Source organism: Arachis hypogaea, chromosome 17 (genome assembly GCF_003086295.3).
Source record: "Arachis hypogaea cultivar Tifrunner chromosome 17, arahy.Tifrunner.gnm2.J5K5, whole genome shotgun sequence".
NCBI classification, from domain to species: Eukaryota; Viridiplantae; Streptophyta; class Magnoliopsida; order Fabales; family Fabaceae; genus Arachis; species Arachis hypogaea.
The window spans coordinates 42,141,019-42,213,107 of record NC_092052.1 but is presented as its reverse complement, the minus strand read 5'-3'; the positions used below and the strand labels follow the sequence as shown (position 1 = coordinate 42,213,107).

The window sequence follows — 72,089 nt, the reverse complement described above, 5'->3', positions numbered from 1 at the left end:
ACTGAGGGAATGATCCTTCGGTAAGGGAAGGTGACCTCCAAAGACAAGATATCGAGATGATCCCTCGGTAAGGGAGGGTGATCGAACGAGATGATCCTTCGGTAAGGGAAGGTGATCGCCAAAACGTTTGGGATAAGAACCTTCGGTAAGGAAATGGGACTCCCATTTTTTATACCGGTTTGAGCTCAATACCTTCCATGAAAGTTATAAGTTAAGAAAGGAGAAAGTATAAATGAAAGTTTGATTTTTATGTTTTTTTAAAGATTTATTTATGATTATGTTGATGTTACATAAAGATGTTATCCTTCTACTTTTTTTATGTTCTTTCCTTTTTACCTATATATTTTACGAGAGGTTCATATTACATGCCATATCATATGACCTTTTTTAAAATCCCGCACGTGGGCTGGAGATAGATATGGAGGTGTTTCATAGTCCTCCTACTGAGACTTTAAGTTCTCATCCCTTTTCTTTTTCCATACTGTCTCCAGAGGAACATAGCACCGCGGATAGAGACGATGCAGTGCCCTCCGAAGGTAACTTCTAAATATGACCCCTCGAAGCATGCGTGGGTAGTTACGACCACTACTACCGTACTCCAAACTATCTACTTAGGTCGAGAGTTCATGGAAAGAGAACCCCAGCTGCCCGTCGAGTCTTAGTTCATCCCACACAACGGAACCAGATCTTCATTGCGCGAAAAGGTGTTGGAAGAAAAACACTGGTACCTCGATTCGTGAATAACTGAAGGGTCCTGATCAAGGATAAGATAGGACACAAGTATGGAAGCCTCTTAGACGAAATTAGTTAGGACGTATTAGTTTCTTTTTATTTTGTTATAATTACCTCTAAGCTTTTTATTTTGAACCGTACTCATGGGAAAGTTGTTATTTCATATTTATATTCAATTCCATCATTTTATTGCTACTCGTTTTCCTCTTCACGCGCACTTCCTCCTTCCTTGCATAACGATTAAGTTCATCCTCCTTTTCTACCGAGTGTGGCACCTTATTTAAAGACCTTCAAAGATAGGATTTAACTTAGGGTGTTACATTTTTCACAGCATACAAGTTTTAAAATTTGAAAAACTTTTAAGTTCTTGTTTTAGATTTGAAAAGTTTAGAAACATAGTTCAACTCCTTTCTTGCGCATTTTTATCGATTTTAATAGGCACATTAGTTCCTATTAATACACTAGTTTGTTTCTCACAGTATCTCCTAACTCGACAGGCTAATGATTAATTTATCGTGGATCAAAGTTTCATTTAAAAGATTTGATGCTGGCTAATAGATTGCTACATGCACAAGGCATAATTTAAATCTTCACATTTTGTATAATCCCGCTATACATCTAAATATTGGATTTTTTTATTTTAATAAATAAAATAATTATAATAATTATTGAAATAAATAATTTAAAAAATATTTACCGAAATAAATACCCCTCTCTTGTAACACCCTGTTACCCTAAGCCTTACCTCTAGTCGTAAGACAAAGGTTAACAGAATGCCATGACAGTCCTAAAGCCTTTAATATATAATATATATTCAAGAATTTATATAACAAGAAGATCGATGAAGGATTAAAACTCGAAGTCACATAAAGCAGAATTACAAAATGCGAAGCGTTCACACACAATAACTAAACGCATAGAACAGAACAAGACATAATATATATATATATATATATATAAAACCTTGTAGATAACTCCAGGTAGGGGTGTTCATGGTTTGGTTAATCCAAAAACTAAACCAGTTTTTTGGTTAACCAAAAATATAGTCTTGGTTATTAACCAAATTGGTTTTACATTATAAATCTGGTTATTAACTGGTTAGTAAAATTTAAAACCGGTTTTTAACCGATTATTAAAATAAAAATCGATTTTTACATCAAAAAAACTAGTTTTTTTACTAAAAACCAATTTTTATACTTTAAAAACCGATTTTTCACCAAAAACTAGTTTTTATACCAAAAAATTGGTTTTTACAATTAAAAACCGGTTTTTACACAAAAATTAATTTTTTTACATACAAAAATCCAAATTTTAACCTTTTTTAAAATTGAATTTTTTTATTCTAAAAATTAATTTTTTTTCTTTCTAAATGATACGAGTAACATTTGTAAATAATGAAATCCCTTTCATTGCTTCGTTCCTTTTTCTTTCTTATCTCTTTTCAAAATTTTCTATAAATAATTTTTTCTAATGCAAAAAATTTTCTTTCTAAACGATACGAGTAACTTTTTCTTATCTCCTTCTCTCCATCTCTCTCCTTTTCTCTCCCCATCCTCTCCTCTCTTCCTTCTCTCTCTCTCCCCTTATCCTCTTTCTCCCCCTCCCTTCTCTTTGTCTTTCTCTCTCTCTCTCCCCTTCTCTCCCATTTCTCTCTCCCCCTCCTCTCTCTCTTATCCTCTCTTCTTTTTCTCTCTCTCTCCCATTTTTTTCTCTTCCCATCCTCTCTCTCCTCCTCTCTTCCTTTTCTCTCTCGCCCCATCCTCTCTATCTATCTCTCTATCTCTCTCTCTCTCTCTCTCTCTCCCCTTCCATTTCTTTCTCTCTATCCTTCTCTCCCTCTCTCTCTGTATCTCTCTCCTCTCTCTTCCTCTCTCTCCTTGCCCTCTTTCTCCCCCTTTTTCTCTCTCTCTTTCACTTCATCTCTCTTTTTATCTCTCCCCTTTTTCTCTCCTCCTCTCTTTCTCTTCTCTCTCCTCTCTCTCGCTTTGGAGAGAAGAGGAGAAAAGATAGAGGAGAGAGATAGAGAGTGAAAAAAGGCTGAGAGAGAAAGAGAAAAGAGAGAGTAGGGGAAGAAAGAGGAGAAGGAAAGAGAAGGAAGAGAGGAAGAGTAGGAGAGATAGGGAAGGGGGGAGAGAGAAAGAAGGAAAGGAAAGAGAGAGGAGCGAGAGAGAGAGAGAAAGAGAGAAAAGAAAAAGAGAGAGAGAGATAGAAAGAGAGGGGAGAGGGAGAGAGAGGAGGGAAAGGTGGAGAGAGAGAGAAAGAGAGAGAAAAGGGAAAAGAGAGGAGAAATGAGAGAGATAGGAGAGAGAGGATAGGAGAGAAGAGAGAGGAGAGAGAGAGGAGGAGGAGGAGGAGATAGAGGAGGGGAGAGAGAGAAGGGAGAGATGAGTAGAGAGAGGAAGGGGATAATAGAGAGAAAGAGAGAGAGAAGGAAAAAGAGAGGAGAAAGGAGAGAGATAGGAGAGATAGGGAAGGAGAGAGAAGAGAGAGGAGAGAGAGATAGAGGAAGAGGAGGAGGAGGAGGAGGAGATAGAGGAGGGGAGAGATGGAAAGGGAGAGATGAGTAGAGAGAGGAAGGGGATGAGAGAGAAAGAGAGAGAAGGGAGAGGGAAAAAGAGGGCAATGAGAGAGAGAGAGAGAAAGAGACAACGGGGAGAGAAGGAGAGAGAGACAGAGAGAGAGAGAAGGAGAGAAAGAGAGAGGGGAGAGAGCAAAGAAGAGAGAGAAAGAGGGAAACAGGAGAGAGAGAGAGAGCATGGAGAGAGAGAGGGAAAGAAGGATAGAGAGACAAGGGAGAGAGAAAGAAAGGGAAAGTGGAGAAAGAGGGCAAGAAGAGAGAGAGAGAGAGATAGAGAGAGAAAGAGGGAGGAGAGAGGGGAGAGAGAGAGAGAGAGAGAGAGAGAGAGGGAAAGAGAGGAGGAAAGGGAGGGAGAGAAAGAGGAAGAGAGAGAAGCAGAGAGAGTAAAAGGAGAGAGAGATAAAGAGGGAAAAGAGAGAGAGAGAGAGAGAGAGAGAGAGAGAGAGAGAAAGAGAGGGAAAAGAGAGAGAGAGAAAGAGAGAGAAAGAGGGAAACAGGAGAGAGAGAGCATGAGGTGAGAGAGGGAAAGAAGGATAGATAGACAAGGGAGAGAAAAAGAAAGGGGAAGTGGAGAAAGAGGGCAAGAAGAGAGAGAGAGAGAGAGAGGGGGGAGAGAGAGAGAAAAAGGGGAAAGAGACAGATAAGGGAGAGAGAGAGAGAGAGAGAGAGAGAGAGAGAGAGGAGGAAAGGGAGGGAGAGAAAGAGAGAGAAGGGGGAGAAAAAGGAAGAGAGAGAAGTAGAGAGAGTAAAAGGAGAGAGAGATGGAGAGGGAAAAGAGAGAGAGAAGGAAAAGAGAGAGAGAAAAGAATAGAGAGGGGAAGCAACGGGGAGAGAGAGGGAGAGGGGAGAGAAAGAGGGGAAAAGAAGAGAGAGAAGGGGAGAGAGAGAGAAAAGGAAGAATTTAATTTGGTTTTGGTTTTGGTTAACCGGTTAAAAATCGTTTTTTTTTTAATTTGGTTTTGGTTAACCAATTCTAAAAATATGGATATGGTTTTTAAAATTGTTTTATTAAACTGGTTAACCAAAATGTGGTCATGGTTTTTTAACTGGTTAACCACATTTCGATTTTTTTATGAACACCCCTAGCTCCAGGATACACAAGATAGTACTTAAATTAAACAAGACATATATATAAGTATGATATACAAAAAGAGGACTAGTCACAGCCTGCAGAGTTTAGGCCGGCTAGTCAAACTGAATAAAACAGAGTTTTGAAGTTTAAAACAGCAACAACCTATCTCTCAAAGTTTTCAGAAAATAAAGCCTCTAAGGCAACAAAGTTAAATATACAAAAGGTGAGAGAATACTACAACAAAAGTAAAACATAAATAAACAAGGAAGAAACCATACTCTGCTCTGTCACTATGTCTGCAATTTCACCGAGGTGAATTACAACTTGCATCTGAAAAACAACAACAACATATGGTATGAGAACCTGAGGTTTTCAGTATGGTAACAGTGCCCAATATGTAAGATGTAAGGTTCCGAGACGCCAAAGGAAATCCTAGAACTTCACACCAAACAGATATCCAAGCTTATCGAAAATAAATAAACAAAGAACTTAAACCATAAATAGGAGAATCTAGTTAAGGGATTTCTAACTAATACTAGTCACCGCTGTCCCATAGCCTTCACCAACCTACCCTCCGTACGATCCCATCGCTACCACCTATCGAGCCTCCTCAATCCCAGCAGAAGACACAGATAATGCATACAAGTAAAGCACGAGTAGTATACATATACAGCAAGTAATCAAATAGCAAGTAGACATGTGATTCATTTAGGCATACTGAAGATAAGAAAAGCAAACAAACACATAGAAAATGCACATGATGAATGCCTATCCTATTGGCTCGTGATATCACTTGTCGGTCTGTAAATGCCAACCCGACATATTCTTCCGGATGTAGCCTTCTTGCACGCCCAGAGATATAGGCTCTTCACACTCATGCAGCAGAAAGCATTCTACCACACTCGGATATATAGGCTCCGCACACTCATGTAGCAGGGAGTCTGCTACGCCAGAGATATAGGCTCTGCACACTCATGCAGCAAAGAAGGTTATCTGAGTGGGAGATTGCCACAACCTTCACATCTCAACGTAAGCGGGAGACTGCCTCAGCCCCTACGCCGGCACCGCTACCTCGACAAGCGGAAGACTGCTACATCCCTTGCCCGAGGAGCATAGCAACTTACAAATCATAACAATTCAGAAATGCCACACAACTCATAGCATAATTCTGTTTATACTCATTCCAATTCGTCATCCATCATCAACTTTCCATTTTCATTATAATCATTCTCTTTTCTCCAAATCTCCTCAAAGACATACTTCACAACTCAACATACACTAATTTCATCCACAACATTCTAGGACCTAAGTCATCGGCTCTAAACTCATGCATAAATTACTAATTTAGTCCACTAAGCCATCTCTAATAGTTTTAAGGCCTAATTACTTGTTAGCAATCTTAAACAGTAGATAAAGAAGTTTCAAAAACTAAAGAACCCTTAAAAGTGAAGAAAAACACATTTTCAGCAAAGCAGGGGTCACGCGTACGCGTGGGTGCATTTTTGTTTGCTTGCATACGCATGCACCTTGCTCGCGTACGCGGGATGCCAAACCCGAAAGGGTTGGTCGCGTCGCGTGCCAGTGGTCGCGTACACATCCTGCATCATACTTAGAAAAATTTCAAATGCTGAAGAATTCAGTTTTTGGCACCACTTCAAACAGTCATAACTTCCTCTATAAAAATCTATTTTCTTTAAACTTTATATCAATTTAAAGCTCTCAAAGCAACCTTTAATTTAAAATAAAATTCATTCAATTTCAAGCTTTGAGGCTCAAGTTATGCTCCGTCGAAGTTCATCAAAAACTGATTTTTACAAAAAACAATAAGGTTCTCAACTTTCCAAAATTCACAACCAAAACTAAATCAAAACCTCATCAAACCTCACTTCACATCAGGACTTACCCTTGTATGTCTTATTCACCACTCTTACCAAATTTTCACTCATATTACATGATCCTCAACCCCAATTATCAAATATATCACACTAAAATCATTTCTCAAATCCTATATCCATCTAAACCATTAAATCACCACTCAAGAAATTCATAACAATTCTAAATCCTCAACAATTCTTCTTTAAATCCACCATTTTCAACAATCATCAACCAAACCTAAATCATACACTTTTGCACCATATCCACCATTAATCATTATTGCACAACATCATCACATCACAATCATAATATCACAATCATCGTATCACATTTATCATCCTCATATCTCAACACAAACATTATATCCAATCTCCACAACATACACATACCACAAACACAATCCAAACAACCATGTAATCAATTCAATCCTATCTTATGGTCTACTAGCCTAAGTGTCCAGAAACATTACATATTACATAACGGAAATCGAAACCGAAACCATTCCTTGGCCGATTCCCAATATGCTCAAACACCAAACTTGATTCCAACAAGCTTCCACCAAGCTCCAAACCACCAAAGCCAAACTAAAAGCCACAACCAACTCCAAAAACAAGCTTCATACATACAACATAACCATGCATTAATAACTAAAGCTCACACTACACGTCTATACCAAACCACAAGAATATAGAGGTTCCTTACCTTACCAACGGTGATTGGAGCAAGGCTCGACAGTTACCCGCTACTATAGATCACCTAAACAAGAAAAATCACAAAATTTACTCAAAAACAAACCCAAAAATGCAGAAATTCTAGAGATGGAAACTGGAGTACGATTTGAGAGATCTTACCTAGAAGACCTAGCTAGAAATGACGAGCTTGGCAAGAGCTTCGCGTGGCCACAAACGGCTCATCAATCGGAGTTCCATAACTCAAGTTATGATCAAAACAAGGTTTGGGTGAATAGTAACCCCAAACCCCTTCTCTTCTCTCTTCTCACCATCCATCTCTCTTTATTTTCTGAAAATGAGGCTAAATGTCTCTTAGTTAGGGCATTTATATGTTGGACTTTGGCCCACTTGGGCCCGATCCAACCTGCTAAGTTTTTTTGGTCCGTTTGACCCACATTGGGCCAAAACCTTTAAGATTAGTGCCCGGTTTTTAATTCTAAATTATTTTTATCCTTTCAAAACAATAAATCAATTTTCAGAATCTTATTTTTCTCAAAATACGGTACCGGACAGTCTAGAGCCGGTACCACTGACTTAAGCACCGGTACACATTTTTACAAAAATCTTTCGCAAAAGATACATTTTCCAACTCAAAAAAATCATTGAAATCAAATTTTACCTTTATTTTTTCAAATTAAAACTTCTAAATTTTGAATCTACTCCGGACACTTAAAAAATTATTATTTTACTAAAGCGGTTAAGCCGGTTCTTACACCTCTCTTATCTTGTTTGCACTGTAAACGAGATAATTGGCAAAATGTTGCTGTTGCCGTCTTGTGTCACCGTAATAAGCAACACTCCACCGTATCTCCCATACAGATGTGTGCCGTCGACGGAAACAAACGGCTTGCAATGCTTGAACGCGTCAACACATGAGGGGAAAGTCCAAAATACTTTGTCAAACATGCTAACAATCGCGAACTAGAAGATGTCCATCGTAGTACGGTCTGACCCGTAGGTACAAATGGTTCCAAAAAAACAGCTCTGCAGTTCCTGAAGTAGCTTCGGCACCTTGTTGTATGACTCTTCCCAATCCCCGTAGATTTGTGCAATTGCCTTCTGCTTCGCCATCCACACCTTTCTATAGGAGGGTTTGAAGTGATAGCTCGCCCAGACCGCACCTTGAAACACTGGAATGCTGACGGAGGGGTTAGACTGTATCAACGGCAATATGACCCTACAGATGAGACTGCTGTTTAACTGACGATGGTCTTGAGACATGGTGGGTGCTAAACAATTGTGCGCTCCACCAACCTTCCGAACCTCCCTAACACAACAACACAGTATTGTTTCAGCCATATCTCTAACCTACTTAATGTATTGCACATAAGTACTCAAAAGCACAATTAAAGTTGAACTTACCAGTATCCGAGGTTCTGCCGAAGGGCCACACGGAGGTTCCATTGACACCCATTCGCAGCTTAACGGCACTGCACATGGTACTTTAATCGGTCTAATTCGATCATCCGGTACTCAGCACTCCTGCGAATATTTAGATCTTCACACCCTGTAGCACTGCATCTCGGCATTTGAACCTGTGGCCGACCCAAAACTCTACCCCACCATCCAAGTTGTAATTCTCTTCTCCCACTTCAGAAAATGGAGTCCTCTCATGCATGACGTCTAGATCCAGACTATGATAGTAACTTGGCACTGCCGATAGTGCCGGAATTGGGTTAGGTAGAGGCAAGACATGGCGCGCCACAGTCTGGGCGGGCGTCTCGGGTACAAACTCCTCCTCATTGCCCCCTTCGGAAGAATCACTATCGGCACTATCCGTCATGTATTCTTCGTCTGACTCCTCGTTGCCCATCTCTGCCTCGTCAACTGGAATGGCGAGATGGATCGGTGGTGGTGCAAGAGGTCGGTTGTCCTGGACATAGGTCGAGTGTGTAGAACCACCACAACAATATCTCCAACCTCGGCGAAAAGCTCCATCACCTGTTCCACCATGATCCTCCCATGGATGTCGAACATGAGTCGAACATGCTCGTCCCCTAGAAGCCGAAAAAGTCAAAACCAGAAAACTCCATTACCCATGGGTGCTAGCAACCTATACTCCACCCTTCCGACCTCCCTCGCTTCTGTACCACCGAGGTTGTTCAGTATCAAACTCTTCAACTCCGACAACGTACTTACACGCTGAGTGAGCAACAGATTGGATTCTCACACTCAAATGTTACCCCATTGTCGCTATTTCTCAGACGACTGAAGAACTGAGGATTGATGGTTTAGAAGTTATAGTAAACTCTCGTTGTAAGTATAGTTACTAAACCAAGCAATCAACCTTTCTTACAAAAATTTTGGTTGTCACAGGTAACAAACCCCTTTTTAAAATTGATAACCGAGTATTTAAACCTCGGGTCGTCTTCTCAAGGAATTGCATGGAGGTGTATTTATTATTGGTTATGAGTTTTCTGGGGAATGTTGAGTTTGGGCAATGGCACAGGTATATTTAAATGACAAGTAAAATAAATTAACAATAATAAAATCTCTTGGCAAGGTATGAAGAACTGGAAGTCCTATCCTAGTTATCCTTATCAATTGTAATGAGAATTGGATTTTTCTCCCACTTTGTTAACCTCTACTATGAAGGTAAGTTAAGTGGATGAATTAATTCTGATTCCTCAAGTCCTAGTCTTTCCTTGGAAAAGTTAGAGTTAGTGGAACTCGAATTAATTCTTGAAGAATTCCAATTTTCAATCAACAATGAGTTTGATAACTCAAGCGTCACCAATTAATTAACCAAAGGCAAAAGGGAAAATATCTAAATTAAATTAAAAGCATTTATAAATGAAGCAAAGCAAAATTAAATCTGAGAATACCTCGAATTGCATTCACAAAAGAACTTAAATCTGACATAGACATTCATAAATTAAATTGGAGAAATAAAAGAAATATTGAACCTGGGATTGAGAGTCACTCATAAAACTAAGAGAAGTCCTAAATCCTAATCCTAAGAGAGAGGAGAGAACCTCTCTCTCTAAAAACTACATCTACTCCTAAAATTGTGAATATGAAAGCTTGTTGATGAATGGATGCATTTCCCCACTTTATAGCCTCTAATCTGTATTTTCTGGGCCGTAAACTGGGTTAGAAACAGCCCAGAATTCGCTGGTTGCGAATTCAAACACGCTGATTTTTGTCACTGCGACGCGGCCGCATGGGTCACGCGATCGCGTCACCTAGCGTCAGGGCAACTATGGCATATTATATATCAAATCGAAGCCTCGAACGTTAGCTTTCCAACGCAACTGGAACCGCGTCGTTTGGACCTCTGTAGCTAAAGTTATAGCCGTTTGAGTGCGAAGAGGTCAGGCTGGACAGCTTAACAATTTCTCCAGCTTCTTGTATTCCTTCCACTTTTGCATGCTTCCTTTCCATCCTCTGAGCCATTCCTGCCCTGTAATCTCTGAAATCACTTAACACACATATCAAGGCATCTAATGGTGATAAGAGAGGATTAATATTAGAAATTATAAGTCCAAAGAAGCATGTTTTCAATCAAAGCACATAATTAGGAAGGCGAATGTAAAACCATGCAAATAGTATGAATAAGTGGGTAAAGAGTTGATAAAAACCACTCAAATGAGCACAAGATAAACCATGAAATAGAGGTTTATCAACCTCCCCAAACTTAAACAGTAGCATGTCCTCATGCTAAGCTCAAGAGAAACTATAAAGATGAAGAGGAATGGTAGATTAATATGAAATGCAATCCTATCTATATGAAAGCAACTAAATGTGAAATGCTTCTACCTACTTGGTTAAAAATAAATAAGTTCTCCAAGACAAACATAAATCAAATTTCACTAATTCAAATTATACAATAAAAAGCAAGTAAACTTGTAGGAAGACAGCTCATGAAAGCAGGGAACGTAGAATTAAGCACTGAACCCTTACTGGTAGTGTATATCACTCTAACTCTCAAGTGTCTAGGGTGATTCACTCTACTCTTCTCTAATCATGCTTTCTAAACTTTGTTTTTTATCTAATCAATCAACAAAAATTTAATGTACCAATGCAAACATCATGAGGTCTTTTCAAGGTTGTAATGGGGCTAAGGTAAGGGTGAGGGTATATATATATATGGTTAAGTGAGCTATAAATTGAATCTTTAATTAACCTAAACTTTTACCTAACATACATATACTCTATATAATTCTAATTCATACCTAGCTACCCAAAATTCCCACTTTTACATCACATACTCATGTATCAACTTTTTCTTTTTAATTTATCAAATGTGCATTGATTTTTTTCATTAACTTAACATTGGGGTAATTTTCTCGTTTTCTTTTCTTTTTTTTTTTTGAATCATAAAAGCAAACATAACTTATCAATGCACATGGATTTTTCATTATTTTTCTATTTTGGTTTTTTCATGAGTAGGTTCCCAAATTTCCAATATTCAAATAAATTAGAAACATGATACATTCCCTTATTAACCCATGTTCCCACAGTTTTCCCACACTTAATTGTTACACAATCCCTATCTTAAGCTAACCAAAGATTCAATTGGGATATTTAATTATTTTTCTGCTTTAAGGCTAGTGATGTGGTAAAATACAGAATAAAAAGGGATTAAAAAAGCTCAAAGTGGCTGACAAGGGTAATTTAAAGGGTAGGCTTATTTGGGATAAGTGAGCTAAAATCAAACAATGGCCTCAATCATATGCAAGCATGTAAATATACTAAATAATGGACATATAGAATGGAACAAAGCAAAGATTGCAATTATAGAGAAGAAAACACACAAGAATAAAATATTTATGGTTAAATAATGTAACCATATAAATAAGCTCAAAATCTCACAGGTTGTGTGTTCTTTGGCTCAAAAACCATGTTCCAATTACAACTTCAAACAAGTTTTAACATAAATTTTTTTTTCAATTTAAATTAGTGAAAATTTTCAAAGATAGGGTCTTAAAAGAATTTTTTTTATTTTAACCAAGCAGTGGCTAAATGCATAAAATCAAATAAACATGCAATTAAATATGCAAATGCAATAATAAAAAGAAAATAAAACAATGGTGTTGAGATAGAACAGTGACTAACCCATGGAGATCGGTATCGACCTCCCCACACTTAAAGATTGCACCGTCCTCGGTGCCTGCTAAGATATACAAGTGACGGGGGTTGTGGTTCCTCAGCTGGGGGCTCTTTTTGTTCCTTTCCTTGCCGGTAGTTTGGGAGTAGCTTTCTCTTTACCCTTCTTGGTGGCCATCCTGAAAAGGGAAAAAGAAAGTGACTTTTAAAGCTAAGGGTTAGAGCAAGGAAGAGAGCAGGAAAGGTGGTAATCAATGCACAATAAAGAAGAATGACGTTAACACACGCTCATGAGTACATGTGAAAAGTCATCAATGGAAAATAGCTAGTGCATATGATGACAAGTGAATGCAAGGTGTTTATTGACATGCTGGCAAAGGCATGAGTAGCATAGATCAAGCATTCAATGTTCAAATTAGATTACCAAGTCTTTCAAACTATCAACATGTTTGTAATAACAATTATATTTAATCAATAAAACATGAAAGGGGTTTTGTGAAAAACAACAGGCATTAATAGTAGAATAATTTAAAATAGTGTTCAATGCCATACGGGCTTTTTCACAAATACATAGCATGCATGGTAAATAAGTTATTGAATGTATTAAATTGAACATGCAAGCAACCCTTTAAAAGGTAATATATAATTGTCAAACCATTTTAATAATCCACAAAATATATATATAAAAATAATGACCCAAATAAATTTCTAACACCAATGAAAATAATACAATGAATGAAAGTATGCAAATAAATTAAATAAAATAGAATGAGAGTGAAAAAGGATGAAAAGAAGAAAAAGAAAGTGAGAAAGGAGAGAGAAGGAAGAAATTAGGATTAGAAAAGAAAAGATAAGAAAATTGGCACTAATCCGGATAGGTTGTGCGACGCTGGCGACGCGGTCGCGTGGTGCGCGATAAGGTTGGGTGACGCGGACGCGTGGGGCACGCGATCGCGTGACTCGATTTGTGCTAGTGGCGCGAGTGCAGCCTCGCGGTCGCACAACTCTCTGTTCAAAACTTAGTATTGCCAAAATCCAGGGTGACGCGGTCGCGTGGTTGACGCGATCACGTGGATGGCCATTTTCTTAAAATGACGCGGCTGCGTGGGGCACGCGGTCACACGGTAGGGCTTGGGCTTCCAGCACGAGTCCAGCCCAATTCCAGCTCAACTTTCGGCCATACACCTTTTTACGTCGATATACAGGGTCACGCGGTCGCGTGGGTGATGCGGACGCGTGGGGAGGCATTTTTCCCACATGACGCGGACGCGTCAGCGACGCGGTCGCGTGGATCAATTTGTGCCAAAGGCACGCCTCCAGCCACGCTCTCGCGTGACTCTCTGTTCAATTCTTTTCTTCCCAACGCACTAGTGACGCGGACGCGTCAGCGACGCTGCCGCGTCACGTGCGTGCTTTTTCTCTCTTTTTTTTATGCAATATGCAGAATGCAGTGCTTAATGTGAATGCTATGAAAACTTCCAGGTTCAATGAAAATTAAAATAAAATAAAAACAAACAACATGAAATAAAATTGAAAAAGAAACGATCATACCATGGTGGGTTGTCTCCCACCTAGCACTTTTAGTTAAAGTCCTTAAGTTGGACATTTGGTGAGCTCCCTGTTATGGTGGCTTGTGCTTGAATTCATCCAGGAATCTCCACCAATGTTTATGATTCCAGTAACCTCCGGGGTCCCAAACTAGGCGCAGAAGGCCTTCAAGTAAGTTAAAGCAAGTTACAAGGCCCCAAGAGTGTTGATTGCCAGAATGAATTCCGGGGTCCCAAATCTTGCTTTTGCACCCGTCTTCAAGTTGATTATCATGATTCCATCCGGGTGATTCAGCTTTAGAATTCTCACTGAAGCGGCCAAACAACTTCCTAAACCCATTCAATTGAGCTCTACACCAACTTTTGCGTTTAAACTTAAAGCTTCCAACCATAATGAACCTTGCAGGACAGTTTTTATCACTGACCATCTTCCTCTTACTCTTAATGTCACAAAGAGCTCTAAGTTGACCATCCGTCTCCAGTAGCCCATATTCAAGTGGAATTAGAAAGCTAAGGGATATGAATTTTATCCACTTGAATGTTGTGAAGGATGATGGCAACTTAGGGGGAGGTATTTTAAATGAAATTGCAAGCTCCACTCCCTTGTGCTCTTCTCTGATAATTACCACCTCTTTGCAAGCTTCTTCAATTTCAACCTCTTCCTCTTGGTAGCTTTCTTCCAATTCAATCTCCTCTTCATTGCTTTCCAAGGGCGTGGGAGGTTGTGCTTCTTCTTCTTGAATCTCCATCTCTTGATCAACCTCTTCCAAGTCTTCAACTGTGATATGCCTTGGAGGTTGTACACCCTCCTCAACATCAATTTCAAACGTCTTGGAAGGGGGTTCTATGACTGGACTTTCCCATGGAGGTTCTGCATCTCCTAAGTCTTCAACCACTTCTTCTTCTTCAATAATTCTGGCTTCCTCCACTTGTTCCAGTACAAAGTCATGCTCCGTACTGTTCACTGGAGTTTCTAATGTCTCCTTCATGCTACGTTCTTCAGTAGATTTTCCACATGAAGCCATGGGGGTTCCTTGAGTATCCAAACGTCGGGAAGCTAATTGATTTATCGCTTGCCCCAATTGATGAAGGGTTGCCTGAAATTGATCCACTGTTTCCTTGAAACGATCCTTTGTCTCTTGATGCACTCGGCTTTCATAAATAGGATCATAGTGCTCTTGGATTGATGGATATGGAGATGGTGAATATTGAAGTGGTGGTTCTTGTGAGTAATTGGGTTGGAATTGGGGTGGTTCTATATATGATTCATATGGCTCATAAGGTGGTTGGTATGGTGGTTGAGGGTTAGGGTCATATGGAGGTGAATGGCGGAAAGGGGCTTGTGAGTTTGGTGGTCCAAAGTTATGTTGAGGAGGGGGTTCATAAGCGTATGGTGGTTGTTGTTGATAGTTAAAAGAGCGCTCACCATAGCCATTGCCTTGATATGCATCACAGAATGGTTGTTGATAGTCCATTGGAGGTGGTTGTTGCCATGAGGGTTGATTAAATCCTTGTGACTCCTCCCATCTTTGATTCTTCCAACCTTGATGTCTGTTCTCATTATAGTTTCCATTCCTAACAACAACATTGGAATCAAACTTGAAGCGAGAGGGGTGAGAACTCATAGTTAGTTAATAAAAATTTAAAAACAAAAATAAAAGAAAATTTAAATTAAAAGGTTATTTAAATTTTGAATTTGAAAATTAAATTTGGAAATTTGAATTTTTAAATTTTAAAATTTGAAAATTTGAAATTTTGAATTTTACATTTTTGAAATTTGATTTTTGAAATAAGATAAGATAAGATAAAAATTTTAAAATAAAAACCAATAACCTCTTAATTTACGAAAAAAAATAAAAACAAAAATAAAAACAAATAAACAAGCAAAAAGCAAATATTTACAATAACCAATAATAAGGCACACGTTTGTAATTCCCCGGCAACGGCGCCATTTTGAAGAACTGAGGATTGATGGTTTAGAAGTTATAGTAAACTCTCGTTGTAAGTATAGTTACTAAACCAAGTAATCAACCTTTCTTACAAAAGTTTTGGTTGTCACAAGTAACAAACCTTTTTAAAATTGATAACCGAGTATTTAAACCTCGGGTCGTCTTCTCAAGGAATTGCAGGGAGGTGTATTTATTATTGGTTATGAGTTTTCTGGGGAATGTTAAGTTTGGGCAATAGGCACAGGTATATTTAAATGACAAGTAAAATAAATTAACAATAATAAAATCTCTTGGCAAGGTATGAAGAACTGGAAGTCCTATCCTAGTTATCCTTATCAATTGTAATGAGAATTGGATTTTTCTCCCACTTTGTTAACCTCTACTATGAAGGTAAGTTAAGTGGATGAATTAATTCTGATTCCTCAAGTCCTAGTCTTTCCTTGGAAAAGTTAGAGTTAGTGGAACTCGAATTAATTCTTGAAGAATTCCAATTTTCAATCAACAATGAGTTTGATAACTCAAGCGTCACCAATTAATTAACCAAAGGCAAAAGGGAAAATATCTAAATTAAATTAAAAGCATTTATAAATGAAGCAAAGCAAAATTAAATCTGAGAATACCTCGAATTGCATTCACAAAAGAACTTAAATCTGACATAGACATTCATAAATTAAATTGGAGAAATAAAAGAAACATTGAACCTGGGATTGAGAGTCACTCCTAAAACTAAGAGAAGTCCTAAATCCTAATCCTAAGAGAGAGGAGAGAACCTCTCTCTCTAAAAACTACATCTACTCCTAAAATTGTGAATATGAAAGCTTGTTGATGAATGGATGCATTTTCCCACTTTATAGCCTCTAATCTGTATTTTCTGGGCCGCAAACTGGGTTAGAAACAGCCCAGAATTCGCTGGTTGTGAATTCAAACACGCTGATTTTCGTCACTGCGATGCGGCCGCATGGGTCACGCGATCGCGTCACCTAGCGTCAGGGCAACTATGTCATATTATATATCAAATCGAAGCCTCGGACGTTAGCTTTCCAACGCAACTGAAACTGCGTCGTTTGGACCTCTGTAGCTAAAGTTATAGCCGTTTGAGTGCGAAGAGGTCAGGCTGGACAGCTTAGCAATTTCTCCACCTTCTTGTATTCCTTCCACTTTTGCATGCTTCCTTTCCATCCTCTGAGCCATTCCTGCCCTGTAATCTCTGAAATCACTTAACACACATATCAAGGCATCTAATGGTGATAAGAGAGGATTAATATTAGAAATTATAAGTCCAAAGAAGCATGTTTTCAATCAAAGCACATAATTAGGAAGGCAAATGTAAAACCATGCAAATAGTATGAATAAGTGGGTAAAGAGTTGATAAAAACCACTCAAATGAGCACAAGATAAACCATGAAATAGAGGTTTATCAACGACAATTAGGATAAACATACACAACTATGTATACGCTATTACTGGCCATTATTGCATTATTTTTGTGGGAAAAACAAGACAGAAAAAGATATGAAATGTATGTAGAGAATGCCAAAGATTACACATCTTTTTATAACAGCTGAAAATTTGTCTTCTTATATCTCGTTTACGCTGTAAATGAGATAAGAGAGCGGTATTTATTTCGATAAATATTTTTTAAATTATTTATTTCAGTAATTATTATTATTATTTTATTTATTAAAATAAAAAATGCCATGTTAGGCAAAAGAATTATAATTAATTTTAAATTAATCCATGAAATTACATTTGTATTTTAATTTGCTTCTCATCATTTTAATTTAGTTAATTGGGTTCTTTAACTTAGCATCTGTAATTTATATTAATCTTTGATTATGTTTCTTTTACAGAATTATTAATGACGAGTTGAGATAGGTTAATGGCTATTACGTTGGACTTTCTAATAGCTATATAAGGTGATAATTGAAATTTTTTACCTTAATTTATTTTCTAAGTAACTTTTAAAATTCTTAAGTAAAATTAGAATTAGGGCTTAAATGATTTATAAGGAGAGAATTGAAATAAAAGAGTTTCAATTATCACTTTAGATAACCTTTAAAAAGTTTAGTAGGGTCATCATTAGTCTATCTTAACATGTTGCTAAAGATTATATGACAAAAATAAAGTCAAAAATAATCGATTAACGTGAATCACAAATGCTAAGTTGAGAGACCAAATAAAGTAAATTGAAATTTTAGAGACTAGATTAAGACGCAAATAGAGTAAATTGAAATTGAAGATAAAATCACAGATAATAACAGATAAAGCAGAATCAAAATTTTCACGTATATACATCACACGTTGATTAATATCACTATATATATATATATACCCTAATCCCTCTAAACTACAAACGTGAGAGGATAACACTCTAAGTCTTCAAAATCTTTAGCCAAGCTGACGCCATCAAAATACAAGATGATATCCATCACTCCTCCACAAATCATACATCATTACTGGGCCACTGATGCTCTATCTGAAGGGGAGAAAAAGAGTAAGAACTTGGGAGTTCTTAAAAAGGTTGGAGTTGCTAATTAGATTCATTAATTTCTTTATTATTGCCAGGTATCAATATTTGAACACAAAATATAGAAAATAACAGAAAATAGAAAATATAGTAATATAGTAGGCAAGCAGAGAATACAGAAAAAACATACAATAAAGAAAGTGCACATACAAATGAAATGCATATCAGAGAAATATGTAGCAAACAAGCATGATGGATGCCTGGTCCTACGCAAGTTATGAGCTCCTGTGTCGGTTGTCTACCTGCTCCCGATATTACCCGACGCAAATCTCGGATATGACTTTTCCAGAGCTGTGCACATTTCAACATCTCATTTGCCCTCAATGGCAGCTCTGCTCTCTATAGCAGGTAAAAAGGTCTGGAAAGCAGTTCTCAGTTGGTGAGCGTCCCCACTATACAGTGGCTCAAGTCGGCCCAGCCAAAGGCTCTCTCTCGAATCCATCCGAAGGCTCTCTTAACAACAATCTTACAGTGTTCCAAGTCGACCCAGCCCAAAGCCTCTCTCGACAACAATCTTATGTCTGAGGGCTCTTGCAATAATTTTCTTAGTCCAAAGGCTCTCACGGTTATTATCTCAGCCCGAGGGCTCCTGCGGTCAATATTTTACCTCGAAGGCTCTTTCAGCATTTTTACTCACAATATACTATTTCTTAACATTTTAATTGGCATAATTCTCTCTTCATACACCACTCTAGGTATTTTATGAAAAAATTCCTAAATTCTAGACTTTTGAATTATCTTTCTACGTCTTTAACTTTGATTACTGTCATATTTTTTAAACCTTTACATTGTTTGCTTTATTGTCTTCATCTTTCACTTTAATTCTTTTTATACTTTTTAACTTTTAAATATTAATATTTAACCTCAAGACTTTAATTATTTATATTCTAATTCATAAGTTTTAAATAGTTATATTTTAACCTTTTAGCTTTTAACTAATTACATTTTTAACTTTGAATTTCCACTAAATTATATTTTTCTTTGATTATTTACAAAATCTTATTAATTGTACTTTGGTACCTAGCGTCCAAACCAGCACTTAGCGTCTTTGAGACGTAAAATGTCCATTACGCATTGCAAGTGCCAAACGCCAACTTTTTGACATCGAGCGCCTTCAGGGATTTGATTAATGGGCGTCCAGCGCCAAAAATCTTCAACAGTGGAATGCCCAACACCCAAGTCGCTTATATATATATATAAAACATATACTATATATTATATATACTTTTATCTTATATTTTTTTTTTCAAAGTCAAGTGGTATTCATTTCATAATCCAAGGAATACAAGAGGTCCATGTAGAACAAAAAAAAGAGAACGGGGAACTCCCAATCAAGTCCCGTGCTGAGTTATATAGCAACATAATAAAAGGAAGAATTATAAAGGGTATAATAAAAGGACAGAAGATCTAAAAGGAGCTTTAATCCCTAACATTTCACTATAAGGGAATTGCGGGAATAGTCACCACTTCCATCAACATTCTTCGAGAAATTCGGTCCGTCTCTTCCGGTGGAATTTCTTCATGTTCAAAGACCAAGCAGTTTCGAGCTCTCCAAATATTCCAGCACATAATTCCAACCAAGAGCAAGTTTTATTGGTCACCTCCACTCCTTGATAGGTATGTTTTCTTCCTCCTCCAATACCGATAGAATTCATCTTCCTCTTCTCCTATCGTCACACCTGCAAATGGGGTTCTGAGCCATACTTCTTTTGCCTTATTGCAGGTGAATAAGCAGTGCATAGTCGATTCCTCTCCTATCTGACACTAGGGACAAATTGCAGAAATTAATGGAATTCGTTGCTGGAGATTCAACAGGATAGGAAGTCTTCCATGGAGGGCATGCCAGAGGAAGAATTTGATCTTCGGGGGAAATCTCATTTTCCACAAATCTTTCCAAATATCACTACATTGAGCTATAGGTGGACATAACTCAATTGGTGGGTGGTGAAAATGGTAAGCCACTTGATATGCTAATGCTACTTCATAATTACCAGACTTGTAAAAAATCCAGGATATTCGGTCCTCTTGGTCTTCAATATTAACTGAAAGAATACTTTGAGCAATTTCTGGAGGAAACAAACACTGTATTAATTGATTATTCCATTCGTTGTTCTCAGTTAGAAGTTCTTTCACCCAAGTCACATTTTGCCTTGTTGTTGCAGACTGCATAGGAGCACAATGGGATGAGGAGATGGCAGCCATGGATCTACATAAACACGGATACTTCCCCCTGACCCTACCTTCCAAAGCAAGCCTTTCTCAAGAACTTTACGGCCCTCTAGGACGTTTCTCCAACCCCACGAAGGTATTGCTCCTACTCCTGCCTCCATAATAGACTGGTATCTGTAGTACTTTCCTTTTAGCATCTTAGTAAGTAGAGAGTTTGGTCTAGTAGCTAATCTCCAACATTGTTTTTCCAAAAGTGCCAAATTTTGGGCTTGCAGGTCCTTAAAACCCAGACCCCCCTCCTTCTTAGGTCGCGTCATACTCTCCCAACTTATCCAAGACAGTATTTTCTCCCCTCCCTTCTGTCCCCACCAGAACTGAGATAAGATTCCATGGATTTTGGTTAGAAGACTATCTGGTAGTTTGAAATAGGAGAGGCTGTAGATGGCTTCCCCAACTGCTTTGATAAGAACGTGTCTACCGCCAGCTGAGAGCAGTTTTCGCTTCCACCCTTCCACCCTCTTTCTAACTTTATCTTTAATCATCCCAAAAGTGGCCTTTTTAGATCTCTAGACTACAGAAGATAGTCCTAAATATTTATCCTGCAACCCTATATTGCAAATGTGAAGTGTGGCTGCCAAGGTTTGCCGCAATGGGGAAGAAGTATTATTACTAAAAAATACCGCTGATTTAGTCAGATTTACTTTCTGCCCGCTAAACCCCTCATAATCATCTAGCAAGTCAAGAATGTGTGGGAAATTATCAGTAGTAGCTTTACTAAAGAGAATTGAGTCGTCTGTAGATAGTAGGTGGTTCACCCTAGGAGATCTTCTGTTAATCTGAATTTCACGGATAACACTATTTTGCTCAGCCTTGTGTAGCAAGAAGGAAAGTTCTTCTGCATAGAAAAGAAAAAGATATGGGGATAGGAGATCACCCTGTCAGATGCCCCTATTTAGTTTAAAAAAAACTAAAAGGTTGTCCTTCCATAATAACCGAGTAAGAAACAGTTGTGATGACTTCCCGAACCCATCAAATCCATCGGGGATCAAAACCGAGTTTCTCCAGAATAAACCACAAGAATTGCCATTCAACTCTATCATAGGCTTTGCTCATGTCCAGCTTAACTGCCATTTCATTTTCTAAACCCCTTTTCTTATTCTTTAGATAGTGTATGCATTCATGAGCAACTAAAATGTTGTCGAAAATGAGCCTACCCTTCAAGAAAGCACTTTGATTAGGACTAATGAAAGAATTCATAATTTCTTGCAATATGTGAACTAATACCTTCAAAATAATTTTATAGAACACTGAGGATAAGCTGATAGGCCTCACCTGTGTCATATCCCTAGCATCTGGGATTTTTGGAATGAGACAAATTTGGGTGTGGTTAAAGCTCCTCAGTATCCGACCATCCATAAAGAAACTCTTCACTGCACGAAAAACATCCCCACCAACTATATCCCAATAGAAATGAAAGAATTTTGCAGTAAAACCATCCTCACCTGGAGCACTTTGGGGATGAATGTTAAAATTTACTTGTTTAACTTCTTCCATTGAAACTGGCCAGATTAGTTTACGGTTCATAGCTGGTGTAACTTTAGCCTCAAACTCTTCAAAAGCGTGACTAGGATCAGTAGGGTTATTTGATGTGAAGATCTCCTGAAAATATCTTTCCGCCACTGTTGCTATGTCTCTATGAGATGTGGCAATTGCACCGTTATTTCCAACTAGTCTCCAAAGTTTGTTTCTTCGGTTCCTTGCTTGGAAATTTCGATGAAAGAATTTTGTGTTCCTATCACCAAGTTGTAACCATTTAATACGTGACTTATCCTTTCAAAAACTTTCCTCCCGGATGTGGGCAGCCTCTAACATTCGTTCAAGTTGATCTAGTTGATCCCCTCCTTGTACTCCTAAGCCTCGCAACTCCTCAATACTAGCATTCAGTTCCTGAATATGCTTTGCAGAGTTAGTACGATTTTCCTGTTGCCATTGAACCAAGCGGTGCCGACAAAGCTTCAATTTTTCAGCCAGTCTAAATATTGATGAATCTGTAACTTCAACATTCCAAATTTCTGCTATTAGCTGCCGAACCCCTTCCAAACCACACCAACGTTCCTAGAACTTGAACCTTCTTTTAGATTTTTCCAGTGGAGGATTTGAGTCTAACAATAATGGGGCGTGATCAGATCCATTCTCAGACAATCTAGTAACTACTGCGGCCGGATAGGAATTGAACCACACATCATCATCCATGAATCGATCTAAACGTTCTTGGATTAACTCTTCTTTTATTGGACCAAGTAAATGGTCTCCCAACCATACCCAAGTCTACCAAGCCATTTTCGTTAATAAACCCAGAAAAAGCAGCCATGGAAGTATTAGATTTGACTCCCCCGCCATCCTTCTCTTGGAGACTGGTGATAGCATTAAAATCTCCAAGGACAAGAAAACGATTATGCAGTTGAAGAAAAAATGATGATAATTTCCCAAATTGATAAGCCTGTGTCTGATCTGACGTACTTAAATGCACCCCTACAACTCCTCAAACTTCATTGTTAACTGGGTCTTTAATTCTGGCAGCAATGAAGAACCGATTGGACAGAATAACTTCAGTCTCCACCCCATCCTTCCATGCTAGAGCAAGCCCACCTGCAGTACCCTCCGGATTTACCAAAACCCAGTCCACAAAGTTGCATGTCCTTAACTTCCTCTCAACCTGACGAGGTTGATTTTTACATTTATCTTATATAGTATAAACTAAATATATGTGGGAGATTATTGCACGCCCAACGCCACTTTTATCATACTTACACCAAGTTACCTTAAATTATATAGTATACAACATACTTTTATATCTTTAACAATATCTAGAACAATATATAAAGGAAATAGGAAAGTTTGGTATCCAATTTTGCTTTCTCATCTTAACCCTATTAATAAAGAGTAATTGATATAACCTTTTATTTTGAAAAAGGTCAAAAGAGTAAATTACTAATTAAATTTTTTCACTCCTATTGCGATTACTTTTTTATTTCACGCATAACTTCCAATTACTTCATCTTCTTTCTTATTCTATTTTTTTCTTTCAGGTCTTTGTCTACTTTTATTATTCTTTTATCTCTCAGTATCTTTTTTTATTTATTAAATTATGTATGTATTACTTTTATTTTTTTTGTCTCCAAAAAATTGCAAGAAAAAATGACTCATAATTAAAAAAAACTCTTCTATTTTTATGAAAAATATAAAAAAAATGGTTATAACGTTTTAACATTTTGTGGAAGTACGAAAGATGTTTATTTATACTAGATTAAAGTACAGTGAAGGAAAGATTGAGAGTAGATGGAGTATATATTTTTTGCATTCATATGGTTTACATAGAAAATTAAGAATGAAGCGATTTTTAAGGGAAAAAAAGTACACTTTAGAAGGGATGAAGACAAGGAAAAAAAATAGTCTTAATTTATATAGTTTAGTACTTACTACGTACTCTGTGATATACTGTACTCTGACTTGCAATTCGGTCTCAACTTTTAACAAACATAAATAAAGAATTCATTATATGCATACATGCATTTTTAAAAAAATGATATTATGAATAATAAATTAAAATTTTTAAATATAATATTATTTAATTGATATATATCATTAATCATTTATTTTGTAATTTTTTTAGATAAATATATTAGTTTTACCGCTGGTTTCATATATCATATATTTAAAGATAAATTAAAAGTGTTCCATACAATATTAATTGGTTAATATTTTTTATTCATAACATCTTTTATTTTGTTAGGTCACATTCTATTTTACATGATTCTTGATTCTATTATTTGACCATAAATTAGTCATTTTTTAGTTTTATTTTAAATCTTAGTTTAGAACGGTAATTCTGTTTTAATTTGTAATTTTTGTTTAATTTATTTTTAATCAAATTTGATTTATTTATTTATTCTAAAGTATTGCTATTATATTTTTAAAAAATTTTATATGTTGTTGATTTTTGTGATAGCTAAGATTATGGCACTAATGTTTGAAAATAAAAATGTAGCGAGGAGAAGGAAATAAGGAATTGTAGTAAAAAATCCAATATCAAGAATTAAGTTGTAATTTCAATTAAAGTTTTGTTTTTTCTAATGTCTTTTTTTCTTGCATAAATAACCGTTAAGAAAGCTATGGTTCACTAACATATATATACAAAAGACATGAGTAGAAGGTCAAGAGTACAAAATAACAACCTCTTAACTCAGCTTGCGAAGCTAAGGCTAGCCGGAGAATTTTTAGATACATATATACATAACCCAAAGTCTAAAATACATATATAAAGAGTATCCTTTGTTATTCTCAAGATGAACATAGTAATAGAGTTTTCTTTGACCTGTGACTATTATAGTAATTAACAATGTATTTATTATGCTTTGATTCCGGACACCTAATACCCTAGGTGCTAGTTGAATGATATTGGGTATAATTTAAATACTTGTAGAATTAATGATAAGTCAATAAGGAATCCGTCAACTCTTGGTAAAGAGTATGAGCTCTATGATTATAATGACTGAGATGAATAAAATCTTGGCCAAGGAGATTGAATGAATGAAGAAATGAGTTTCTTAAGTCATTCACAGTTCATTATAATAATGATAACAAGTTAGAGTTTGACAATTAAACCATACTCTAAGGGTTAACCAAGAACTGAAAAGATGGAAAGAATTATACTTTGTTCTTCTAAGGTTCTTAGTGAAAATATATTACTTCATACTATCGGGTTGTTGAGGAGTGTTGCTAGACGCCAACCTTGATTAGTAAATTTAGTATTACTAATATACTACCCACTTAGTATTCAACCTATGGGGTCACACACTAACAAGTGTTCTAATCTTTGTTATAGAATTATTTAATTATTATTTTGATTTGATCAAATAAATAATTGTATTAATTTAAATAGAATATTATTGTATTCTTTACTAGCACCAAGAATATAATAATATGATAATTGAGAATATTAAATGAGATCTGAGAATAATTAGTTATTCTATTTTTGAATTTGAATTATAAATTTGGATGAGATCCAAATCGATTATGTTTTAAATTGTTATGATATAATTCATAAAATTTGAAGGATTCAGATTTGGAATTTCAAGATATGATTTAAATTTGAATTGAAAATCAAATTTAAAATCAGTAACAAATCTCATACTATATATATGTATGCCAAGAGTAGAGTAAATGAGAGAGAATAACAAGAACTTTATTTTTTTACCTCTACACACATAAATGTATGTGAGCCTAATTCTTGGAGAAGAATTTTATGGTGTGCAAAAAGTTGCAAAGAGGTTTTCAGTTTAGATAAGATATTCATTGGTCAAAGTGTTGACAGCAAAGGTTGGTCTCGGTGTGGACACGCATAGCGCCTTCCTACCATTGAAGGAGAAAAAGATTTTTACTAGCATACTCAGGTATTTAGATCTGATCTACTATATATTTATTATTAGAACAAAGTTTAAGCACAAAATAGATCTTTAGAATTACTTTTTTTTCTTCTGCAGCATCTTATGAACACATGGTAATCCTTCACCACGTACATAAGATATAAGGTCTTGGGAATGCAGAGGCAATCCTAGAACGCCGACACTCAGATTATAAAGTTTAAAGAACTAAAGTAGAAACCATAAGTCAAGGTGGTGTTCTAGGGATTCCTAACTTAACCCAGTCTTAAGCCTAACTAAATCCCTAACTTCTCTGCCTTTCCTCCGTTCCTTCAATTTTGGTGAATTTACATAGACAAACAAACAGATAATGGCAAACACGGATAGAATACAAGTAATATAGATAGTAAGTATAACAATTGGCATATTAAAATCATTTAGGCAATCCCAATTAATGCACAAGCAAGCAATTCAAATAATATGCACATGATGTATGCCTGCCCTATGGCTGTTGATAACAACTGTCGGTTACATAGCTAGCCCCGACATGTCCTAGTAGCTAACCATGGACAATCCCTCTGTACGCGCATCCCCAAGCTCTAAAATAAACCATGGGACGGAACCCAAGCTGACATGGGAGAGACAACACCCCAAGCTCAATAATATTCCATGGGAAGAATCCCAAGCTGACATCGGAGAGACAACACCACAAGTTATAACAATATATAAAGGAAATATGAAAGTTTGGTATCTAATTTTTTCTTTCCCATCTTAACCCTATTAATAAAGAGTAACTGATATAACCTTTTATTTTGAAAAAGGTCAAAAAAGTAAATTACTAATTAACTTTTTTTCATTCCTATTGCGATTACTTTTCTATTTCACGCATAACTTCCAATCACTTCATCTTCTTTTTTATTCCATTCTCTTCTTTCAGGTCTTTGTCTACTTTTATTATTTTTTTATCTCTCTGTATCTTTTTTCATTTATTAAATTAATTATGTATTACTTTTATTTTTTTGTCTCCAAAAAATTGCTAGAAAAAATTACTCATAATTAACCATACCAAAAATTCTTCTATTTTTATGATAACTATAAAAAAAAGTGGTTATAACCTTTTAACAATTTGTGGTAGTACGAAAGATATTTATTTATACTAGATTAAGGCACACTCAAAAAAAGATTGAGAGTAGATGGAGTATATATTTTTTGCATTCATATGGTTTACATAGAAAATTAAGAATGAAGCTATTTTTAAGGAAAAAAAGTATACTTTAGAAGAAATGAAGACAAAAAAAATAGTCTTAATTTATATGGTTTAGTACTCACTACGTACTCTGTGATATACTGTACTCTGACTTGCAATTCGGTCTCAATTTTTAACAAACATAAATAAAGAATTCATTATATGCATACATGCATTTTTAAAAAAATGAATAATATTATTAAATTTATTATGAATAATAAATTAAAATTTTTAAATATAATATTATTTAATTGATATATATCATTAATCATTTATTTTATAATTTTTTTAGATAAATATATTAGTTTTACCGCTGGTTTTCATATATCATATATTTAAAGATAAATTAAAAGTGTTCCATACAATATTAATTGGTTAACATTTTTTATTCATAACATCTTTTATTTTGTTAGATCACATTCTATTTTACATGATTCTTGATTCTATTATTTGACCACAAATTAGTCATTTTTTAGTTTTGTTTTAAATCTTAGTTTAGAATGGTAATTCTGTTCTAATTTGTAATTTTTGTTTAGTTTATTTTTAATTAAATTTGATTTATTATTTTTTCTAAAGTATTGTTATTATATTTTTAAAAATTTTTATATGTTGTTGATTTTTGTGGTAGCTAGGATTATGGCACTAATGTTTGAAAATAAAAATGTACCGAGGAGAAGGAAAGAAGGAATTGTAGTAAAAAATCCAATATCAAGAATTAAGTTGTAATTTCAATCAAAGTTTTGTTTTTTCTAATGTCTTTTTTTCTTGCATAAATAACCGTTAAGAAAGCTATGGTTCACTAACATATATATATAAAAGACATGAGTAGAGGGTCAATGATGATAAGACTTTTTTGTGGTCTAGAATTCACAAATGAATTCTCGTTGCAAGTATAGTTTCTAAACCAACAATAGTCTTTTCATACAAAAATTTTGTTTGTCACAAGTAACAAACCCCTAAATTTATAAACCGAAGTATTGAACCTCGGGTCGTTCTCCCTAAGAATTGCAATAAAGTGTTCTTGTTATTGGTTATGAGTTATGTTTTGGGGTTTTTGAGATAGGAAACAAGAAATGTAAAATACAATGAAAATAAACTAACAACTACAAAAAGGTCTTGGCAAGGTTTGGTGGTCAAGGATCTCTATCCTAATCACTAACCACAACATGAGAATTGGCAAGGACCAACCCCACTAAGTTAACCCCTAACTAATAGTAGAGGAAAGTCAAGTGAGCTATGTCAATCCAAGTCCATAAGTCCTAGTTCTCCACCAAATCAATTAGTGAAATCTAGAGTTAATGGCTCCCAATCGTCAATCACTTGGACATTAGGAACTCAAGAGTTCCTAAGTTACCTTCCCAAGCCAAGAGCATAAAATTCTACTCTAAAATCCAACCAAGCATTTTATCAAATACTTGGAAGGCACAAAAGGAAAGCATAGTAAAATTACAAGGAAAGTAAATCTACACTACTGAATTGCAAGGAATTAAACAACAACAAATCAAATGAACAATAAAGGAACATGAATCATAAATTGTATTAAAGGAAAATAGAAGAAACAAAAGTGCATCAATATAAAAGTAGAGAATAACATGAATTAAATGTAAAACTAGAAAGAGAAAAGGTAGAAGAAGAAGAATTACAAAAGGAAAAGTAAATCAAAGCATGAAATTAAACTAGATCTAACCTACTCCTAATTCTAGAGAGAAGTGAGAGCTTCTCTCTCTAGAAACTAACTAAAAGCATAATAAAACTAAACTAATGACTAGATGTCCCATCCCTCTTCAATCCTTGGGTCAAATAGCATCAGAAATGAGTTGGATTAGGCCCACAAGGCTTTAGAATTCGCTGGCCACTAATTGCTTTAAGTGGATCATATGGCAGCAACGACGTGTGCGTGTACGCATCACCATACATATAGCAACTATGAAAAATCTTATATCGTTTCGAATCTCCAGATGTTAGCTTTCCAACACAACTGGAACCTTTGGACCTCTGTAGCTCAAGTTATGGTCGTTTAAGTGCGAAGAGGTCGGCTTGACAGCTTTTGCAATTCCTTCATTTCTTCATGAGTTCTCCATTTATACATGCTTTTTCTTCATTCCCTTGATCCAATCTTTGCCTCCTAAATCTGAAATCACTTAACAAACATATCAAGGCATCTAATGGAATCAAGGTGAATTAAATTTAGCTATTCTAAGTCCTAAAAAGCATGTGTTCACTCTTAAGCACAATTAAAGGAGAATTTACAAAACCATGTTATTTCATTGAATAAATGTGGGTAAAAGGTGATAAAATCCCTTAAATGAAGCATAAGATAGACCCTACAAATGGGGTTTATCAGTCAAGAGTACAAAATAACAAGCTCCTAACTCAGCCTGCGAAGCTAAGGCTAGCCGGAGAATTTTTAGATACATATATATGTAACTCAAAGTCCAAAATACATATATAAAACCTTAGTTCTCCATAAACCTCTAAGAGGTACAAAATAACACAAGTTGTTTGGAGAGTTATATATATATATATACTATACATCAAAATTGTAACACCTTACCACACAGAGTCTTATGCTTAAGTCATAAAATAGATATGGTGAGGTCTTATGACCTCTAAAAGTATAATTGTATATATTATAGTTTGAAAAAGTTCATAACTAGGAACCTTTGAAGAAAAGTCAAAACAAAAGCGGTAAAACGAAAAGCGCAACACTCACGAAGCGACAACGTAACGAAGTAGGATGAGAGTTTCAAGATATAGATAACAAGGCTCCTGACCCGGCTCGTGAAGCTAGAATCGGACAGAGCATATAAATATATTTACATATATACACAAGAATCCCAAAATGATCCAAAGCAGAAAAACGATGACCTGTTTCTCCGAGTCAACCTCTAAGAGAGACAAACTTAAAAAATACAAGGTGGAGAATCTACATACATATATAAATATAAACAAAATACATCCCTGATCCCCAAGAGGTCTTCGCTTCATCCGAGTCTCCAGAATACAGAGTGGTGCTTCTCAACCTGCATTTGAAAAACAACAATATTGTATGGGATGAGAACCGGGGGTTCTCAGTATGGTTAAGGTGCCATACATAAGATATAAGGTCCTGGAAATGCCAAAGGCAATCATAGAACGCCGATACTCAAATTATAAAGCTTAAAGAACTAAAGTAGAAACCATAAGTCAAGGTAGTTTTCTAGAGATTCCTAACTTAACCCAGTCTTAAGCCTAAGTAAATCCCTAACTTCTCTGCCTTTCCTCCGTTCCTCCAATTTCAGTGAATTTACAAAAACAAACAAACAGACAATGGCAAACATGGATAGAATACAAATAATACAGATATCAAGTATAGTAATTAGCATATTAAAATCATTTAGGAAATCTCAATTAATGCACAAGCAAGCAATTCAAACAATATGCACATGATGTATGCATGTCCTATGGCTGGTGATATCAACTGTCGGTTACATAACCAGCCCGATATGTCCTAGTAGCTAACCATGGATAGTCCCTCTGTATGTGCATCCCCAAGCTAAAAAATAAACCATGGGATATAACCCAAGCTGACATGGGGGAGACAACACCCCAAACTCAACAATGTCCATGGGAAGAATCCCAAGCTGACATGGAGAGACAACACCCTAAGCTCAATAATATTCCATCGGAAGATTCCCAAGTTGACATGGGAAAGGCAACACCCTAAGCTCAATAATATATGTATATGCATGCCCATGGGGGAACCCGGGGAGTTAGAGTGCCCAGTCACGTCTTGCGTATAGGGGGTCAACAAACGTCTCAATAATAATCAATTATATCTCATAAATATCATTTTTATGCTCAATAATATTTCATAACTCATCTCATCGTTCTCAATTAATTAACATCATCAATTATCTCATACATCATTCTCAATACTACATTACTCTCTTACTTGCCTCATATACCACTTTCATCATCTTTATCAAATCAAATACCATCTTCCCCAACCACCTGTTACCTTTTAAAAGTCTTTCCTCATCTCCAAGTTACCACCTTTCCTAACTTCATCATATTACTAGACATACCCCTAAAGTGTAGGGACTAAATTAAAAGAGTAAAAATAGAGGTTTAGAGGTTCAAAATCAAGCTTTAAAACACAAAATTTATGTTTGCTGAAACAGGAGTCAGGTGTACACGTGGGCCACGCATACGTGTGGGCGTGAAAATTTCCATGCTCGCGTACGCAAGATACCCAACCTGAATAGGTTGGTCGCGTCGCGCGATGGTGGTCGCGTACGCAACCCCTCAAAAACCACTGTTCGCATACGCAAGCACCCTGCTCACGTACGCAAGATGTCCAACCCGAATAGATTAGTCGCGTCACGTGCAGTGGTCACGTACGCAAGCCTTGCAGAAATGCTGAATGATGCAGAATTTCCATTTTTGCGCTTCGAACTTCCGACAACCATAACTTTTTCATTTTAAAATATTTTTCATTCGTTCTTCGAATGGCGTAAACTTCACGGACCCAATTTTCATATGAAATAAGTTTGACACAATTCGGGAGTCTAAAAATTGAGTTATGGCTAGCCAAAGTTTGACTAAAACTCAAATTTATACAAAATCCCTCAGCCTCTATTTTCATCAAAATTCAAACTCAAACCTCAACATTCTACATATATAATCAGCACCACAACATACCATATCATATTAACACAATATCACACCCTTTTATCAACATCCATACCTCATTTTCACAAAACCATAGTTATAAAAATCGAACTGGACCGGCCGATTCAACTAGAAAATTGGAGAATCAAACCCCTATCTGGTTCGGTTTGATGTTTTGACCATTTAAGGTAACAAACCGGTCAAACTCACTTGAACCGGTCAAAATTGGTGCGAATCACAGCTAAACCGGTCAAATTCATTTTGGACCGGTCAACTGCAGCTAATATGCAAAAATGCTGAAAGCTAAACTGGTCAAACTCGTTTTGGACCGGTCAACTGCAGCTAATATGCAAAAATGCTTAAAACAAGGTTCAACCTAGAACCTTAGCATTGCTTGCACAAAATTTCACCACTAGGCCAACTATCTTCCTACTACATAATGTGTTTATAATTATATATAATCTATATCTAGTGCAACTTACATTCCTATATAATTCTATATCTTCTTACTTTTAATATGTTTATATATTTGTTCATATATATATATATATATATATATATATATATATATATATATATATATATATATATTATAATTTTTATATAATTTAATTAAGTCAAATTTAATTTATATCAAATATTAATTTTATATTTCAATAATAATATTGTATTTTTAATTTTTATTATTAATATTTTATTTTATTATAATTTTAAATATATATTTACATATTAAAATGTTAGTAAATATATGTATTTTAAATTTTAATTTTATGTTTTTTACTATTTTATATTTTTTATTTACGTACGACCGGTTCTATCAGTTCAACCAGTAACTTTTCAGTTGAACCAATAAACTAGTAAATCAGTAATTTGACCGGTTCAATCACCGGTTTAATTCTAACAATGATACACAAAACCACCATACATAAACTTCATAATTATACCAACAACCTTCAACATACCATCATATACACAGTCATTATTACCAACTTATCAATCATCATCAAACCATCATTCATCATTCTATTTCCATCATAATCAACAAACACCAACAAATGCTCAATCCACATCAATAAATATCATCAAAGGTACTAAACAATTAACATGCTCATGCATTCATTCCTATCCTATGGTCATCTAGCCTAGGTTTTTACAAGACATTATATATTAAATACGAGAAACCAAAATCATACCTTGGCCGATTTGCTCATATAACCCAAGGCAACATAATTAGGCAAAGTATCAAGCTTCACCACCAAATTCAACAATCCAATGACCCAAATCAAGTTTCCATCTCCTCAATGGTGCTCCAAAAACACAATTACACACTACCTATACGCATTACCACATCCATATACCAATTTTCAATGTCTAACACATAATAATCTAAGAATCCACAAGGTTTAGAGAAACCTTACCATACCCATGCCTCAAATGAGCAAAATCCGCTAATCCATCGAGTTTAATTTGAGCTTAAACACCAAGATATCAAGTTTCAACAACCCAACTTCAAGGATTTCAAAAATTAAGGGGAAAAAGAAATCTGAGATGAAACTGAGGTTCCTTACCAAAATTAGTCACTGGCCTTTGTAGAGCTCGATGTCGCGGACACGTGGCCGCAAACGATGCGGCGATCAGAGCTCGGAGTAACAAGATATGGTGATTTGAAGTAGAACAAGGATTTGAGCTCTCTTCCCCCTTTCCAAAATGTTTCCCAGCGTGAATGAGGAAAGGGAGAGGGAAGGATGTGTTTGATTAAGTGTGGCTGGGTTGGATTGGGCCTTGGGCTCAATACAGGTCCGGTTCAACCAGTTTGACCCATTCGGCCCAATTTTGGGCCAAATCCTTTAAAATTACTGTCAAAATTTATGTTTTAATTAATTCTACCTCATTAAATTATAAAATTTTATTTTTTAATTTTTTATTAATAATTAATTTATTAGCTAATTATTTACTAATTTTGTGGATTTTACAACTTACATTTCATCTCTTTAATTTTTATTTAATTATTTTTAATATTATTTATTTATTTATTCGAGAATTTTCTTCAAAAACTATCAATTTAGTTTTCAAATTATGTTATAATTTTGTCTTTTACATTTTTTTCAATTCTATCTTATTCAAGAGGAATAACCCAATAATTTAATATAAATTGATAAATTATTTTACTTTATTAACTAAAATTATGATGTGATCGTTATTATTTCTCCATTCAACTAATTATAATAATACAAAAAGTTTTTATTTTTTTTGAAATTTTAGAATATGAATGTAATGATCTTTGAATTACATGACTTAGGTAATCCTAAGATGATTTTTTAAAAGCATTTCGATTGGAACTAAAAAAAATATTGTAAAAATATTGCATAACTAATAGAAAATATATTGATCATATATATTCTAATTTAAATAGCCAAAATAAAATAAAATAAGTAACAAAAAAAAGATATAAAATTTCACCTTTTATTTTGTGGTATAAAAATAATATATAATAATATAATAAACCGTAATGTCTTGATAAAAAAAAACATGAAATTTTTAAGATAAAATAAAAGGATGTGATATTTTATGCATTAAATAATTTAAAAAAAATACTTATTATAGAGGAAGTTAAAAATATTTTTACCTAAAAAAATTATTTAATAAAATTAAGAGAGTGAGAGAGAGAGGGTGTTTAAATTTTTTAATTAATAAAAAGAATCACCACCATCAACCTATTAAATTTGAGTAATATCAAGTGAGAATTAAGATACAAACCCGAATGATAAATTCAAAAGTTTTCTATCTTTCTTTATATAGTATTTTACTTTAAGTAATTATTTTTTATGAATAGTACGTATTTAAATGACAAATAAAATAGTAAAACGATTCGCATTAGTTATAAAAACTAGTGTCATCTTTATAGTACGATCGCATTATTTCAAAACATACCAAATGAAATAATAAAGTATAGTTTAATTAATGTGCACAATAAGGCAAACGTGAAACTTATATAATAGTAGTCAAATATAAAAAGTAATGAGAACCATATGTTTTAAGGTATTATATTAAATTGTAACTTAAATTTATAATTATTAGTTAAAAACTTACAATAATATACTATTTTTATTATATTAGTTAAAATTAATATATTTTTATATTAGTTTTTAAGATTACTAACATTAAATTTTGATAATTTGAACAATTTTTTTTAATGCTTTATGTCTTAAATTTTTTATTAATAAAACAATAAAATTACTTAACACGCACGTCAATAAAAGACTATTATTTTTATACATCTAGATATTTAAAAGAGGCAAAAACGAATAATAACACTTTAACAACTCATAAAAATGAACATAATGGATGGTTATAGATCAAAGTGATAGATCAGATTAAAAATTGTAACAATTATACTTGGTGATAATTAATTACAATCGGGTGAAGAAAAGGTGGAAGGAGAAAAAAAAAGAGAAAGGAGAACAAGGCAATATAACAGTTGCGCTGAGACAATGAGAGATATGTGTATAGAGAATAATAGTAAGAGAAATAATAGTGTGTGATACAATGAAGGAATATAATAAAAATATAAATTAATAATTTGGAAAAAAGTAATAAAATTAAAGATAATTTAATAAATTGAATATAAAATTTAGAATTATTCATGAAGATAAAGAATGTTTTGAACATAATGTTTTATCTTTGCTTCATAGTTTAAATGATATAGTCCTATTCTCACCTAGAGGTTTTGGATTCGAGTCTCAATCGTAAGTCGTAACGGTTGAAAAAATAAATAAATAAATTTATATAATGTTTATAAATAATTACTTTATAAATGTTTATCAATATTTTGATACACATAATAATGATATAATAAATTTTTTAAATATTTTATTTAATTTAAATTTATAAATTTTATATGTTCTAAAATTTAAATAACTTAAAAATATTTATATTTATTTTTAAATAATATTTATTTTAAATTTTTAAATTATTTTATTAAATTTATAAATTTTAAAAATAAAAATATAAAAATTAATCTCTTAAAAACAATAGAAAAACGGCTGAACAGGCACGATAGTGTTTATTGAGCCGCTAGTATATATATATATATATGTTAATTATAAATTAATCCATAAGCTTTTATTAATTATACTTCTTCTCTTAATTATTTTCGAAACTCTATTTTTAAATTTATTATACAGAAGGTGTGGTGCTTAACACGCGCATGCAGTGTCAAACGCCTTCGGAATTTCATTTTTACGGGTGCTCAGCACCATAATTTCAAGTAGGACGCCAAGTTCCAAGTAGGGCACCAACCATATATGATAAAGAGAGCATCCAGCGTCCAAGTATATATATGTATGTGGGGCGCCTAGTGCCTATAGTAGTTCTCAATGTGCGGGCGTCCGACTCCCAATTTTTTTATTTCTAGAGAACTTCTAAAGTCACATGAACACAGTTTCATATATCAAGTAAATCAATCATCAACCAAGTATCAAAACACATTCAATTCTTAATTAAGTTACCGAAACTTACTTCTCAGTGTTAGCTCACAAAAATCGATTCTTCCCCAATAATTTGTAGCTCATGTTCTTTCTATATTTAGTCAAAACAATGCTTAAACCACGATATACATAATAACCGAATCTCAATCTTCATCGTAAATTCGAGAAGAAATTTCTCACTTTGACGAATCTAATATGATTGTAAAAAGGAGAAAGAGACGAACAGTTTAATCAGTTAAAATTTTTGTTGAAATTTTTTAAATGGAAGGATCTAACCTCAAAAACTTACTGACTATGGAGCTTCAGTTTTTCTGTCTCGTCTTCTTTTTTCAAGTTACGTTTGAAAAAGAAAAAGGAAACAGAAAATACTTTTGAACAGTATTATTAAAATCGGACCGGATCGGTCAATTCAACAAAAAAAACTGGCCCCTCTAAAAAAGAAAAACTATTCACAGTCACCAAGCTATGATGATTTTTGTTAATATGTATGCAAATTATAATATATATATATACATACCTCTATTTGTGTTTTCTTTATTTGATTTGTATGTGTATGTTTCAAAGAGACTCTCTCTTGACGGAGGAGTGATGAGGGTTGTTCCACCGGTGGGAGATTTAGAGTTGAGGAAGGTACAGAGTTAGAATAGGTCTAGGATCCTTTAGTTAGATTATCGATATTATCAGTTTAGAATAAATTTTAAGATTAATCTAAGTGTGGAAGTTCTAGGAATGCCTTTGGTTTTCATGGGACCTTTTATATTAAATATGTGGACACCTTTACTATGCTGAGAACTCCCGATTCTCATTTCATACATATTTTTGTTATTTTTCAAATGCAAGTCGAGAGGCACCTTGTTGAACGTTTGGAGATCCTCCTTACAAGCGAAGAATTGTCTTTTGGGCTGTTATATTTTATTTTAGGCTATGTATATATGTATATAGAATCTCCACATGTATATTTTGTATTTTGCCTTCTTTGAGATTGCTTTTGGAGAAGCATGTGTTTTATTTATGTTTTGGGATAACTTTGGATTATATATATATATATATACTCTGGCCGGCTTTAGCTTCGCAGGTCGAGTTTGGAACTTGATATCTGTATTTTTGGAACTCTAATCTCTATACATATGTGTTATCTTCCCTTACGCATATCTTTGTGAGTGTAATACGACTTCCCGTTTTCGCTTTTGTTTAGCTTATTTTTCAAGACTCCTAGATATGAATTCTTTCAACTATATTTATGTACGTATTTTACTTTTAGATGTTGTAATACCTCGTAACTCTGCTTTACGACTTAAGCGTAAGGTTTTGTGTGGTAGGGTGTTACACTCATTCCTTTGTTTTTTGGCTTCACAATGACTCCTATGTTGTCTGCTTTCATCCATGCCTCCAACTCTTTAGATCAGACTTCTCCTTTCTCTTCATCCATAGCTGCCTTTTCGCAATTATTCTCCTCATGCCCTATCAAACCGCATAATAACAAAAATTAGAAAATTTTTCATATCTGAAATCTATCTACATGAAATCATCCTCTTTGCTCCCTATATTCTCCTATTTTAGCTGTGGATTTTTTTATATTGAGGTTGATTGTTGCTTTCAGGAAACTTGATCTCTAGCATTTTCATATATCTCACAACTTTTGACTTCACCAATGACAGAAGCTACCTTTATCCCCAGTTTGGTGGTTTTGCAGTATTCTGGTAGGTTCTAAAGTTGTATCTTGATCTCCGCTTTTTCGAGTCCTTTATCAATAGGGTCATCATTTATATCCCATTATTTGACTAGCAGCCATGAATTTCTGAATTACCATGGACTCCCTTCAATACTTTGTTCAGATATGCTTCTTTGTGGAAAAAAACCTGATAAATCTTTGGCTTTAGTTTCATTATTCTAGATCTATCTGGGTTCTTCCATATGTTTTGCATTGTTTTTGTCTGTTAATAGTTTTTCAAGCAGGCTATTTTTACATCCTTGTACTCCTTCTTGAACATCTTCATTATCATATATAATCAGAGGTTCCTCATCTCCATCCGAGGCTACGTTTGGCTTGTTTCTATCTATATTGGAGTTTTACATGTGGTTGTGTTTGAATGGAACAGGATATCACCGAGGTATTGCTGCACTTGGCGTGGTGTGACTCGATGTGAGTACGGACAGTGGCGGAGTTTAGTTTAGACAAGGGGGCCATGACCCCAAACTTTTTATAAAAAATTTAGTAGTACTTTTTTAAAAGATAAAAAATAATTCAATTGACTTAAATACTTTACTATGACTTAAAGTATCTAATAAGTTCAATAAACAACACTCTCTCTATCTTTAAGTTCAAATATAAAAAATTAGATATTTTTTATTTATTTAATTTAATATTATTTTATATTTTACTATTTATTTAATTTAATTTTTTATATGATAAAAAATAATAGAATATTCAATAAGTATTAATATTATTGTATTTGTATAAATTGATAAAAAAATTCAATAAATATTATAAATTTTAATATTTGTCCTTCTAACTTCTTCTTTACATATTTTACAGGATATATATTCAAATTTTTATATAAAATAATAATAAAAAAATCAAAGAATTGATATATTTTTTAAGAGAAAGGCTAATATTTAAGAAGGAGAACATATAACTTTTACAATATTAACACCTGTAGATAGTTCTTCTACTTTAATGAATCACGAAGAAAGTGAGATATCACCTTCAAAAGTTCAAAAAGTTACATCTGATGACTTTAACCTTAACTTTTTGGAACGAGATCTTGAAAAACGACTTTAAATTTGGCAATATCACCCAAACCAGAGAGATGAGATTAGACGAGCTTATCTTGAATGTGGTCCATATAAAAAATATTTTGACAATTATTTTCTATCTAACCCCCAAAATTTTATTTCAAGTTCCGCTACTGAGTACGGACATGGACACTACACTTCTTCTACCTAGCAGAACGTGGGAGAGAGAGGAGAGAGGAATTTTTAAACAAAATATTTTCTAAATAAATGTTAGAGAAAGTTTAGGAGCCAATAATTTTTATATTTTATGGTTAGTATTTAACTATCAAAAAAAAATGAATAATTTCTTATTATTTGATGTAATTTTACACAATTAAAAACATTATTAATAATCAATTAATGATTACAAAGTACAAAAATTACTAACCCTAACACTTCTTTAAACCTTATTGGATGCATGCAAATATGCAATAGCTTCTATTTCTGTCGTTCTCAAAGTTTATTGGGTATTCTATTCTGGCTATGAAGTATGCTGAAAATGTTAAGTTCGGTGGGCGCCTTAGTTAATTAATTCACTAAGCTTAGCATAGAAGGTACCTTGTCCAAAAATGATAGTGCAATGATTAAATATTTGAAATTAAGCCAATGTCAAATAGCGTACAAGAAAAAGTTTATCTACCTTACATTGTCGGATTTCAATTTTTTTTTTCAAATTAAAACTACTACTTACACTTCACTCCCCAAGACTGTATTTAGAAAAAAGATATAAATTGAAAGATAAAAATTAAAAAAAAATTAATTTTTTATATTATATTTGATATAAAATATATAAAGTTGAGTTATATTTTAATATTATATTTAATTTAAAATAAATAAAAACATTGAATGATAAATTAAAATTTAAAAGTTAAATAATTTTATTCTAAAAAATTTTATTTTTTATAATTTTATTTTTTAAAAATACTGAAAAGATTAAAATTTTATATCTAAAAATTGAAATTTTATTTTTAATCACTAAATACAATATTCAATTTTAATCGCTTAATTATAATCCGGTCTAAATCTGAGAAAATAAACATAGTCTATTATATTTGGTTGGAATGAAAGAAATAGAGAGAAAGAAAAAAAAAAGAAAAAAAAAAGAAATTGAATAAATTTTTATTTTTTTTAGATGTGTTTAAATAGAAGGAAAATAAGAAGAAAAGAAATGTTATAAAAAAATAATTTTATCCTTATATTATAAATATATTGAAAAATAAAGGGGTGATATTAAAAATAGAGAGAATTAGTTTTTTTTTCTTTTTATTATTGGAGAAAAAAAATTGGTGAGTCATCCCTTTTCTTTCTTTTTTCTTTTCTCTCCTAAACCAAATAATGAAAAATAATCATTTTTTTCTTTTTTTTTTATTCTTTTCATCCATTTTTCTTCCAAACAAACATAATTAAGTGTCAAAATCCTCACATTGAAGCAAATTATATATTAATAATAATAATAATAATAATAATAATAATAATAATAATAATAATAATAATAATAATAATAACTCTATTCCTTATGGTTTGACCCCTAACGATAGAATAAATGACCATTTGTACTCATGAGAGATGAAAATGCTGATATTTATACCCATGATAGCCTGAAACTAAAGTTATACTCATGATAGATGCCCTTCGTGTGACAAAAGTGTCCTGACTTGAATCTGAACTTGGTTCGTGAGAATCCGATCCTAGGTGGCACTCCATCCCTTATCTTCAACCCCTCTCTCTCTCACTCACACGCTCTCTCTCTCTCTCTCCAAACGCCTCCACACTCTTCACTCTCCAAACCTCACTCTGGCCCCTTCTTCCTCAACGCTCGCTCCCTCACCATCCACTATGCCCTTTACGCTGATGAAGCCATCATCTTCTCCCTCTCCACCACCTCTGATCCCATCAAGGACACCCTCCTCACTCTCATGCTTTCCAACCACTCTTCCTTCATCCTCACCTTCTCCACCTTCCCTTCCTCTTCAGCACTCTAACGGCTCTTTCCTCCACAAATCTGCAACAAAATCCACCCTTACGTCTACACTCAGTGCCAAGCCATCCATGCGCGCTCTATCTTTCCCTCCCACAACATTTCTGCCCGAACGATTTGTTACTCTGCCATCCTCAACATCCCTTCTGAGCTCTCCGCAGTCATGGCTGCAAATTGCGTGATGACAACGCCCTCCACGTGACGACAACGCCGCTACGCTTGCCTCATTAAACTTGAAGTGGTGCAGCCAAGACCGCGTGGTGGAGGAGTTTGTGATGGAGCAGCCGGTGCCTCGTTATCTCTTTGCCTTCGCGGTTGGGACCTAGACTAGGGTTTATGCGGAGGAGGGTTCGACGGTGCTGGACTCAACAGCGAAAGAGTTCGAGGGAAGAGAGGATATGAGTGGGGAAGGAGAGAAGCTCTTCGGAAAATACGACTAGGAAATGTTTGATCTTTTGGGGCTGTCACCGAGTTTTTCTTACGGCAGAATGGAGAATCCAAAGATGGTTGTCACAGGATTTTGGAGGTGAACCAGTGAGGAGCAAGATTCGAGCTTTACCTCTCACGAAATTAGGGTATTCAGGGCTTTGCTGGAGCCATTGTTGATCCTAATCGGAGATCTTGGGGCTTAGGGAGAAGGCGGCGGTGGCGTTGGGACCGAAAGGGGTGTCGTTGTCATCGGGGTCAGAGTCGGAGCGAATCTCAACGAGAATGCGGTTGGTCTCCTCGATGAGGCTCTGGTTGACGGCATCAGCGTCAGAGGAGGAGAGGTTGATGCCGATGGTGCCGCGAAGGACAAGGATGGTGACGAAACCGTAGAGGATGGTGATCTTGATGTTGTTGAAGGTCTTCTGGATCTGGCGGTCACGGGGATTTGGAATACCCTAAGATGGACAACTAAGATATGGATTTGGTGGTTTGGAGTGCCACCTAGGATCGGATCAGTGACGGAGCTTGAAATACAATTTTGGGGGCCAGATAGAAGATAATTGTCAAGATGCTTTTGATATGGACCCCATTTAAGATAAATTCGTCTAACCTCATCTCTTTGATTTGGGTGATATTGCCAAATTTAAAGCCGTTTTTCAGCGTCTCGTTCTAAAGAATTAAGATCAAACTCATCAGATGCAACTCTTTGAACTTTTGAAGGTTGTATCTCACGTACTTCGTGATTCATTAAAGTAGAAAAACTATCTACAGGTGTTGATATTGTAAAAAGTATATGTTCTCCTTCTTGAATATTAGCCTTCCTCTTAAAAATGGATCAATTCTTTGATTTTTCATGATTATTTTATATAAAAATTTGAATATATATCCTGTAAAATATGTAAAAAAAAAAATTAGAAGGATAAATATTAAAATTTATAATATTTATTGAATTTTTTTATTAATTTATACAAATACAATAATATCAATACTTATTGAATATTCTAATTTTTTTATCATATAAAAAATTAAATTAAATAAATAGTAAAATATAAAATAATATTAAATTACATAAATAAAAAATACCTAATTTTTTATATTTGAACTCAAAGGTAGAAGGAGTGCTGCTTATTGAATAGAGAGTTGCGAAATGCGAATACACTCAGTTCAGTCCAAATCCATCAAGGTTTGAACGTTTAAAACTAAAAACTATTGTGCAATAAAAGCAAGAGATGAAGATTGAACTTTGATATTTTAAGTCATAATAAAGTATTTGAACAAACTGAACTATTTTTTATTTTCTAAAGAAGTATTACTAATTTTTTTAACAAAAGTTTGGGGGCCATGGCCCCCCTTATCTGAACTAAGTTCCGCCCCTGGATCGGATTCTCATAAACCAAGCTCATATCCAAGTCAGAGCACTTTTGTCACACGAAAAACATCTATCATGGATATAACTTTAATTTCAGACTATCATTAATATAAATATCAGTGTTTTCATCTCTTATAGATACAAATGGTGATTTATTCCCTAACCATATATCTTCATCTTCTTTTGAATAGATGAATCACATGGTCACCGCCTAAAGTCCTAACTAAAGTTTCAATATTTGAATGTTAGAGCAAGTATATATATCGCTCAAATTTATGCGTCAGTCAAATTAATTAACGTATATTAGATGAATTTCATATTTCTTATAACATTTCAATAAATATATCTTATACTATGTAATCTATACTAATATACATTAGTTAATTTGAAAATTTGATCTGATATAAAGAATACTTTGAAGAATAATTTGATTCACTCATAAAATGAATTTGAACTTTTACTAAAATTGTTACGTTAGTTGTGCAGACATAAAATATAAGAAGCCAAGAACAAAGAAAAAGCTATCGTAGGCGTCAAAAGTGTGACCCACCATGTGATTGTGGCATTAGTTGGGACCCTTTAAAACTTTGGCTTTTGTATTTCTCATATCATAAGCTTGGAATTATAGTTATTTATTATGTTTTTTATATATTAAGATAAGGACCATAAAGGTGTCCCCACTTGTAACGTTCGAGTTTCCGATGCAATTAAATTAAAATTTAAATGTACCATTCATTCCCTTTCACAGTTTCACTGGTTACAACTAACAAGTATTATATGATAAGCTTATTATTATTAAAGAATAATCCTCTAAATTGATTTCCAATACTTTTTTTACATAGATTAGTTTTTAATTAGATAGTTTTCAATTTCTTTTAATATAAGATGAATTAGTTACAATAAAATGAAAAGGAGAAATTATTCTCTTAATACTTTTTAAAAAAAGATATATATTAGTTTTTGATCTTTTTTAAAAATAACATTTTTATAAATTAAGTTGTTTGATATTTTAAGATATGGGAGACTAATTTTTTATTTTATTTATAAATCAGTAAATGTGTACGTAACTCCTAGTCTCCTATTGAGCTAAAACATACGACCTCGTAGTAACCAATGTCTTTGTTTAGCCGTTTAGATTTTAGAACAAATAAAACTTCAAATAAAATAATGTCTTCTTAAACCGACCATAAGTAATTAGCAGCGTATAAAATGAAATCAAATTATTAAGGATTTTGGCACGCTCCTTTGAGAATCTGGCAACTTGCCAAAATAAATAAACAGAAATATTTAATAACCAAAAGAAAATCAACTAATAATAACTATAATTTATCTTATTTAATAAATATTAAATAAGATAAGTTTTAACATTTTTTTGTCTTTTTAACATTGTCATAAAATAAAATAAGAGATAAAAAAGATAAACATTTAAATTAATATCCAATAAATTTTAGATATATTGGTTATTCTAATGCATTTAATAAACTTTTAATATATTGGTTACTCTGATGCATTTAACAAAATTTTAATATATGTTAGATAAATAAATTTTTAATAAAATTTATTATAAAATAATTTAAATTTAAAAATATTATTATAAGACAAATTAATTTTATTTAAAATAATAAAAGAATAAATTTAATTCATGAAATAATTCTAAAATTTATTGGAGGCTTATTTTATTTGAAGAGTTTTATAATAACAAAAAGGGATTTGTTAAAAATTAAAATTTTCAATATAAAATTTGTTCGAATTAATTTAAGCGATTACTTGTAAAGTACGTAAATATCTTGTAAAAATAAAGATTATATCAAAATCTAATTGTATATTACCATATTAGTTCTAGTTGACCACTAATGACCTGAAGACTATTTTACGCATGAATTGGAATATGGAAATGTATTTTTGCTACCAATGAGTTTCATTAAATATTAAAACTTGTTTTATTTAGAAATTATTTTGTTCATTTAAAATACATTATAAAAAGTCAAATTTGATTGATATGTAAGTTATTACTGTTTAAAACCTCGATCAAATTATACTTTGAAAATAAGATCTAATTGAGGTGACACAACTCTTTACTTTGTTAGTATATATTTAATATTTATTGCACAATTAAAACTAAACAAGATAAAATATGCTTAAAATTTGAATTAAAATTCTCTTAAAAAATATTACACCAAATAAAACAAACTCAATAAAATAACTTAATTAAATCTAATTAATTTTTTAGAGATTCAGCTAAATCTCATTGCCAAAGTAGAATGTAGAATATTTTTAAAATTTTAAGCAATTACTAATTAAAATTAGAGAAACTCTCGGGTCAATAATTTTTAATATTTTTGGCCTTTGTTTATTTAGCGTAAATACTAATTATTTTTAATAAATAAATTTTATTAATTTATTAATTTATGTGTATAAATTTTGAAAAATGTGAGTACAAATTATATTAGTTAATATGTATAAATTTTTTTGTTCAAAATTTTTATAAATATGAGATAAATTATTACTGACTAAGTGCTGGTAAAAAATGGTAATGTAGTATTATTTGTTAAATTAATTTTCTCTTAAAAACTTGACAAGTATTAAAATTAATTAAATTTATAAAATTAATAAGAGGACAGTAGAAAATTGAAAAGAAGCAATGAAAGAGTAAGAAACAAGTAGCAGAGAGCAGCGTAGTGGCTTTTTGAGTGTCTTATTCTCTCTCTTCATGTTCTGAGTAAGCGAGTGAGTGAAATCTGTGAAAGCAAAAAGCTTTTTTAAGTAAGCATCCCCCTTTTTTCATCTTTTAGTTTTGCTCTTCTCCCTCAAATCTCGCACCCCATTTAGGTTTTTCTTCTTCTTTTTTTTTTTTGTTCTTTTTCTTTTTTTTTGCTACCTTCCCTAAGCTGATTCACATTCCTGTTTGGTACACCCATCTTCTTTTTCTTCTTGTTCTTCACTCAAACAAAACCTTAACCTTCTTTGTCACACATGTCAGAGTTCTCTGTTCTCTGTCATCACTTGTTATACTAGTAGCATTCATTTGGTTGGGTAAAAAAAGTTCAATTTTTTATTTTCTTCTGGGTAAGGTCTCACCCTTTTGGCTTCCAATTTTTGATGTTGCATTTGCATTGAGGCGTTTTTGGTTGCCGAGATTTTTGGGTGTTACCCTGTTTCTGCAGGTGAAGATGTTCACTGAAGGACTTGATAAAAATGCACTTAGATGGGTTAGAGAGGTAGCTTCCATTCTCGAAATTTTAACTCTTTCTTTTTGTTGTTCTTGTTTTCTTCGTTTATGAGTGTACACAAACATGGGTGTTTCTCCCAATTTACCTCGATGTAAAGTTCTGATTTTTTTGTAGAATGTTGGTGATTAGAATTTAGAAGTTTTATTTTTTATTTAGAAGAAAGTTTTATGAATCGGCAACACTTTACATCAAATTAGTATTTGTGAAGTTCTGATTTTCTTTTATATTTTCTGTTTGGGTTATTTTGTTGGTAATTAGAAGGATATTCCAATCTCCAGCACCACATTAAGATCTCGAAATGATCCCATCAGTGTAGTGAAGGGTGGTAGTGGTAGAGGGTTTGGGTTGCCACCACCAGCAAAATTCAGAAGTGGGCACATTCCTGCTAATGCAATTCCTGTGTCGTCCATTAACAGTGGTTCTAATTCTGATAACGATGATAGCATTGATTCGGAGGAAGAGGTTTATGGTGGAAGGTATTCGCTGGATTCGTCACCCCAGGACCCCCGAGTCCCGAATGGTGCTCCTGGGAGATATGGGAACCTCCCTCGTAGGGCGCCGCGGTATGGAAGTGATTATACTTACTCGGAGGTCAGTTCTTCAAGGGAGACACTGGTTGGGAGAAATGGTTTTGTTAGGGATCCTTTGTTGAGGGGTGTCAGGAAAGTAATGCATAGTGGATTTACTGAGGATGAATCATCGGATTCTGCAGCCAGCTCTGAATTCTCTACCACTCAGGTAGGAAGTATCAATGGTGCTGTGCCGAGAAATAGAGCATCAGAAGGGTACGCTTCTAGTGTGCCTTCAAGGATGAACACGCAAAGTGCTGCAGAAAAGGTATGCAATTATTATTGATATGTATTGAAGTAATGTCATTATATGCCTCCAAAAATTTTCATAGTCATGGATATATTGGGCAGGAATGTGGCTGTTTTTGTACAAAGTTCTGAAATTGTATAACAGATGTTGAGTTTAAAATAAGGTTTGAAGTTACTAATTAATGAAATCATGCAAAGTTGTTTACTGTATTTTGATTTTGCGACATATGTTTCTCTTCCCAATTACTATCTTCGTACTTGTATAGGCTATATATGTCTTCTTCTTGGCTCATATTATCTACCTCAAAAGAAGTTCTCATGATTGGATTTTTAAATACTTATCCTCGACAAATTGAACATTCATGGCTGGCTAAAATCATCCTAATTTCATGATTTGTGCAGAATGGAAGAGGGTCTGATGATGATGACGACATTCCTAGTGCACCCCCGTTTTGTGGAGCTGCTCCAGAGATTAGACAAGTACATGAGAAAATTCCCACTTCTGGTGTACATGCTATTCCACATAAAGCAGAATCAAGTACATTGAAATCCATGTCTGAGGATACAAAAGAGAACATTGGAGCTGAGTCTGACCAGTTTGTTAGGTTAGTATCTTTGATAGAATAAGTATGTCTCACAACACATAAGTTCATAACCGCTTTAACGGAACATGCATACTTGTTGCTTAGTCACACAATATACAAATGCGTAGTAATCTTATATAATCTGAATTGTTAGTACTGTAACATATTTTTGCAGAAACGCTCCTAGTTCAGAGGCTGCTGCTTCGTCAAATTCACAGCCAGCTCGTATACCAACCTTTCATGCAAGGTATTATCCTTTTTGATTATCCTGAAAAGTTTTCCCTTAAGTATGTGCTTATATACTTTGTAAATCCATTTCAGCGCCCTTGGACCGTGGCATGGTGTGATTGCATACGACGCTTGTGTTCGCCTTTGCCTCCATGCTTGGGCAATGCAGTGCATGGAAGCTCCTATGTTTCTAGAAAATGAATGTGCTTTACTTAGGGATGCATTTGGGTGAGTTAAGACTTTCCTTTCACTACTATTTCTGTCCTCTTCATGGATGCTTGATATAATTAACTTTGATAAAGATAGTAGTGCTCTGCGCTTCATGTAGACAGTGCTGCTAATAAACTGTGCATGGTCTGGTTCCATGATTGCACAGTGCCTTGGAGAATCTAAACTGTGCATTTCCTATGTCATATAGCATTTGGCAACACAATAGGGGGAAAAACTATGCTATAGTGAAAACAATGGGAAATAATAAAGTTAGGAGAAGCTGTAAGTGACTCTAAGTCTAAGTAGAGTAAAACTGCCAGCTAGGACAGATCAGTAACTAACTTACCATTGTATTCCCCATACAACCCTCAGTGTAGCTTCCCCCACAAGCTACTAAAACTGATGCAGCTATGAGTTAGTTAATCATAATTGCAAAATTCCCAAACTCTCTCTCTCTCTTTTTTTTTTTTTTTTGGGGGGGGGGGGACTGTTATGGTGAGATCATGTAACGTAAAAATAAAAGGTTATATTAATAAAAACGACAGCTTAGTACACAAGTATGAAGCATTGAGATCATGTACCTAACCTAATAATTGTCATTGTTTGATTCCATGGCTTGAACTTGTGACTATGAGGTTACACGGAGACAACTCATTGTTCCAAGGCTCCCCTTTGGTTATAGTAATCTATTAAGAAATTCCCAAGTTCAGAAATAACTAAGCAGGGATAATGAACACTCTTACACGTTTTCTAAAGTAAAAGAACTGGATATTCCAAGCTTAGCCTAATTTATTGTAACATCCGATATCGGTATTGCTTTGGCACAATAGAATGTTTTGACAGATATTATTTTGATGCTTAGGACCTGTTTATCCTTGATGCATATCCAGTGCTCTTATATTTCTTTTTCACTTGAAAATTGCCCCATCTAGTAGGTAGAAGTTAGTTGTATTAGAATGTCCACTATCATTGTTATCTGAAAACTATCATGTGTAGTTGCTAAGTCTAAGGAGCTCTTCTATTTTCGGGTGCATGGGTTATAAAATTATTTGTAAGCTATTAACTATCACTTTAAGCTTTTGACGGATCCTTGCATTCTTATCGGATTGTTGTTTTTTTTTCTATTTGTAGATTGCGGCAGGTATTATTACAGTCGGAGGATGAACTAATGATGAAGAGCAAATCAGAGCCTTCCAGTGAGGGTGTTGCTCCCAAACCAAAAAAGCTTATTGGCAAGATGAAGGTGCAAGGTAGGTTTTCATGCTAGTTTACCATTTAAATTATGTGCTTCTCCAAATTGAGTCATAGCTGATACTTTTCTTACTTTTCAGTACGTAGAGTAAAAATGGGCTTAGACCCGCCAACTGGCTGTAGCATGTCATCGTTTGTGACGGATAAACTTAAAATGGAATCTGTGCGACATCGCTTCTCTAGTTTTCAGTTGTCACTATCTTCTGGATGGCAATCACTCAAAAGAATTCGATTTGCACCCCGTTTGCCTGCAAATGGTTCCTTTGCACGACAAAGCTTGGCATATGTTCATGCTAGTACCCGTTACCTACAGCAAGTGTCTGGACTCTTGAAAGTTGGTGTGACAACTCTACGGAACAATTCAACGTCCTATGAAGCTGTGCAAGGTATGTTAAAATGCAATTTCCATATTGTTACTCATTATTATGATATATCTCCACATTATAGGGGAACTGAAAAAGAAAATTTCATTTCCTTCAGTATTTAAATTATGATAATTTTTTAGCTATTTTTCTTAGTTTGTGATAATATTGTCATGGCTAACTGTTGGACCTTTGACTTCAATATACATGATGATTAATTTATTTTCTCATATTTCTTATTTCTTTTTTGGGCCTGTTTAATTCTGTTAACTTCTCTGCCTATGCATTTGATCAGAGACGTACTCTTGTTTTCTAAGACTGAAGAGCACAGCAGAGGAAGATTCCATTAGGTTGCAGCCTGGATCCAGTGAATCCCATATGTTGTAAGTTCTTTTAGTCCCGTACCCACCCCATAAAAACAGAAAATCCTTTTGTTGATTAGGTGACTTGAGTTAATTTTTTTCTCCAACTTTTACAGTTTCCCGGATAGCCTTGGAGATGATCTGCTTGTTGAAGTTCAAGATTCCAAAGGAAAGCATTTTGGCCGTGTTCTTGTCCAAGTGGCTACTGTAGCTGACGATCCGGTACTTTATATTGCCTATTCATGGAGTCTCTAGTGCTTGTAATGAATGATGATAATTGTTGTAAAATTGGTGATGTTCAATCTGATTGCAGGCTGACAAATTACGCTGGTGGCCGATTTATCGTGAGCCTGGCCATGAGCTTGTTGGCAAGATACAACTGTATATACTTTATTCAACAAGTGCAGATGACAATAGTCATCTTAAGGTTAGCTATGTATGCATTGAACTATAATAGTCAGGTCCTCAATTCATGGTGTGCTTTCTTAAACCACACTCATACTGTCACAGGAACAGTCTAAATCTTACTTCCATTTGTTCTGTTTGTAAATGCACGTTTGTCTTTTGAGTAATCACTCTTTCCTTTTTCTTGTTGTTTTTCTTTTTTTGTTAATTTAACATTTATATTTCTATTAGATATTATTTCAAACACAATAAGCTAGTCCAAACACATTGAACACGTGCAACGACTCAACTAGAAAAGTAATATTGGCTTATGATGATTCCTTGGGGCTTCTTCTATAACTATTCTGAAATTGAAATAGGAAAATAGTCTTTTTTGTTATGAATGTTTAAGGTTTAAGGTTACTTGGTGTTTTCATTTGCTGAAAGTTTTATCTTGGTTTTAGTTGTATTATGCTTAACATAACCAATATTTATTTGTCTCACCCTTTCATTCCAGTGTGGTTCTGTAGCAGAGACAGTAGCATATGACGTAGTTTTAGAAGTTGCAATGAAAGTTCAGGGCTTTCAGCAAAGGAATCTGTTGCTACATGGTCCTTGGAAATGGCTTTTGACAGAGTTTGCATCTTATTATGGTGTGTCTGAGATATATACTAAGTTGAGGTAATGTGAAGTTCATTTGCTATTATCTTTTGAAATATTTAACGATTAACTAAATATATATTTTCCAAACACTTTAATTTATCTTATTTGCGGTCTTCATGACATTCTGTTTAAATAGGTATCTATCTTATGTCATGGATGTGGCTACACCAACAGAAGACTGCCTTAACCTGGTGTATGATCTGCTAACACCAGTTCTCATGAAGGGAAATGGCAAGACTTCTTTAAGCCACCAAGAGGTATCATTTATATTTTTTATTTATGTAATTCATGTAACTGACTCTTCTTGTATTTGGCAAGTTTATTCTGTAACTTCGACTTGATTGTATTTGATATACTTGAACTGATTGTTTTTTCAACATCTGCTTACTTCAAATAGATCGATCTTCCTATATTGGCTAACATATTTTTTTTGTTACTCTCATCAGAATCGTATACTAGGAGAGACCAAGGATCAAATTGAACAGATACTCACTCTTGTTTTTGAGAATTACAAATCACTTGACGAATCATCTTTTTCGGGTATCGTAGAGGTTTTCAGACCGGCATCTGGCCATGCAGCCCCTGCCTTGGAACCTGCTGTTAAGCTCTACAAGCTTCTTCATGACATCTTATCCCCCGAGGCTCAAACTGCTTTCTGCCATTATTTCCAGGTTAGATGAACTTGAGTTTCTTTTTTTTTTTAATTATTATTTAAAGCAACTGTCCACTTATTGATCACTAGTATCTTCCCAGGTTGCTGCGAAAAAGAGGGCCAGAAGGCACCTGACTGAAACAGATGAATATATTACAAACAGTAATGAAGGCGCTCTGGTGGATAGTGTGACTATGTCAACTGCGTATCAGAAGATGAAGTCCCTATGCATAAACTTTGGAAATGAGATTCATACCGATATCCAGATTCATAATCAAAATATACTTCCAAGGTATTATTTACGTCCTGCATAATCTTGTATGTATCTGCTAGAGTATCATTGCTGAAATACAAGATTAAATTTTAGTTGCTCGATACACAAAACGAATAGATGATTATATCAGGATATGTTGATGAAAATATTTAATGCAACTGCCCCTTATTGGTAATTTGGTATCATCTTTATTAGAAAATTGTGTTTAAGCTTAGCTATATTTCAACGAGCTATAAGTGATAAGATTGCGGTTCATTGTTACTTCGTACCAAACCTAGAAAACTTGTTTTGATGTGCTTTTAATCAAAACAATACAAGTGGGAAATAGGATTTTTGCCTTTTTATTTTATTTTATTATTTTCTCAATTTCTCATCAGAAATTCAGACTGAATCTAAATGTTGCCCAAATTATGTATGTTCTAACTGAAAAAGTTTGGTAGCCCAGTGCTTCTGTTAATAATAACCGGTTAAGCAAGCATGTGCATGTGCAGCAATAAACTAGCTTCTAGCTTGCATAGTTGATAAATGTGATCTTGGATAGGAATACATAGTATTTGAATATGTGGTGGCATAATTTTACTCATTGGCATAGGATTTTCCTATGAATCAGTTTTATGCATTTCAAACTTTATTATCTTTTTGTCCAAGTGTCCTTTTGTGGTAGTTCTTTCTAGCTACTTTTGTCAATTTCAGCTTCTAACCTATCTTGTTCTGTAATTCTGTATTTTTCACAGCTTTGTGGACCTGCCAAATCTCTCTGCATCAATATACAGCACTGAGCTTTGCAGTAGATTACGAGCTTTCCTCATATCTTGTCCACCAACAGGTCCGGCATCGCCGGTAGCTGACCTTATTATCGCAACATCAGATTTTCAGAGGGATCTTAATAGCTGGAATATTAGGTGTGTTCTGTATAGCCCTAGTTTTATTCGCTTTGAATGATACTGAATAATCTTAACTTATTTTATCTCCCTGTTAGTCCTATCAAAGGTGGTGTAGATGCAAAAGAGTTATTCCATTTGTATATTCTTGTCTGGATCCAAGACAGACGCCTATCTTTACTCGAGTCGTGCAAATTAGATAAGGTATTTCTTCTCAACACAATCCTATCAAAGGTGGTAAATTTTCTTATTGCAATAGGATTGTAACTGAATGCATTGTTCTTCCAGGTGAAGTGGTCAGGAGTTAGAACACAACATTCTACTACTCCTTTTGTCGATGACATGTACGAGCGGCTGAAGGAGACATTGACGGACTATGAGGTCATCATTTGCCGATGGCCAGAATATACCTTGGTCTTAGAGAATGTATGCCAGATCTTCCTTATTACTTCATTAATCCTGCATCTTTTATGCTATAATATGCACTCGAAAGTAATATGGCCCGGATTTTTCATCACATTTTCATCTTCCTATTAATTTATGGAGGTAAATCACTTTAATGCAAAGTTTATATATTTCGAAGAACTCCACACAAAAAAATGAATAAGCTTTGTCCTCTCCTGTTCTTGGTTACATATTCTAAGGAGAGTAATACTTGATATTTGATTATAAAATATTTTATTTATTGATCATGCATGTGATATTGTACAGGATAAAAAAAGTATTAATTTGTTTTCTTTGTTTATTTGAAAAAAAGGCCATTGCTGATATTGAGAAGGCTATAGTGGAAGCTTTAGACAAACAATATGCAGATGTACTGTCTCCTCTCAAGGATAGCATTGCTCCCAAGAAATTTGGGCTGAAATATGTCCAGAAACTCGCCAAACGGAACACATGTGCATATGTTGTTCCTGATGAGGTAGGTGGAATGAATTCCTCAGTAGTTTAAATATTCTGTTCTTGTACAAGCACTTTAAACTTAAGCCTATATGCTTTCAGCTTGGAATTCTTTTGAATTCATTGAAGAGAATGCTGGACGTATTGCGTCCAAGGGTAGAATCTCAGTTCAGGTCGTGGGGTTCGTGCTTGCCGAATGCTGGAAACACAGCACCTGGTGAGCGACTTAGTGAAGTGACGGTGATGCTGAGGGCAAAGTTCAGGAATTACGTGCAAGCTATTGTTGAGAAACTCGTGGAGAATGTAAGTATCTCTTTGTAATTAATTTATTTGCCGCAATAACGACCTGGGATTATATAATTCCGCATTGGGATCAAATTGCAAATGCTACGTTCAACATATTTATGCAGTAGAAGATTATCTTAATTGTTTTCATTCTAGATTAATGAGAAGGAACTGATAAAGTATATAATGTGTCCCGCATATGCATCTTTTTTATGATGTTTCAGACAAAGCTACAAAATACCACAAAATTGAAGAAAATTCTTCAAGATTCAAAGGAAACTGTGGTCGAATCTGATTTAAGAGGAAGAATTCAGCCCTTGAACGAGCAGTTGGCTAGTACCGTAAGTCACCTTCACAGCATCTTCGAGACTCATGTCTTCATTGCCATCTGTCGAGGGTATTGGGATCGTATGGGACAGGTAAAACTGATTGCATTCAGATTTTAGATTTCATTTGCTTGCCTTAATTTAGATGCCGGACTCCACGATACTAATTCCATATAGATGCCGGAGTCCGTGATAGCAATTCCATATGATTCATGGTATCTTTGTATTCCACAGGAGATTTTGAGTTTCTTGGAGAATCGAAAAGAGAACAGGTCATGGTACAAAGGTTCAAGGGTGGCTGTTTCTGTAAGTAACACCCTAATCAGCTTAATTATAAACTCTTTTATATATGGTAAAACATTGAGCATGAATGCTGAGAAAATCTTCAAGATGTGATCCATTTAACTAATGCTGTTCTTCAGTGACTACTGTATAAAAATTTATTTAACATAATGCCATTGTTTTTAAAACTATTTAATATATGTTTAATTATTCTCTTGCTTTTTATAGTTTCATCAAATTTTTTATTTAGGTCCTTGTAGTTTAAAAGTTTGTAATTGAATCTTCACTTAGATAAAAACTTTCAATTAAGTCCTTTCTAACTATTTTTTGTTAAAAAATACAATTTTCTGTGTGAAATATTCGCTTTGTATTTGATATGCGATGAATTATGGAATATTAAGAAAGCAAATATTTTAAAGATTAGTGTGTTTTTCTGAAAAATAAAAACTAGTAAGGATGTAATTATAAATTTTTATCTAATATAAGGATCTGATTACCAATTTTTTAAGTTGTAAGGACCTAAATAAAATATTAGTGAAATTATAAAAACTAAAAGAGTAATAAACCTTTAACATAATACCACTGTTTGTACATGGTGACATAATTTGCTCTTTCTGTGATGACGGGGAAGCAGGCACCAATGCACATGCCATTTAATAGTTGAAATTTGAGTTCTTACATCTAACCATAGAGGGAAATTTTTTTACTCCGCCATGGATGTTCACAAATTTTATGAACTGTATACAATAAATAGGTTATACTTACTACTCTACTTGCTGCTTTTTGGAAGAAAACACTTCCACCATGGATATATTAGAATTTCTCTCATTAATTATTTGTTTGTCACACAGTTTGCAATTCCTGATCGAATCATTGATTGCGCAGGTCTTGGATGACACCTTTGCGTCGCAGATGCAGCAACTTCTTGGAAATGCGTTACAAGAGAAGGATCTAGAGGCACCTCGATCTATCATGGAAGTTCGATCCATGCTGTGCAAGGATGCTCCAAATCACAAGGACAACACTTTTTACTATTAAGCCTTAAAAAACATGTAAATAGGATGAGAGGAATGAACACACACTAAGGGTTATAAAGGATAAAAAATGGTCACCAATTTTTGTAACAGGAGCATGAATGAAACTCATGCTCCTTGAAAAATGATATAATTTCCTCTTAAAATGATTCATAATGTTACCTTTTTCAACATATGGTATATACACAGTACTTTATTCATTGTAATATTTTTATAGAAATATATAGCTCTACTAACTCTGATTTACATGGATCAATTCCGCCGTTGCCACTATTTCTGATATCATTAAAATTCTGTAGTTTTTTGGTATTTATTTGCCAATATAATTTTATTTATTAGTAGTTCAACCCTTAGTATCTATAACAATTTATAAAGGAAATATGGAGAGTAGTATTTCAAATAGTGTTTTTGTCTGTAATAATACTATAGAAATATAAATATTTTAAAATGTTATTTTTGTTATAATATTATATATTATAGCACAAAAAGATTTATAAAATTAAACTACTTTTACAAAAAAGTTGTAGGGGATAAAAATCTTTGTTAACTAAGAAGAACATGATTAACTAAGAAGAACATGATTTTAGCAGACAAAAAAAATTAACTAATAAATTTTTTAATAATTATTTTTATGTGAAAGAGTTTAATTTTTTACTAATAATAAATAATTAATTTTAACATTCATTATGAAATAATTTAATGTATATACTTTTACATTTAATTAGGTATTAAGTCTTGTCTCGAAGGTTATTATTTGGGCTTGGACGTGAGGTCCAGTCTCCTTTTGAGGCAAGATTTTGTGTTGATGTTGAGGTGCCGCCATCCGAGTTCCTCGTGAGGAGGTGGAGAGTGGTACCTGCAAGAGACTCCAATGCTTAAGTTAGCAAAGACTTTAATAAGATTTTAGTAGATTAGGTCTGGAATATACTTGAGAGTGTCAGTATATTTATAATAGAATGTGTAACCACCCTTTTAGAGTAGTTCCACCTTTGATGGTGGATAGTCGTTCCCTCTTGATAGGGAAGTTGTTGAGATCTCCTTTTTAAATAAGTGGGAGATATCTTAAGAGGTAGTTACTTATTTAGATAAGTAGGGTTGGACTACTTTTGTCGTGTCCGAGAGGTAAGTAGATGAGGCCACCTTTTGGGCGCGTTTTTTGAAACAATTAAATCTTGATTTTAGTTATTAATCACAACATTAACATTCTCTATAAATTAAATGTAATAAATATTTGAAGAGAAGTGAAAATATCGTTTAAAAAAATAAATAATAAAAAATTAAAATTAAATAAAAAAACTAAAAATGTATGCATATAATAACAATAATAATAATATATATTTTTAGGTGAATAAATTGTGTGATTATTTTTTTAATTATATTTAATTATAAATTTAATGTATTTCTTATAATTTTATGAATTTATTTAAGTTTATTATTTTATTAATTTTAGTTTTTTATAGCACAGAAAAATAGAAAGAAATAAAGAATGAAAGAGAAAAGAGAAAAATAAAGAAGAAAAAAGAGAGAGATAATTTCTTAATTTTGAAAAAAAAATTATTTTAATCGTATTGAAAGAATATTTTATGATATATTTTAGTTTGTCAAATTAATAATATAAAATATAAAATAAAAGTTATGTGTAGAGTAAAAAGGATAAAGAGAAATAGAGAAGGAGAAAGAGGTAGATAAGAGAACGGAGGAAGGGAGCATATAATTTTGGAAAAAAATATTTTATCTCATTTTTAATAAGAGTATCATGTGGCACATTTTGATTGTTAAATTAGTAATATAATAATATAACTATATTTTAATTTCAACTTTAATTATAATTAGAGAATGTCATGTTGCACATGTTAATTATTAAATTTGTAATTAATCATTGATAAATGATATATAAGAGAGATAAAATGAGTGAAGGAATGAGAGAGATAGATAAAATGGGTGAGAGGAAGAGAGAATTGTTTAATTTTGGAGGAAAAGATTTGATTTCAATTACAATAAAAAATGATATGTTGCATATTTTAATTGTAAAATTAATAATATATAATTGATTATTCTTTTTCATTTTCACTATTAATATTAATAAACAGTAGTTAACACAATTACCATTTTTAAAATTAGTAAAAATGTAATATATATTAACACATTTTCATTTATATTGTTGTTATCTTTTTATTCTATGTGTGTTGATTAAAAATTTTAAATCAACTTGCATGGACTAGAATCTTCATGAAACATGATTAAAGAATTAAAGAAGTAAAGTTTGAAATGAAAACAATAATCATCTATTTATTAGAAGATGTTGAAAATTTGAAGAATTACAAAAAATGCTCAAGAGAGGTATTTGATTATTAAAAGAATGATGACAAAGCATGCAAGCTCTACAAGCTTCATGATCATCACCAATGTAGTCTTAGTTGTTAAGAAAAAGAAATTATTATTTTATTAAAAAATTTAGTCTATATAAAGCTATACATGCTTTGTGTATTATGTGTGTTTCAAATAATAAAATTGTGTTGTGAGAATTGCGAGGTGCTCCTTTGTTTTATGAGTATTAGTAAGTTTGAGAGATGAAAAATATGATAGCATTATTTATGTGAGTGAGTGATTCTGCAGCCAATATAGTGTGGGTATTTTACTAATATTTAGTATCAGAGCTGATTAATCCAGTGCCTGGTGTTTGAGAGTTTGTGAGGTGTGGGAGAGTTCTCACATAGTTGTTTATTCATAGAGTCGGTATGTCAAATATTTTTAATATTATGTGGTCTGGTCCCAAGTTAGATGGGAAACTTGATTATAGTTATTGGGAGACTTTGATGTCTACCCATTTGAAGGCCCAGAACCTGTGGAATTTCATTGAACCAGGTTTGCAACAAGGAGCAGATGCTGCCCAACAGAGGAGAGATCAATTGGCGTTATCTCAAATTCATCAAGGAGTAGATTATACGGTGTTTAAAAAATAGCAAATGCCAAAAGTGCAAAAGAAGCATGGAACACATTGAAGCTATCATACAAAGGCGTAGATAAAGCTCAGAAAGCAAAATTACAGTATTTGAGAAGAGAATATGAAATGTACGAGATGTCTAGCTCAGAAACTATTGAACAATATTTTACTCGTGTTACAGATCTTGTCAATAAGATCTGAGTTTATGGAGAAGATATGTCCAATAGTAAAGTGGTGGAGAAAATTCTTCACACCATGCCGATGAAGTATGACCATGTGGTGACTACGATACTAGAGTCACACGATATGGATACCATGACGATCGCAGAGTTGCAAGGAACCATGGAAAGCCACATCAGCAGAATATTGGAGAAGTAAAAAAAATCAACGGAAGAAGTCCTGAAAAGCCGAGTGAATTTAAACAATGTTGCAGAATCAAGTCGTACACAAAAAGGACGATGTTGTGGCTTCAATCTTCAAAATAGAAGTAGAGAAAGTTTCAGAGGTAGAGGTTGTGGTAATTACAACAAAAAAAGTTATAATAATTTTACACCACCTAATCAAGGAAGAGGTGGAATGTAACACCCCATTACCCTAAACCTTACCTCTAGTCGTAAAGCAAAGGATAACAAAGTGTCACGACAGTTCTAAAACTTATAATATATAATATATATCCAAGAATTTATATAACTAGAAGCCTGATGAAGGAATAAAAGCTCAAAGTCGCATAAAGCGGAATTACAAAATGCGAAGCGTTCACACACGATAACTAAATGCGTAGGCACGGACAGAACAAGACATAATATATATAAAACCTTGTAGATAGCTCTAGGATACAAAAGGTAATGATTAAAATAAACAAGATATATATAAGTATGATATACCAAAAAGAAGACTAGTCACAGCCTGTAGAGTTTAGGCCAGCTAGTAAAATTGGAATACAAAAGAGTTTTGGAAGTTTAAAATAGCTTATAAAACTTATCTCTCAAATCAAGCCTCTAAGGCCATAACGCGTAAAATAAAAGGGTGAGAGAAAATACTACAACAAATAATCAAAATACAAAAGAATGCGTAAGATCCTCCGCTCCGTCACCATCTAGCAACTCACCGAGGTGGGTTACGACCTGCATATGAAAAACAACAACAACATATGGTATGAGAACCGGAGGTTCTCAGTATGGTAACAATGCCCAATATGTAAGATGTAAGGTTCTAGGACACCAAAGGCAATCCTAAAACTTCACATCGATACAGATATTCAAACTTAACAAAAATAAATAACTTAAACCATAAACAATAAACAGGGTTATCTAAACTTATGGGATATCTAACTAATACCATTTACACTGCTGTATCCCACAGCCTTCTCCAACCCAACTTCCTTGCGATCCCATTGCCACCGCCTACCTAACCTCCTTAGCACCAGACAAAAACAGGTAATGCAAGCAAGTAATACACAAGTAATATACATATACAACAAGTAAACAATTAGCATTTAGGCATGTTACTCAAATAGGCACAATTCAAGTAATCAAAGCATGCAAGCATGTAGAAGATACATATGATGAATGCCTGTCCTATTGGCTTGTGATATTACTTGTCGGTCCATAAATGCCAACCCAACATATCCTTTTGGATGTTGGCTTTCCTACCATGCTAGGGATATAGTGCCCTGCACACTCATGCAGCAGAGAACCTACTACGCTAGGGATATAATGCCCTGCACACTCCTGCGACAGAAGATCTGCCACGCCAGGGATATAGTGCCCTGCACACTCATGTGGCAGAAAAGGTTATCAAACATAATTTCATCCCAGGGATATAGTGCCTTGCACACTGTCATTCCATATCCGAAAAGTTCACCATCTTTTCATCTCCATCTATTCTCAACCTTCAAGTCTCAGAATCCCAGGGATATAGTGCCCTGCACACTCTCATTATACAACAGATTTATCATCTTTTTCCAGGTTCTCAAGTTCCAATCTCATCATCACCATCATCAATCCTCAAGTTCCTCAAATACGACATAATCATTCCTAATATCAAAGTCTCGTCAAAGAAATACCTCACCACACCACATTCACTAATCTCTTCCACAAACTTTCCAAAGCCTAAGTCACCGGCTCTAAACTCATATCACAGAAAAAAAATTACCAATTCAAATTAACTAACTCATCTTCACTAGTCTTAGAGTCTAATTACTAGCCACAAGTCTTAAGAAAAAGTTATGGAAGTTTGGAAGGCTAGGAAGCCCTTAAAAGTGAAGAAAAACACATTTTCAGACAAAATAGGGGTTGTGCGTGTGCACCCCCGCCCTATCGTGCGTACGCATACAATACGTCCGCGTACGCATACACAAAAATTGGGCCATTTCTCATACGCATACCTGGGCCACATACGCATGTATATCAGAATCCAGAAAAGTTAAGTTACAGAAATTTCAGTTTTAGACCCCCCAAACTTTAAATGTTCATAACTTTCTCTACAAAACTCTATTTTAAACAAACTTTATATCATTTTAAAGCTCTTGAAATCGCCTTTAATTTAAAATAAAAATAATTTATTTTCAATGTCTGAGGCTTGAGTTATGATCCGTCAAAGTTTACCAAAAATTAAGTTTTACACAAAAATATCAAAGTTCTCAAATTTCTAAATTCCATAACCAAACCAAACCAAAACATAACCAAACATCATAAAACACTATCACCTACTACACATTACCATTCCATTGTACTTCCACCACTTCCACACCTAATTCACTCAACCTTTCCACCATAAATTAACACATAACCATAATTCTCAATCAAGATCTCAATCATCAACAATTTGCACAATTTACTCATCATACACATTATTTATTATATCTCACCATAAATACTCATATTTATCATTATTCAAACTCCATAATCAACACCATTCACTAACAACAACATCATAATTCATCAATCACCATAATCATAAACAATACCAATACTCATTTTATTATCATTCTAATTCATATATCACACATTCTAACACTTTATATCATCCTCTTCATCATCAAACATAAATGCACATATAATTAATCATACACCAACACCATTCAATCCTATCTTAGGGTCCACTAGCCTAAGTGTCCAGAAATATTATATATTACATAAAGGAAACCGAAATCATACCTTGGCCGATTCTCACGCAACTCAAAACACCAAGCTCAAACTCAAAGCTTCAAAACCATCTAGCTCACTCCAACAAACACCAAACCTCAGTCTAACATCATATAACATACAAAAATATCACTATGGCTAACCCAAAATATCAAATTACAAAAGATAGAAGAGACTTACCTTACCCAATGATATTAGGGAGAAAATCCAATAATATTCCAATGCTAGATCACTCTTAAACAAACAAAATCACAAAATCTACTAAAAAACTAGAACAAAAAACATGAAACTGTTAGGGATGGAAATTGGAGCATGGATTTCAAAAATATTACCACTTTATTTTGATAGAAATGAAGAGCTTGATGAGAGCTTTGCGTTACCACAAACGACTCGTCAATCGGAGCACCGTAGCTCAAGTTATGGCCAAAAGAAGGAGGAGATGAATAGTAACAATGGGTTTCACCCCTCACCCTCATCTATCCGAGTTCTCTCTCTCTCTTCCCATTAAAATGAGCTTGAAGCTCATAAATAGAGTATATATATGTTGGATCTTGGGCCCGTTTTGGACTCGGTCCAATCCGTTAGCGTTTTAGGTCCATTTGGCCCAATTTTGGGCCAAAACCTTTAAAATTAGCGCCCGGTTTTCAATTCTAAATTATTTTTTCCTTTCAAAATAATAAATTAAATTTTAAAATCTTATTTTTTTCAATACAAGGTACCGGACAGACTAGAGCCGGTACTGCCGACTTAAGTGTTGGTACGCATTTTTACAAAAACTTTTCATAAAAGATACATTTTCTCTCTCAGAAAAATTTATTGAATTCAAATTTCATCTTTTTATTTTCAAAATAATATTTTCATATTTACAAACCTATTTTGGACAATTAAAATTATTATTTTATTAAAGCGGTTATTCCGATTCTTACATAGAACAAATTTCAGGCCTGTCAATCGAGGAAGAGGTCGAGGCAATTTTTATCAAGAACGAATCAATTTCAACTGCTTTCATTGTGAAAAGTATGGACACAAAGCAGCAGATTGCAGATTTAAAATGATGAATAACAATCAAGCACATGTTGCAAAAAATCAGCATCAAAATACTGATGATAATCCGGGTACTCAGACTTTATTTTTTACAAGTAATTCACCTGCTCTAGATAAAAATATATGGTACTTGGATCATGCTTGTAGTAATCATATGTCTGGTAAAAATGAGTTATTTTCTTCACTAGATGATTCAGTTAAACTATTATTGAAGTTTGGTAATAGTACAAAGATCCCTATTGAAGGAAAATGGCACATACTAATTAGATTGAAGGATGGTTCTTTGAGTTTTTTTTGATGTTTTCTATGCTCCTGAACTTGATTATAATTTATTGAGTATGGGGCAATTATCTGAGAAGAGATATAAGATGATAACTTATCATAGATATTGCACTGTGTTTGACAATAACGGAAGGTTCATAGATAAAGCAAAGATGACTTCAAACAAAACATTTCCATTAAAACTTCAACATGTTAATCCCTCTTGCATGAGTTCTGTGATACTTGATGATAACTAGCAGTGACATATGCGGTTTGGACATTTTCATTTTTTGGCTAACCAATCAAACAAAAATGCAACTAAGTCAAAATATATACAAAAAGAGAAGAGTTATAACAATGTTACCATGGTGGGGTGTCTCCCACCTAGCACTTTGGTTTAATGTCCTTAAGTTGGACTTATGGAGAGCTCTAACTAAGGACGCTTGTGCTTTTATTCATCTTGGAGCTTCCAAAAATGCTTGAATCTCTAAAATTCCCAATTGATTGCACCAAGCTTGGATGGGGTGTCCAACAAGTTATGAGCTCCCAACAAGAAAAACAAAAAGGCAAACAAGAGAAATATATTCACAATAGCAACTAAAAAGCAATATATTCACATATTAACATATTCACAATAACAAAAAATAAGCAAGCAACATATGTACAATAAACCAAAAACAAGCTATTCACAATATTTACAATATGTACAATAGCCAACAACAACACCATTGCAACTCCCCGGCAACGGCGCCAAATTTGACGAGTGCCAATTTGCATAGGTTAAGAATTTGATTATCAAAATGGAATTGGCGGTGTAAGTATAGTCCTAACCCAACAAATTGACCATCAATCAAATGTTATCACAATTCAAACCAAATATATTAATTGAGAGTATTTAACTCCCGGGTCGTCTTCCCTAGGAATTGTAATTAAGTGTCATATTATTGGCTATGAGAGAACATGGGGAATTGGGAATAAAAGCAAGAGAGCAAGAAATGTAAATAGCAAGAATTGAAACAAGCATGCGAGGAATTAAAAGGAAAGAAATTGAAAGCAATGCAAGTAGAAATCAAATAGTAAAAAAAAGGGCTCTTGGCAAAAAGTGGGTAATCTAGGTTTTCTATCCTAGTTGTGGACCACAAACATGGTAATTGTGTGGAATTAATCCCAATTAGTCAATCCTACTTGAGAATTAGTCAAAAGGGCATAATTGATTCCAATCCCTAAGTCCTAAGTCAATACTAGTAGGTCACTTAGAGTCAAGGAAAACCAAACCAATTAACAATCCTCACACAATGCGGAATGGACATCCACAACTCAATTCCACCCAAACACACAATTTCTCAACCAAGAGTGTGAAAACTAAACATGCGAAAGATTAAACATCAAAGCAATTAAATGATCATGCAAGAATTTAAAAGTCAAAGCAATAAAATGCAAGGGGAGGAAACTTAAAATGCAAGAAAACTCTTGGCAAGTAATTGAGAGCTAATGTTACCTATCCTAGACATTGACCACAAACACATGATGATTATGAAGAGTTAATCCTACTTAGTCAACCTTACATCGAAGATAAGTCAAATAGGCATAGTTGATTTCAATCCCTAAGTCCTATGTCAATACTTAGGGGTCACATAGAGTCAAGGGAGACCAAATCAACTAACTACTCTAATATATCGAACAAGAATGGACATCAATGACTCAAGGATCACCAAAGTCACCAATTTCAAGCAAAGAGTGAAGAAAAACTATGTAAAGACTAAGCCAAGCATTTTATCAAACACTTAGTGTGCTTGAAAATAAAATAATATTAAAATACATTAAAAATAAAATCTAACTACCAAAAGCAAGAAAATCATAACAATAACTAAAGAAAGCAATAAATGAACATGAAAACATAAATTTGTATTAAATGAAATTAAAATTAACAAAGAGTGTTCATAACATAAAAATGACAAAATAAAGGAAATAACAAGAGAAATAAAGAAGAATAAAGATGCAATAACAATAAATGACAAGGAAAAGTAAATGAAAATAAGAATTAAAAGTAGAAATTACAAGAAATTAAACTAAAGAACCCTAATTCTAGAGAGAGGGGGGGGGAGCTTCTCTCTCTAGAGAAGTACACTAAAACATGATAAAAGCTAACCCTAATTGCCCCCCTTGTTTCCACTTGAATTGGGGTTGAAATAGCTTCAGAAATGAGTTGGACTGGGTTTTGGAGGCCCAGAATTCGCCCCCAGCGATTTGCAATTAATGAGCTGACGTAACTCGAGTCACGCATACACGTGAGTTGCCTGGAAAATTTCACTTCCACGCATACGCGTCGCTCGCAAATCTTCCTTGTGCGTACGCACACATGATGAAACTTCCAAACTCCATTTCTTCATGGTTTCTTCCCTTTTGCATGCTCTTTTTCTCACTTCTTCAACCCATACTTGTCTTGGGAACCTAAAATCACTTAGAGTGAATAAAATTGACTAGAATTAAGCACAAAAGAGCATGTTTTCACTTTCATACACAATTTAGAAAGAAATCATGAAACTATGCTATTTCATTGGATAAGTGCAAGAAATGTTGATAAAATCCACCTAAATAGAGAAAATAAATACCATGAAATGTGGATTCATCACATCCCCACACTTAAACAATAGCATGTCCTCATGCTATACACAAGAAAGAAATAAGGGGTATTATTTAATGCAAGTAAACTACCTACATACAATCTATCTACATAAATGCAACTACTTAGTCAAAACAAATCAATTTCCAAGAATACATATATGAACATAAGGGCTAAAGCAATCTTAACCAAGTCAAATCCATAATTGATTATAGTTATTGAAAAGCATTAACAACTTGCAAGAAGCAATTAACCAAAGGTGAAAACATGTAATTGAGCAATTGAACCATCATCGGATGTGTATCCGCTCTAATCACTCAAGTGTATAGGGTCAATTCACTCATTTCTCTTCTAATCATGCTTTCTAAGATTTGTCTTTCATCTAACAATCAACACTTATTCAATGTATGCATACAAATATCATGAGGACTTCTCAAGGTTGTAATGGGGTTAGGGTAAAGGTAAGGTTATATATATGGTCAAGTGAGCTTGATATTTGCATCTTTGATTAGCCTAAGCTCTTACCAAACCTACATAACAACCTATACAACTCAAAGCAAACCTAACTACCCATTCTCACTTTTCTCACATACTCATGCATTTTCTTTTTAGTCACAACTCATATGCATTTTTTTTATTTCTCAACCTTTGGGGCATTTTGTCCCCTTTCTATTATTTTCTTTTTTTTTTTTTCAAACTAAAATATATATACAAAAGTGACAATGCATATGGTTTAAGTATTTGATGCATGAGCATGTACCCAATTCCCAAGATTTTCAATCAAGAGTACAAAAATCCACTTTTACCTCAACCAAAGTTCCCAAACTTCCTCACACTTAGATGATACACTCTCACTAGCCTAAGCTAATCAAAGATCCAAATAAAGGACATTTATTATTTTTCACTTTAAGGCTAGTAATGTGCAAACTTTAAGAACAAGAGGAGATTGAAATAGGCTCAAAGTTGGTTAACAAAGGAAGATAAAAGGGTAGGCTATTTGGGATAAGTGAGCTTAATGAAAAGATGACCTTAATCATATAAATGCATATATACATCAAACAATGGACATAAAGAATCAAACAAATCAAAGATTGCAATAATAAAAAAAGAATAACACACACAAGAATAAAAGTAGTGGTTATATGGTGTAACCACACAATTAGGCTAAAAAACTCACAAGGTTATGTGCTCATAACTCAAAAACATGTTCCACAATATATTTCAAGCAAGTTTCAATCAAACAAATACCAACTCAAATCAATTAGGATGTGAATGCCCTATCAAGAATGTTTTTCTTGAAAAATTTTCATTATATTAACTAAGCTTATTATGTATATACAAAGACATGCAATAAACTAAGAGAGAATGTAATTAAAGTTCTAAAATATATACAAACTAAGAAAAGAAAATGCAACTAAGAACTCAAAAAGAAGACGAAAGTGTTAGGATTAGAGTATGTCACCCAAGATGGTTGATCGGAGACGTCCTCCCCACACTTACGGATTTGCACGGTCCTCCGTGCACTCAAAGGTGAGCTAGGGGGTGAAGTAACTTCGGATTGCCACCTTCAGCTGGCGGATCAATCGACTGCTGTATGCTCTTTCTCCTGCTTCCCTTGTTACTTACGATGAATCATTCATGAAAAATAGAAAATAACACCGTAAGACGAGTGAATGGAAAAACAAGGAATTATGGAATGTTGGAATGAGGTGATAAGCACTAGAATGAGTGAGTGAATAAGTTTGTGGCATGAAGAAAATAAGTGTCTGTATTCTAAGTTGCACGGCTTAGAGTGCACACATACTAGCATGGATAACTAGATCACAATTATGCAAAATAATATGCACTTCACTCATCCTAGTGTGCTTGAAATACTTTTCAAGAAAACTTGTAGGTTAAGGTAAACAAACAAGCAATGAAGAAGTACAAGAGCATTCAAGCAAGAATCAAGGAATTGTAAACTGGGTAATGAAGCAACACCTAATTGACATGAAGTGGAAAACATGACAAGCATAGTCCACAAAGCTTAAAAAGCTCAAAAAGTGTCGTTAGGCAAGCTTATGTTCCAATTCCACAATTCTCAATGTTAATGCATCAAATAGGTGACTTAAATAAAAATCAATCATAACAAGCATCACCTAACAAAAAATGCATCAACTACAATTAAATTGCCTAATGATGGATTATGAAATCAAATTACATGGTGGCCAAAACATGCAATTTAGAAATCCCAAGAAGTTCATGAAGGCAATGTTATAAGAACTTGCTGTGTGCAAAATTAAACATAAGAATTCAACACCAAGTAACAATTTACAACCTCAATAAATAGTAACAACAATAATAATCCAGCAGCAATATCTTAGCACAATCAATAAGTCAACTCAATTATCCAACACCTAGCATCAAAATAGAAAATTAAACTAACTAAGCTAAATAACTAACTAACTACCTACCTAACTAACTAACTAACTAACTAAAGGTGAGTGTCGTGGGTGGTGAAGTGTAGTGGTGAGTAGTGGTTGAAGGCGAGAAAGAAGAGAGGAGAAGAGAAAAGAAGAGAAGAAGTAGAGAGAAGAGAAGAAAATAAGTATAGTGGGTGAAAATAGGGGCGTGCGTACGCACAAAGGGCTGTGCGCATGCACAAAGGCTCACGCGTATGCGTAAGGGACGCGTGCGCGTGGTGTGGCGAAAAACGGGAATTGACGCGTACGTGTAAGGGACGCGTATGCGTGAAGTGGAGAGAATGCGAGGTGACGCGTACGCGTCGATGAGGAAACTCAAATGGGTTGTGCATTCGCACTATGCGTTCAAACGCTGCGAACAGAGGCTTTGTTTTGAGGTGTTCACTCTGTGCCCACGCACAGAAAGGTGAATTTTTTTTTTGGGGATGGATCATGTGTGCGTGCGCACACAGGTCCATGCGCGCGCACAAAAAACAAAATTGGGCAGGGGTTCATGCGCACAGGCTGTGCTAACGCTCCCACCAGAAGGGATGCAAGTTGGCGTGCGGATGCACAAGCCTGTGCGCCCGCACAGAGAGTGCGAAAAGGGAATGTGTGTGTACGCACGAGAAGGTGCGCACACACAGGTCGCAGAAAATAGGGGAATGCACGCGCACAACGCGTGCTGGCACTGTGAACAGAAGGCAAAATCATGAGTGTGCGTGCTCACAGGTTGGTGCGCACGCACAGGACGCAGAAAATAGAAGTTTTGTGCGCACGCACAAGTATGTGCGTACGCACATATGCCATGTTTTTCAAAAAAAATTTTCTTTCAAATTCCAAGGTACCAAGCCTTAGCTCAGTCAAAACTCAACACCAAAACATGCAAGAACCCATAAATTCATGATTCAAACCAAAATTAACCTAACAATTATGAAAATTAAACTAATTCTAAGCTAACCAATCAAACAAAAATGCAACTAAGTCAAAATATATACAAAAAGAGAAGAGTTAGAACAATGTTACCATGGTGGGGTGTCTCCCACCTAGTACTTTGGTTTAATGTTCTTAAGTTGGACTTATGGAGAGCTCTAACCAAGGAGGCTTGTGCTTATATTCATCTTAGAGCTTCCAACAATGCTTGAATCTCCAAAATTCCCAATTGATTGCACTAAGCTTGGATGGGGTGTCCAACAAGTTATGAGCTCCCAACAAGAAAAACAAAAAGGCAAAGAAGAGAAATATATTCACAATAGCAACTAAAAAGCAATATATTCACATATCAACATATTCACAATAACAAAAAATAAGCAAGCAACATATGTACAATAAACCAAAATCAAGCTATTCACAATATTTACAATATGTACAATAGCCAACAACAACACCGTTGCGGCTCCCTGGCAACGGCAGCAAATTTGACGAGTGCTAATTTGCATAGGTTAGGAATTTGATTATCAAAATGGAATTGGCGTTGTAAGTATAGTCCTAACCCAACAAATTGACTATCAATAAAAAGTTATCACAATTCAAACCAAATATATTAACCGAGAGTATTTAACTCCCGGGTCGTGTTCCCTAGGAGTTGCAATTAAGTGTCATATTATTGGCTATGAGAGAACATGGGAATTGGGAATGAAAGCAAGAAATCAAGAAATGTAAATAGCAAGAATTGAAACAAGCATGCGAGGAATTAAAAGGAAAGAAATTGAAAGCAATGCAAGTAGAAATCAAATAGTAAAAAAAAAAGGGCTCTTGGCAAGAAGTGGGTAATCTAGGTTTCCTATCCTAGTTGTGGACCACAAATATGTCAATTGTGTGGAATTAATCCCAATTAGTCAATCCTACTTGAGAATTAGTCAAAAGGGCATAATTGATTCCAATCTCTAAGTCCTAAGTCAACACTAGTAGGTCACTTAGATTCAAGGGAAACCAAACCAATTAACAATCCTCACACAATGCGGAATGGACATCCACAACTCAATTCCACCAAACATCCAATTTCTCAACCAAGAGTGTGAAAACTAAACATGCGAGAGATTAAACATCAAAGCAATTAAATGACCATGCAAGAAATTAAAAGTCAAAACAATAAAAGTCAAAGCAATAAAATGCAAGGGAAGGAAACTTAAAATGCAAGAAAACTCTTGGCAAGTAATTGAGAGCTACAGTTACCTATCCTAGACATTGACCACAAACACATGATGATTATGAAGAGTTAATCCTACTTAGTCAACCTTACATCGAAGATAAGTCAAATAGGCATAGTTGATTTCAATCCCTAAGTCCTATGTCAACACTAAGGGGTCACATAGAGTCAAGGGAGACCAAATCAACTAACTACTCTAATATATCAAACAAGAATAAACATCAATGACTCAAGGATCACCAAAGTCACCAATTTCAAGCCAAGAGTGAAGAAAAACTATGTAAAGACTTAGCCAAGCATTTTATCAAACACTTGGTGTGCTTGAAAATAAAATAATATTAAAATACATTAACAATAAAATCTAACTACCAAAAGTAAGAAAATCATAACAACAACTAAAGAAAGCAATAAATGAACATGAAAACATAAATTTGCATTAAATGAAATTAAAATTAACAAAGAGTGTTTCTAACATAAAAATGACAAAATAAAGGAAATAACAAGAGAAATGAAGAAGAATAAAGATGCAATAACAATAAATGACAAGGAAAAGTAAATGAAAACAAGAATTAAAAGTAGAAATTACAAGAAATTAAACTAAAGAACCCTAATTCTAGAGAGAGGGGGGAGCTTCTCTCTCTAGATAACTACACTAAAACATGATAAAAGGTAACCCTAATTGCCCCCCCTTGTTTCCACTTGAATTGGGGTTGAAATAGCTTTAGAAATGAGTTGGACTGGGTTTTGGAGGCCCATAATTTGCCCCCAATGATTTGCAATTAATGAGCTGACGTAACTCGAGTCACGCATACGCGTGGATCACGCGTACGCGTCGCCTGGAAAATTTCACTTCCACGCGTACGCGTCGCTCGCAAATCTTCCTTGTGCGTACGCACGCATAGTTGTGCATGCGGACACATGCTGAAACTTCCAAACTCCATTTCTTCATGGTTTCCTCCCTTTTGCATGATCTTTTTCTCACTTCTTCAACCCATACTTGCCTTGAAAATCTTAAATGACTTAGCAAATACATCAAGGCACCAAATGGGATTAAAGTGAATAAAATTGACTAGAATTAAGTACAAAAGAGCATGTTTTCACTTTCATACACAATTTAGGAAGAAATCATGAAACTATGCTATTTCATTGGATAAGTGCAAGAAATGTTGATAAAATCCACCCAAATAGAGCAAATAAATACCATGAAATGTGGATTCATCAAGCAGTCACAACAGCAGTTCTTATTTTAAACAGGTGTCCAACAAAGAGTGTTCGAGATAAAACCGCAGAGGAAGCTTGGAGTGGAAAGTGGCATTCCATCCATCATTTTAAAGTCTTTGGGTGTATAGCTTATGCCCACGTTCCATGTCAATTAAGGAAGAAGTTAGATGACAAAGGCGAGAAGTGTATCTTTATCGGCTATAGCACAGACTCAAAAGCATACAAGCTATATAATCCAAAATCAAAGAAAGTGATTATCAGCAGAGATGTGACATTTGACGAGAAAGACATGTGGGACTGGAACACAAAGACAGAAATGCAGCTGACTATAATTCCAAATACATGTGATGAAGTAGAAGAAACGCAACCTGACACTATTGAACAACCAGAATCATCTAGAAATTGCAAAGAGAGCAGAGACTACCTGCTAGATTAGTAGATTATGAAGTTGGCAATGATAACGATTCGTTCAATGAATAAATCATAAATTTTGCTCTATTTTCAGATTGTGAGCCGTTGAACTTTGAAGAAGCCTCTAGAGATAACAATTGAAAGAAAGCAATGGGTGAGGAGATTCATTCCATTGAAAAGAATGACACATGAGAGGTGACAAATTTACCTACAGATAAGAAGCCGATTGGAGTAAAGTGGGTTTACAAGACTAAGTACAAACCCAGTGGTGAAGTTGATCGTTTCAAAGCAAGATTAGTTGCAAAGGGATACAAACAAAAACCAGGTATCGACTACTTTGAAATCTACTTGTATTGACAAGAAACAAAATTTTAAATCAACTTGCATGGACTAGAATCTTCATCAAACATGGTTAAAGAATTGAAGAAGCAAAGTTTGAATTGAAAATAATAATCATCTATTTTACTAGAAGATGTTAGAAATTTGAAGAATTACCAAGAATGTTCAAGAGAGGTATTTAATTATTAAAAGAATAAT

The 72,089-nt window shown here is 34.1% G+C and overlaps 1 protein-coding gene across 1 annotated transcript; it reads left to right on the top strand.

Annotated features, from left to right (window-relative positions):
• The first annotated feature begins 45,200 nt into the window (after positions 1-45,200).
• Positions 45,201-55,568, top strand: LOC112764071 (uncharacterized). Its single transcript, XM_025809596.2, has 22 exons — positions 45,201-45,807; positions 46,078-46,656; positions 47,040-47,242; positions 47,397-47,468; positions 47,543-47,677; positions 48,791-48,909; positions 48,991-49,296; positions 49,568-49,655; positions 49,751-49,856; positions 49,948-50,061; positions 50,536-50,699; positions 50,818-50,938; positions 51,128-51,352; positions 51,435-51,625; positions 52,342-52,509; positions 52,587-52,692; positions 52,777-52,914; positions 53,246-53,407; positions 53,488-53,688; positions 53,895-54,089; positions 54,231-54,302; positions 55,164-55,568. Exons 1-22 carry the CDS (start codon positions 45,760-45,762, stop codon positions 55,314-55,316), a joined length of 3,666 nt encoding a protein of 1,221 aa, XP_025665381.1. The 5' UTR covers positions 45,201-45,759; the 3' UTR covers positions 55,317-55,568.
• The last annotated feature ends 16,521 nt before the right edge of the window (positions 55,569-72,089 follow it).

Excerpts from the sequence above, each read along its gene's own strand:
- LOC112764071 (XM_025809596.2), top strand. The coding sequence starts at position 45,760 with ATGTTCACTGAAGGACTTGATAAAAATGCACTTAGATGGGTTAGAGAG. Across the intron at positions 46,657-47,039 it reads CGCAAAGTGCTGCAGAAAAG|AATGGAAGAGGGTCTGATGA; the intron begins GTATGCAATTAT and ends TGATTTGTGCAG. Across the intron at positions 51,626-52,341 it reads AATCAAAATATACTTCCAAG|CTTTGTGGACCTGCCAAATC; the intron begins GTATTATTTACG and ends TATTTTTCACAG.